The sequence below is a fragment of the Candoia aspera genome, chromosome 4, assembly GCF_035149785.1.
Source record: "Candoia aspera isolate rCanAsp1 chromosome 4, rCanAsp1.hap2, whole genome shotgun sequence".
Taxonomy (NCBI): Eukaryota; Metazoa; Chordata; class Lepidosauria; order Squamata; family Boidae; genus Candoia; species Candoia aspera.
The window spans coordinates 99,401,847-99,462,794 of record NC_086156.1 but is presented as its reverse complement, the minus strand read 5'-3'; the positions used below and the strand labels follow the sequence as shown (position 1 = coordinate 99,462,794).

Genomic DNA, 60,948 nt, shown 5'->3' with positions numbered 1-60,948 from the left:
TCTCAGCCACAGAGGTGTCTCTTACTGCACATGGGTGTCTCATCCAGAAATAAAGTTATTACTTAAGAAACCCTGTTCTCTATGCAAATTCAATAAATCTACAGCCCTAATCTCATTACAGCTATCAATATTAAATAACACTCCTTATCTCCCATCAGGTGAGATCACCACACAGAGGTGAATTATTCAGAGAATATTGGCTGACGCAACACCCAAAACTTCAGTGTCCTGTAACCCTGCCTTGTGGGCATGAAGCAGAATAGGATATGGGCTATTAATAGTATTAATGTTATTAGTATCATTCATAGTAGCATTTGTAGAATCCCAGGAAATGTTCAATGTCAACATTCACAAGGAGAAAACTCAGCATTTATTTTGGGACAAAAGAGGCTCAGGTTTGTTCTTCAGGTAGGTGACTCACCTGTTCACAATCTTATTAGCAATGGTATTTACTGTATTACATCTGGTTCCCTGGCAGTGAGACGGATGTGCAAGATCAGCAGTATATTAATAGCCCGAAGGATTCCTTAGTGACCCTGAGTCCAATGCTAAGAGCTCGCCTGGCTTCTGGAAAGCCCCTGGTAGAGGAAAGAAAGCCCGCTGCTTCTTCCTTCCAGTAGACTGGCCTCAAGGTTGTATTTCATTAATTCCTATTGGTTTTTGGCATTTTTCAGATACCATGTCATAAGTGGCATTTCCTTTTCTCCTTTCCTAAATAAAAAGGATGCCCATGAGCAAGAGAAAGCCAGTTTTAGAGTTACAACACCAATTTCTTCACTTTGGCTATCCTAGATCCTTAATAGATATAACAATAAAATAATGAGTCGGCCAAAACATAGTTAAGTTTGTGGTGTTTACATATCATTCAGAGATGTATACATTAAAATTTTAAATAATAGTTAACATTTCCTTTAAAAACAAATAAATCAAAAACATCACCATCAAAGGAAATATACTTTTAAAAAAGAAAAATGCCCTTTCTTTCTTTCTTCTGCTGGAGCAAGTTGGGAGTGGGGACTGTTACACCTTCTTCCTTTGTACTCCTACAACATAGATATTCAAATCCACAATGAGGAGTGGTGGAGAAAAGGACTTTTCCACTTGTATTGCTGAAGAACAAATAATAATCAGTCCCAATGTCTACAAATACATTTTCCAGGGATATAAAATCAGTAACTTCTTGCTGAGTTCCAAGAATGAGACTCAGCTTTCTGCGGGGGAAGTAGTTTCTCTATGGAATTTTGAGAAAATGCCAAAAACTGGGGGGAAAGAAGGGCAAAGGAACAAGGACAGTATGAACTGTGGAAAGTGAGTGCGCATGTGTGTGGGGTGTTGATCATTATCAAGTTACCAGATGGAAAGTGTGTGATATTTTGAAGTGGTCCTGGTAAAAATTTATCTTTCAAATACATAATGGGAGATTTCCTCTGCCTCCCATCCTCCCACCCCTACACAAATAATAGCTTGGGAGAAGTAATTTTGGTCAGGACACACAGCAGGAAAAAGGTGAACTCTTCCCTCCCTGACAGTTGAGACTAATAATTTTTATCTCCCTTTCCTGACAATTCTTGCATTTATAAAAATATGTTAAGTTAAACATTTGGATCTGAAATAGAATTAAATCTTAGCTGAGAAGGGGAAAGGCTAGCCACTTGGGGAAGGCAGTGAAATTAGTACTGAAAAGGAGGCATGAATTAGGGCAGTGTTTCTCAACCCTGGCAACTTTAAGATATGTGGACTTTAACTCCCAGAATTCACCAGCCAGCCATGCTGGCTGAAGAATTCTGGGAGTTGAAGTCCACATATCTTAAAGTTGCCAAGGTTGAGAAACAATGAATTAGGGTATCAGGGGTTTATTAGATGAATTTTAGCAGTCATAAGGCAGATGGTTCAGCTTTGAGAAAACGACTTAATGGGCTGATGGAAAATGCTGGGTTACTGAGTGTCCTATTAATTTCTGGCAATTTTTTTCACCTGCCCATACGAAGACTGAAAATTAGTATCAATCCTTTTTTCTTCCTTGCTGCCTTTAACTCCTTTTTTCATGCTTTTCTATGGATAAAACACAATCCTTATTCTGACAAAAGCAAAACCACAGTGGGGATGATGCTTCGTGTTTAAATCCAACAGGATTTGAACCAGCTGCTGGCATCAAAGATGCAGTTTTTCGTGGGGCAGGGAATACTGATCCGGCTGAAATGCATGTGGACTAAGATGTTACATCTAGCCTGAGACCTTTGCAGCTCTCTGAAGACTTTGCGCTACTCCTTTGCAAAGATCTGAGTTGTGCCACAAAGTGTTTTGCGATTTAGAAAGCTCAACTCGGGATGTGAAGAAGCCTTCAGACCCTGAATTGTTATACCCAAGGGACTACCTGAGGAAAGGCAGTGGTGGAAGACTAGATTTGGAGTTCTGAGTTGCAAGATACGAGTTCTTGAAAGTGAAAAGTGTGACAAGTGGAACTTAACACAACTAGCTTTGAACTTCTTAGCACACACACACAAAAAGGAAGTGTGTGGACTGGGGTGCTGGGGACCTGCCTGCAGCCATTAGAGAGATCTGGATAGACTAATTCTTCTTCCAATTCATAAGGTCCTTCTCTTTTCCTTATTTATTGTTCTCGGATCTTATAACCTGAATGCGCAAGTATCAACGGGTTCTGGAAAAATGGGAGAGACGCAGTCTTTTAACCATCCTGATTGCACAGTGACTTATTGTGACTGAAGAAAATTCTGTTTCCAGAATAAAAAAAAAAAAGATCTCAATCTGAAAAAAGGCAATGCAGAAAGGAGAGGTAATTCTTTCTCATTTCAGTTCTACATAAACCGAACTGTCATCACCCATTCCTGCCTATTAGAAGAACAAGGGTATGTCTATAAAAAAAGAATCTGAATCTAATCTAATGATCATGTTATAACATGACAGTGGCAGTGTTCTCAATTGCATTCTTCTGTACACCACCAAAAGCGTATTGGATTAACTTCAGAAGGAAGCCCCAAATATGTTGCTGCTACACTTCAGGCAGGAGAGGGGGAATCGGTTTTAGAGGCAATGTTCTAATGGCTCCCCAAGGAACTGGGGGGAGGGATTCAATTTCTGAGAGGTGGCAGTAAAGGGAGGTTGGGAGTCATGGCCTCTGTGCCATGAAGAATTAAGAGCTGTCAGTTATGGGTATGTGTCAGCTGTTCCTGCTGGAGGAAACAAATAGTGTTCAGTGTTGTGTCAGTGTGTATACTTTAGCTGTCTGGCTCTCTGCTGCCCCCTGCTGGTTGTTGGTGTATTTACTTCCTTTTGCAAGACCAAATAATGGGGAGTAGGGTACCTATAAACATTAGTGTGCCAGACCCAGAATACTGCTTTCTTGAATGCACAGTGCAGCTGGCTTGGCAACCAACTCTAAGGGACAGCCTGCAGGAAAAAGCATGTGAAAAATCCTCCTGTGACTATCGGCATCAGGAAGCAGTTTGGGGAAATCAAATGACTTGAATGATCCTGGAACACAGAAAACTAGCAGTTCGAAAGACATGCTAGCTTACTCCCTGATGTGCTTGGTTTCGGTGTGCAGGGTGCTGTTTTTCTGTAGCCAGTGAGTGAACACACGGGCTTCCCCACGTTCTAAATGGCTAACAGTCTGAAGGGGGCTTTCCATTTTTTTCTTCTCAGACATGCAGACCAGCTGTTATGTTGGGAAGCAGAACGCAAAAGTCCAATCAAGGAGGAAGTGTTCCTTTAACGTGATCACAGTTGGTTGCCCCCTAGTCGTGGTGGGGTTGAGTTGGCCGAGATGCTTCAAAACCATCTGCCTCTGTCTGATGAAGGCTGAAGATAACTCACTGGAGGAGAAGCTGCCCCAAAACACAAAGGATGCATCCATTCCCTGAAGTTGCCACACCGTGGCAGTTCCCAAGCTCAGGCCCCACTGGCCAATCCCAGCAGTGCTGGAGAAGGCTCTGGAGGGAGGAGTGGGACAGTGGGGATGCTGGCATGCCATCAGACTGGCAAGGTAGTGTGGTGGCCCCACAATAGGAATGGTTGGTTTCATGGAGTTCAACCCAGGTGGGCTTGTCAGCAGGTCCAAGAAGAGGTTACAGGAGGATGTACAGCAAGGGGAAAGGATGGGAACCAGGGAATCCCCACCTCACGCCTGCTCCTGTTTCTGCTTCACTGAGATCCGTTTCTTGCGGGCAGCCAACATCTCATAGAAAGGATCCACGCTTACAGCAGCCCTGAGGAAAAGTATGATACGGAGCATTAAGCCAGGAGCCAGGCCCAAAGAGGGAACGGGATTTCTCGGGAGGGACTGTGTTCCGCTTTACCCCCGCTTCAGCCTGGAGGGGTGTAGCTGGTGGGTAGACTTGGAAGAACAAATTCCAAATCCTGCGTAGCCATTAATTTAACGGTTGTGTTTCTATAACCTGCCACACTCTAAAACCAGTCTGATGTAAGAGAATTTCTGTGTTCGTATGACAAGCTATGACCCGAAAATAGACCATATTATGGCTTTCCTCTGCAGAACCTATTAAGATAGTGGTAGGGCTCCCACAACATACTGAGCAACCTTTTAGCTCAGCTGCGTGTATTGTCTGAACCCAGTTAACTCTGGACCTACTAGCTCCATCCGCTGTGTTACCCACACATACTGGCTAACCCTTCAACTAAATTGGACCACATCAGTGGCGTAAATGTCTGCTTAACAAGGGAACGGAGAAAGTGGAAGAGGGAGGACAGGAAGTAAAGGGTATATCTATCCATACTTGTTTACATGTTCAGGTCATAACAAAAGGCATGCTCTTGGGGGGAAGCTTGCTATATACCTTGGATTACAGCGCAGGGAGGAAACGCAGCTTCTCAGAGCAACAGATTAAGAGGAGGAAGTTTTGAGTAAGGATTACAATAGGTGATTTACTTAGTCATTTTTAAAGGCAGCAAAGTGGACACAGCTAAGCTTTATGTGCTGTAATATCCTGATTGCAGATTTTGCACTACCCACCTACCAGCCGCTCTTTGCAATTGCAGAGAAGTGGCACTTTTACAATCTTAGATTCATATCTACTTAGCTCTAAGTTTTCAGAGAATCCCACTGTGAATTTATCTCCTATTCAGAATGTTGAGTGAAACGTTTAGCCATTATTAATCAGCATAAAAATCTCTTAATGCCTGTGGAAAGATTAAAACTTGGATCCTTAATTTAGCCTCCCCAGCAATACACTACATAATTGTACCCCTTCTATTAGGTTATCAGATCACGTTTTTCTTCCTCGTTGTCTGGCTCCCAAATCTCTAAGAACAATATTAAAAATTTTCTATCAGTTTCTTCACTCCTGAACAATATAACCAAAGGTTTCCTGCAGAGGAGAAGTCTTTCTAGTTTAATAATATCGCCGCATGACAGATGCCAACTGAGGAGGACAGTCAGGATAAAAAACAGAAAAAAAAGAGATCCCTAAAACAATGGCTGTGTCTCCCAATATTGAATAGTATTTTTTTAAGAATATCCCCGATATCTTATTAGGTCTCAGAGTAGGATTGCTAAATTCTAGGAAAATTTCAAGGTTTTGGGGGAGGTCAAGTCACAACATGTTGTGAATGTCCTGTACTAGAGTTTGGGTTAATGTCCAGAGAAGTTAAAACTGCTGTTTTCTGCTAAATAAAGTCTAGAAATTTAAAGTGGAATGGCATCTCAGGAGCTAGAGCTGGGAATCAGGATTCCTGCAAAAGAAATAATGCCTTATCCTCACTTGATGGATTTAATCCATTCATCCTTTTCTTCCTGTGTAGGTGCTGAGATGCGGTAGACCATATGATTCCCCTCAACCACACGTCCATCTGCCTCAGTCTTGCAGGCCTTGATTAGCTGGCCCTTGTTATTGGGAATGTAGAGTTCAAAACAATTCTGAAAAAAATAAAATAAAACAGTGATGAAAGGAAGAGAAACCCTTTAAAAGGCCAGGCTTTTGCAAAAGGCTTGTGAAAATGCCTTTCAGGAGATTTGAGAGCCCAGAGAAGGGAAAACAGAAAAAGTGGATTGTAAGGCAAAGTGATGCCTGATGACAACTTAGGTCAGCAAACTTGGGGGGAAGCTGTGATAGAATCCAGTCCCTCACCCAACCAATCTATTATTTTTTTCAATGCCTGGACCTGACTAATGTTAACCCCATCGTTTAAGGAAGTTAAGATTGCATCAGTCTATACAGGCTCGTCAGGTAATAACCAGCCATAGGATCTCTTCAGTGGTAGCATCCTGATTCTGGAATTCCCTTTCCAGAAATATGAATTAGGTAATATCTCTTTAGTTTTATCACTCTGTGAGTTTTATATATAATAAACCTTTGATTTAACAGACCTCAGCTAGCAGACTTAGGATGCAACAGACAAATCTGTCTGCTTCTGAACATGTGTAAAATCCTATCCTGTTTTGTGCATGCATAAAATTCCATTCGGGTGTAATATCCTTCCCCATTATTAGTCAGTTGGGGGTTTACTTGCACAGTGATTCTGTAGTCTTACAATTTCTATTCAGAGTCAGTCCAATAGTGCTTACTCTCAGGTAAATCTGCACAAGATTTCAATCTTTGTTCAATTCAATAGCTATAGTTTTCTTTTATGACAGTAAGAGCAACTTAAAATAAAATCAAAAAGCATGTTGGAATAAAAACAAATTGAAAGACAAAATAATAAAAAGTTTAATTGGCATAATATAAGCACTTTGCTAATGGTTAAGATGTCAGAGACTGTGATGCCTCTCTGGAAACGAAAAAAACACCTTCAATTTAAACATTAATAGATAGCTGTAAAAAACCATAAAAATCCAGCATAAAAATATTAATACAAAAGGTTACAGATCTAAATTAAGTATGCAAATTATCTCTCTTGAAAGTGGCTAAAAATTTTTTTAAGCTTTTGTTAACTGTCTGCTTTGCCTGCCTACCCAAGCTTAGCTGTGGAATGTTGGTCTAAAGACAGACAATCAGAAAAAAAGTGGAAGATAAATGTTTTCTGCAAACGAAGTGTGGCCAACCATGAATCACATCCAGCAAGCAGTCACTCTGGCAATGCTGTAAGCAATCGTAACACAGCACTACTTACTGGTTTCCGTGGGTCTTCTACTTCCCGGATGCTGAGGTTTTCCAGTGGGATGATGCCTCTTGGCTCTTTGTCCTAAAAATGGATTTTAAAAATATGAATGAAACAGAACAGGCCCAATAATCTGGGTAAGTGGGGCTGAGGGTAGTGGAAGCATCTGTTCCAGGAAATCTCTTGGAGGGTAAGGCTTAATTAGTCTTCCCTAATTTGAGATTACAGCTCCCAGAATTTTTAACCAGTAAGCTAATGACTAACTGGAAATTCTCAGAACTGTATTCTCAATGTATCTGGAAGGCACACATTTGGGAAAGACTGTATTAGATCGACCCTTTCTGGAGTCTGAGTAATGAGCACTGCTGTGATGAAAGAGCTGTAGTGTTGGACAACCCCCCACTCCCCCATGAAACTCACTAGATGAGTTTCTCTTTTCTCAGCCTGGACTGCCTCACAAGGCAGTTGTGAAGGTAAAATCAAGGGTCAGGATAATCGTATCTGATGACTTCAGATGATATAGATCTAATAAAGCAGATTAGAGTCTTAACCCAAAGAAACCAGCTCTTCGTCAGTGTAACAGACCACATGGCTGTCTCTTCCTAGCTTCTATGTACAGGTAGTCCTTGACTTATGATCACAGCTGGGACTAGAATCTCCTTCATAAGCCGTTGCAGTCATAAGCCAAGTCACCACATGACTGGACCCGATTTTACGACCATTTTTATGGCGGTCGTGAAGCAAATCCAGCTTCTCCAACGGGCATTTTTTTGCTGGAAAATGGCAAAAAACATTGCAAAACGTGGTCACATGCTGCTGCAACCGGTCGTAAATGGGAGCCGGTTGCCAAGCACCCAAAATGCGATCATGTGACCGCAGGGTGTGCCTGCGCACAATGTTTTGTGATGCTCGGAAGTGCTTTACAGGCTGTAAAGCACCCATTCTGAGGCCGTCATAACTTCAGACTGTCGTTAAACAGTCGTAAGTCAAGGACTACCTGTACTCCTTTATTTTAGGACTTGGTCTTAGGACTTGGTATAGCACTGGTGCTCCTGCATTTGTGTTACTTTTGATCTTGGTTACAACCATAAAAAACATGATGGTAGCAGTTGCTAACTGGCTGTTGATCTTGCAGAACTTTGAGGAGGAGTTTGTTGTACCCTGCCCTCTTTCTGCCCACATGTCTTGAAAAAAGTACTCTTTCCTCAGCAGCTTCACTGCTCCAAGTTGGCACACTTCTCCTGGACCACCAGGCTGTTGTCCAGATCCTTCCTGCCCAACGTGGGCCATTTTGTTCCCTGAACTGCAGCCCTAGGACTCTTAGGTTCCCAGTTGCTAATAGGGGGAGTGCAAGATGGGTGGGAGAGGGAAACTGTACTAACTGTGGTGTATTCAAAGTAATAGAGGCAGTTGTCAGTCAAGATGAACCAGCGCCGTTTCCATGTCTTCACCCGTCCTCCTGAAAACAAGAAGGGGAATCGGTTCTCATTTAAAAAGTATTTTTACTTTGGTCACCAACGTTTCTCTACCTTCATATTTTGGGGCAGGAAGCCATGCTTATGAATAAAGCTGATACAATAAAGAGTTCCGAAACAAGACCAAAGGGGGGGTGGGGGAGGAAGGAAGAACAAGACAAAAAGAGCACAAAATGAATCGAAGTAATTAAACACAGCTGGAAATTATTCTAGGAGTTTGCAAAATAGTACCTTTTCCAACGGTGGATTTCTTTTATGAGCATTAAGGCCTTCCAAATACTGTCCCCTATTTTTTTTTTAATGCAAAAATGAGAATGGATACGATTTAAGATCCGTTCTACGCAGACATTTTTAAGGCTGTCCTGAAGCTTGTAATAGTGGTGGTAGCTTTAATTTATCATCAATTTTTGGACATGTGTTTTAGCAACTAAATATCATGGCTACCACTGAGCATACATTGACCCTCTACAAAGCAAATATACTCCTGACTTTAAGACAAACTTCTGATAAAGCACAGCTGCGTCTCAGAAGCAAATCTCCTTTAAGCAAGGTCACTGTGGAGGAGTCTGGGAGAAGTTTCCAGCTTCCAACACCTCTCCGAACAAAATTTTCAACTCCAAGGGGAAGCAGCTTTTGCGTAAGCACTCGATTCTTCTGAATAAAGCTCACCCTACATTTTCAGAAAAAGCAGGGCTTTCAGCATGCAGAGCAAGCAATCGCTATAGGCTTGAAGCAAGATACAAGTTCAGATTTGTTGCCAGCTGCGTTTGCAAAGCCAACAGTCATTCCTGGCTTGAGGCAAAGCTGATCTGTACATATGCATGGCTGTAGGCCTGCTTATCACTGGATAAGGATTTCAACTTTCTTGTTTCTGCAGTCCCCAATTCATTACAGTGAGTCAATTTCAAAGAGCACATAGCCTCTCATGTGGAAATGGACAGCTATGAGATGCCAAAATACTCTTTCAGGAACTTAAGAACACACCAAAGTCCACGTAACTCAGCCTTCTGCTGCTTCTGACCACTGCTAGGCAGATACTTCTGGGAAGCTAAGAAGGACAGCTTGAAGGCTGACATTCAGTAACATGTTGCTTCTCAATAAAAAAGTTGCATCTCACAGTCTACATGAGTATGATAAAGTACAAGGAATCTATGCTCTGTTGCAGACACCTTCTCTTTCTCTCTCTTGCTTTAATAACAGAAAAAAGAACAGACCAGCTTTCTAAAAAGTAATCTTTACTGGAGCTCTAGGTGGACTATTTATGACATGTAATCCACAACCTACATCTGTACCTCTCAAAACACCTACAATTGCACTGTTAAAATACGGTGGTAGTAGGACTGAAAACAGTAAAATAGGTACGGGAGTTAACGCAAAGCCTTTGGGAGATGACACTTTCTCATCCTTTCCCATAAAACGTGCTCGGCCTCCCAATCCGTTAAAAAAAGTCCCCCAATTTTTTATCCTTCCCTTCCAGTGGCACCACAGCCTCACTGTATGCACCCCTGCCCTAAAGCTGTAAGCATGATCAATTCAGACCTCTGTCAACAGCTGTGTCTATTACCTGGTAGCTTGCTGCAATGGGGGGGGGAGGAGGAGGGGGGAACAGATTGAGAGAGAAGTGTCAGAAAGAGAGGGGAAGGGGGGATGTCAAAAAGAGAGAGTGGGTGCCCCCACCCACTGCTTTTGCTGCAGCCCTACCCTCCAATTAGCAAATGGTCCCAAACAGATGGCCACTGAGGGGACGACATAATTCTCAACAGAAAATGGGTGCCTGCCCCTGCATCAAGACACGTACCATTCCGGGGATGAAGAGAATGCTAGCTCCTTACATCTCCTCCACATTCACCTTGTACGAACTGAACCCCATCACATCCAGTATTACATTTCCAACCCCTCCATGCCCTAAACCCCCAACCCCAGACCCCCTTTCAGTCCAAAATGCAGCAGGCAAACCAGCCTTCGGCTGCAAAGCAAAAGGCCCCCTCCTCGCACCTACCTCCTGGTTTGGGGGCAGTATTCAGACAGTAGAACAAATGTAGTCCGCGCCGTGGGATGGTGGAGGAGAGAGGGGGGCAGGGTAGCAGTGGTGGGGAAAGGGGGGAGCAAAGAGAGAGAAAACAAGGCAGGGACCAGGGAGTCAGGATAGAGAGAATGGGGGTGAGAAAGAGAGAGAGGAATAGAAAAAGAGAGAGAAAGAGAGAGAAAGGAGAACAAGTTACATCAACATAAGGTAGAAGTACATGGTCAAATCAAAAATCCTCCAACACAGACATAGGCATTTGGGGGCAATGGGACTAGGGAATGGGACAGGCAGAGGGAGGAAGGATTTAAATTTTATGGGGATGGGTATAAAAGGGACAGGCGTAACTTTGCTAACTGGTTAGGCCTTCTAAACCTATAACAAATTACAGGAAATCCTATCTCTAGAAGTTCAGGTGACTTTTGCAAACCATGATACAACCAATTTTGCTACATACTGGCTTCCACAGGGAGGCACAACTGATTGTAACCATCGCTGGTCTCTGCAGGTCAGCGTACGAAGTCACCAAGGGCTTTGGCCTCTCCAGGAAGCTACATGTTAATCAAGCCAGGAATTCAGATTCCAAGCACAGATCTTCAAAATTAATTAACTGTCCATTTGTGAGGAAAGTGGGCTAAGTTGTATTTTTCCTCTTGCTCAAATATTGCTATTTTTCTCTCGTTTCTTCCATCTTGAAGAGATGCTGTTTGGGCCACATGGTCCTTCCCTCATCTGTCCATCTGCCCTGCTCCACATCAGAGTTTGGCAACAGAAGGCCTGTAATAATATTTTGCCTGCAGCAAATGCTACATTCTAGCGGTGCTCTATCAGAGTACAGGAAAGGGTGATGTGACAGGAAACAGCCACATCCTTGGAGGAAGGACTTAGTGGCTATAGCTTGGTTTCTTTAGACCAGCAAGTGTGAAAGTGCCTCCATTTGCATCCTTCTACCCTCGCCTTGTTCTCTTCTCCGAGGCCTAAGATTTGCCATGAGAGCCAAAGAACAAACTGGACTCAGTGATCAGACTCCCATCTTGCCATCATGTGTTTCCAAGGAACACTGAACGTTAAGTTTCCCAAGCACCTAAAACAGCTGATCCCAAGGATTTATAAAATCTTTGACTCCAGGATTGTTCCTCAGTCCAAGCTACTATTTCTGGCTTAAGAACACACATAAGGACACTGCTTTGGATTTCTTCTGCCTGGCTCTGAGTTTACATTCCTGGTCACTGCGTAAGCCTTGCCTGCTTGGGATCATATGCTTCTGGCTTACTTTGGATTGACAGGAAGGTTCCCTGTGGGTCCCAAAACCCATCTACTTCATGCCTCACTCTTGTCAAGAGTTCTATTCCACTTTGCTTCAAGATAACAATGACATCATAGGGCTGCATGCTCCTTGTCCAAGGAGGAATTCTTTCTCTCTGGCTTACAAAGCAGTCTGAGAGCACAGAATTATCCGACAATGTGTGTTTTTAACTACACAAGTGAAATTGTTTTATGATAGATGTTACACTGGTAGTAGTTCTGCTAGTTGCCCTAAATCTGCTTCGAAGAGTAGAAAAGTAAGGATTGCATGTTCTGAATATGAATCCAGATTTAAGCCTCAGCATCCTGGAAAATTTCAATGTTTTAATGCCCCCCCGCCCCCCACCTTACAGAAGCATCCAATAGGTTTGAAAAGGTACCAGCAATAATGGCGAAACATCAGGCGCCAGAGATAAGGCTTTCAGCGGCCTGACGCTGGGGTTTCAGTTACTTGCCTGCTTTTAAAGGCAATCCACAAAAATCCCAGCAGACCCCTCTCATCATCCGTCAGAGAAGATCCACCTCAGTGTGGAACTGGGAGGTGGGAAGATCTCTGCAATTCAATGGATCCCCGTGGGTCATATATATATATCTTTGGTTAATGGGAAAGGGAGGGACATCAGGGGGGATTTCAGGAGGATCCCTTTGATCTGATGAAGAGAGAGGTCATGCTTTAAATGACACAACAGGTGGGGGGAAGAGAGGAGAGTGCAGAGACGTGCAAAGATCGTGGGGTAGTGGTGGCGGGAGAGGGCAAGGGGAAGGGTAACGGGGAACAGGAGGAAAGGCCATAGTGCTTAAGGGGAAACAGGGGGCGCGCCTCTCACCCAGCTTGAGGAGCCAGCCCTCGCGATCAGGGTTAAAAAATGTGTGTGTCAAGTCGTTCCCATCATCCTCTGGGATCTTGAAGGGCTCATTACGGATGCTGTCGTACAGATTCTAGTGGGAGGGGAGGAAGGAAAGGAGTTATAGGCAGACCACCCCCTTTTCCAATTCGGCAAGGATCAAAGATGTCTATGTTTGAGTTTCCACAGCACTGAGACCGTGCTTGGTTGAATATACAACGGAGAGGATAAAATAATACAGAAAATGCGCTCACCAACCAAAGCAAAATATTTAAAATAAATGCATAAGAAATTGCAATCACAGTAATAGCATTATGTTAAAACAAGGCATTAAAGCAGTGTTTCTCAACCTTGGCAACTGCAAGGTGTGTAGACTTCAACTCCCAGAATTCCCCAGCCAGTTGAAGTCCAACAGCTTGAAGTTGCCAAGGTTGAGAAACACTGCATTAAAGTATCTCAGAACTGGGCAGAGAATTTTTGAAATGGGAAAAACAACTACAAAAAGTGGTTTCTTTCCTCCCTCCCACCAGCCCTCAAACCACAGCTGTCTAGCTGAAAAACAGGCCTTGCATTTTGCTAGCTCCTCACCCGCAGCAACTCCTCCGGCAAGTCCCCCCCATCATTGATACCACGGTTCATGGTGATGAACCTCTCAACTGTGGGCTTGTCTCGGACGTTGGGATTGTGAAGGCTGGTGTTGAGCATGATCACTGCGAAAGAGAGGACGTAACACGTATCTGGGGAAGGAAGGGGAAACAACAAAGGAAGTATTTCAGCGCTTACTTCTGTGCATCTCAATAGATGTTACGGATAGGCTTTTCTGCTTATACATTCTCATCTGCGAATTAAATCATTAATATAGGAACAATACCTGATGGAACGTAAGTTATGGAACTGCAGAGTATCAACTGCAGCACATTGTTCTGTGACTCTTGCATCCTTCAGGCTGTGCTGAATGCTAAGAGTACGCTTATTACATAGGCGGTGAAAGCATTTAGACAGCACCATTTCAGGCTACTATGTAATGGCATGTGGGAATGACCTTGGGAGACAGGAGGAAGGGCCACAGCCTAGACAACCATCCTGTAAAAGATATCTCAGCCCACAGAAGCAGAGGGGACACGGGAAGCATTTCAGAAGGGACCCTCCCTAGTTTTCTGGAGAGTAAAAGTAAAGGAGAGGAGAAATACATCCAGACCTGCAAGATTCTATTAATGTAACCTTACAATAAAAACAGAGCCAGTACTCAAAGTAGCGCTCCTTGTCTGGACTACCTTGAAGGCCTGACAGCCTACAAGAGGAAATATTTTAGAAATACTGCCTGCATGAAGCAGCACAGACACTTCAGGGAAAGAGCGCTACGCTGAGCTTTTCTCTAATGCGCTTAGGTTGTTTTTTTAAAAGAAAAGGAAATATTCAAACATAATACTCACATCACTCTGATATATGTAACATAGTCTCATATTCTCACCTTATTCTACACAAGCTATTCCTAATGAGTAGTTTTTAGAATACTTCGCTCTTATGGTTCAAACAGGTACCATGGCTCAAAGGGAAGCTATAACACAGACTCTCTCTCTCTCTCTCTATATATATATATTCACACACACACACATGTACTATAGGACTGGGTTAAGGTAGGCTGTGGCCCAAGGCTGGATCATCTAGCACCATCTTTGCAGAGATTCTAAAAAAGATCACCATATAAAACAGTCTGATACCTGATTCTGCAAGGCAAATTGATCATGTGACCTTCTCCACACCAAGGACAAGAAGCTGTGGTCTACAGGCTGGATCTGGCCACCAGAGGCCTAGATGAAGGCCCCCTTCTTTCCTGAAGTTCAGGAAAGTTCACTATTCAGATAAGTATTTATTTCTTAGACACCCTTTCATACAAGGGGTATCTAAAGTTCAAGGAATTGTACACAGCCTTTCTCAACTCCTATTTTCCTACTCGAACCCTCTTAGGTAGTTTGGGCTGAGGAAGAATGACTAGCCCAAGGTCAACAAGTGAGCTTTTGTGGCTAAGGGGAGACTAGAATCGGGGTCTTCCCTGCGCCAGTCCAATACCTTTCCCACCACACCATTCTGATATAGTAATGGAGGAGGAGATCTCAACTTTACCAGCTATTGAATCATTCTGTTTTCTGTCTCCAGAGATCAATGTGTTTGATAGGGAGTGCAAAATGTGTGAGAAAGGGGAGGGATCAGCCAGCGTTCCGGGTCTTTCCTCATGAAATTTCAGGAATTAACTTTGGAGGAACTCTGGCTCTCACAATGAAGGTGTTCCCTTTGTACTTTTATAGACATTAATGAATCTCTAATTCTTGTAAGTAGGAAAAACACACTTTGCAAGCAAACACCAGTGCCCTCACAGGGGAATAAATGGCAGAAATGTCCTTGTACTCAACATTCAGAGTCTAATTCAAGTACTGCCAGCATTCTTCTTTAACCCAGAGAAAGTTTGTAGCTCACAGCGAAAGGGGCCCCCATCCTCTTTCCCAGGAAATGCTATACCTGTAGACTGAAAGACCCCTGGGTTGCACAGACAGTACCGCTGGGCAAAGGCTTCCATCATGCGATCAATTTTCTGGGCTTCTCCTGGTAATCGAAAACTCCACAGGAACTGCCTGCAAAGGGGAATGGGAAGCCGTGAATAAAGGCACAGAAAGTTCTCAGTTATCTACTCTGAAATATTGGATATATTCTTTATTTTGAAAACTAGGTATCCTACAGATCCCATTATACAAGTAGATTCCATATCTGGGATGTTTTGCATCCTGGTTCTTTCTATCCCCTTTCACCACTATGCATGTGATTTTAAAGCACTCCCTACATCTAGCAAAGACTGAAGCGCTCCTCAAAATGAGCGACCACTCCAGTTTTCCTGCTAGTATCTCTAAATCCATTTAGAAGTACTAATATTGCACTATTAGAAAACAAATTTAAACTTAGGCTTTGCATTCTGCATTTGGATGACTGATGCCCACCTTCCTCCCTTCCTCCCTCCTCCCTTCCCCTTCTGGATTTATTTTCCTGCTTTCATTGTTCTTTTGTCTTGTGCTATTTTTGTGTGTTTGTTTTTCTCTTGTTCTTTGTTTTCAAATGTTTTAACGAATGCAAGCGACCCAGAGTTGTGGGGAGTCAGGCGGCACATACATTATAATAATAATAATAATAATAATAATAATAATAATAATAATAATAATAATCCCATGTACCTGGGGTGGATAGCCTACAAGGTGCCCACCCACAGCGAACACACCACTGTGCAGTTGAGTTATGGTTTAACAAAATCTGGAAGGCCAAAGGATCCCCACCCATCTGTATAGAAACATATCATGAGATAGTTAAGAGATGGGGTGTGGTGATGTAGAAACGCCAAGGGCAAATCTTGATTCAGGATAATGCATGGGACAGATGGCAAAGGGTGGCATTCTCCCTCTTCCAAAATTAAAGGAAGGGTTGTGGGAACTGATGCCCACCCGTCTAGAGGGCCCTGGGTTGGGAGAGGCAGGAACACATGAGGTGCCATCAGACAAGCTCTGCTTTCCCTTTAGCAGGAGAAACATAGCAAATTCCTACTATTACTTCCCCCTTCAGCATCGGAACGGGAGGTACTGCAGCCAAGAGGTTGGAAAACTGCCTTAGCTAGCAAGGGCTCTAACACAGTGGATGGCTGAAGATTTCCAGACTCACCTGAGCGCTTGGACTAAATTGAGGTCAGTGAATTCATGCAAATCAACAAAGGCATGGAGCACAGCAATATTAAACTCCTCCCTGAATAAAAGGTTAAGAGAGTTTGGGTTAATCCTGCCCCTTTGAAGATATAGATACTCCTGCTGTTCCAATCAGTTAAATGTTTACCCTACTTTCTTCCCTCATGTTCACCTTCTCCTTAATCTGCTTAGATCTCACTCTAAAAAGCCCAAATTTGGGCTTCTCTCATTGGCAACACACCCTCCTTCTGAATATATTTAATCTATCATACTTCAGTTACTGCAGGTAGTCCTTGCTTAACCACCATTCATTTAACGTCAATGTGGAGATACGATGGGGCTAAAAAGGTTACTTATGACCCATCCTCCAAGTTACAACCGTCGCACCACCCCTACTGTTATGTGATTGCAATTTGGGCACTTGGCAACTTGCTCGCATTTATGACTGGTTGCAGTGTCCTGCGGTCATGTGATCGCAGTTTGTGACCTTCTTGGCTGGCTTCCGACAAGCCAAATCAATAGGGAACCAATGATTTGCTTAACGACCTCCACAATTTGCTTAATGACTGAGGTAAAAATGGTCATCAAATCGGGTCCAGTCACATGATGCCTCACTTAACTGCACTACTTAGCAATCAAAATTCCAATCCCAACTGTGGTTGTTAAGCGAGGACTACTGTATGCTGTTTTCCAGTGTCCCAGGAAGCTCCATAATTTAATCTGCACTCTGTAATTAATGGCTGCATCTTTCTGACTCTCTCATTTTCTCCTCCCATCACTGCCATTCTTGCTCACCTCTCACCAAGGTAGTCCCCAATGGCTGTCTTGTTGAGGCCTTCCCCTTTGTAGAGGAAGCGAGCAATGTCCTCAGGTGTGGAGCGCAGTAGTTCATTTTCTACCAGGAATTGTATTCCCTGGAAAAGACAATGAAGTCATGAAGTCTAGAACAGACACAGGCATCTGGGTACAAGTATGTTCCCACCCTCCAAAATATGTTTAACTCAGAAATCTCAGAGATAGGTTTCCTACCCTTCAGTCATATAATTCTGCCCTGACCAGGCCCGGGAAAACCCTGTGATTTCTTATTCCCAACAATTCCTGTCTCATCAGGAAACATTTGTTTTCCCTTGAATTTTTAGATATCGTAACATGTAAATCCATCACCCACTTACTTTTTTGGGATCCATGTTGAATTTCTTACGCCCCATCCCCATCTTCCGGTTTCTCTGTAGAGTTTTACTGTCCAAGAAGAAAAAAATCACATCTCTGACTCTTAAAGAAAGGGACTGCAACACTTTAAGCTCATTCAGGCTTTTGAACACACATACTAAATGCTACTGGCTTCACTAGATGCTAAGCATACTCTCGCTGCCAATTTTTATACAGCATTTTGCCTTCTGTTAATTTAAAATATATATTTTACTGTGTATAGCAGCTGGAAAAAGAATGTTAATGAGAAGTACAGTTTAAAGTTAGATTTAAATAGTACTGGGCATAAGCAGCCAAATCCTAACTTGTTATTGGCATAGATGCAAATAAAAACACGTTTTTAAAAAGAAGTATGATATAAGGTGGGAGAATATTTCTTTTTTCTGTATAGTATAGATTCTGTGGGTGCTGCTGTTTAAAATAAATAGCTCCTTTCTGGCAACCATTTATTTTCTTTCTCCCAAGAATGATGCTACCTCACAGCAGGCTATTGTTTTTATGACATAATATAAGTAGCCCGGAAGAGTATATTTAATCCGGCTCCCCCAGCTGTAATAAAGCTGCCTGCTTTACAAGTAACAAATGGTTTCCCCAAGGCAAGAGAAGTTCAACCTAGTACTCCCTTCAGTTAAGGCTACAACCCAATAAAATAACTTTAAATAAAATAACGACTTATGTGGATCTTGATTCGACTGACCAAACTTCCATCAGTTAAAACTATACGTGAACATATACTATACAGCCGAAGAAAGCAGGATTCTCTTTGGGTTTCAGCTGTGCCCACACAAATAGTAATAGGCACTGTCTTTACAAAGGTATTCTTTCTATCTCTGAAGTAAGAGCTGAAAGCTTCTTATGATACAGGTAGTCCGTGTTTAGTGACTGTCTCATACAGAGACCATTTGCAGTTACAACAGTGATGAAAAAGCAACGTTACGACCAATCCTTGAGTTTACAACCTTTGCAAGTCTGTAAAGCAAAGGAAAGCTGAAGTATGGTCATAAGCACAACCATGGTTTTACTTAGCCACCGCTTCACTTAATGACTGGTTGCTGGTCCCAATTGTGGTCACTAAATGAGGACTACCTGTAATGCTTTTTATATAAAATCTCTTGCTCAATAATCAGGGGCACCTTTAAAAAAATTAATGACTCTGACACAAACATAGATGTCTAGATTTTAGAGATTCCAAAAATACTCTAGCATCAACAGAGGCTGTATTACATGTATTATATATTGGAGAAAAATCTCAGAAATCAAGGAAACAGCAGATAATTAGAACTGGCATATTCTGAGATAACTCAGGGATCAGTCTGTTTGGAAAACACTGGAACAGTCTCAGAAAGGCCTCTCTTGAAACCATGATGTATTGATAGAGAAGCAGTCACTAGACCAGTGTTTCTCAACCTTATCAGCTTGAAGAGGTATGGACTTCAACTCCCAGAATTCCCCAACCAGCCTTGCTGGCTGGGGAATTCTGGGAGTTGAAGTCTACACCTCTTCAAGCTGACAAGGTTGAGAAACACTGACTAGACAATACTGAAGTATCTCTAGGGAATCCCTCACCTTCCCTCATTGGCCTCCAGCCCCTCCACCTCATTCATGGCTTCGCTGAGTTCATCTCGCAAACGTTGGATTTCCACCAGGAGCTCCTGCTTCCGTCGCCGGATGTTCTCCAACTCCAGCCTCTCCTCTGGTGTCAGGTCTGGAGGCACTGCAATGGAAGGAAGAAAGAGGATTGAAGAACATACTCTTCTTGTCATTTTGATCACTCAGCAATAGAAACCGTAGCCAGGAAGAGGGCATCAAATCAGAGAAAGCCAGAGGCATCTTCTCCAAAGAGTCCACATGCATATTCATGCCTCCATTTCAGCAACTTGTGACAGGGTTGCATAATCAGAAGGGGACATACGCGTATTAGACTCCAACTCCCTGCTTAGGCAGTATCAGCCCCTCAAGGTAGAACAGATCAGAAACAGATTCCACAGGGCTTCCAGTGTGAGTCAAGGCTAACGGAAGATGTCTCTGCGAATGAGCGGAGACGATGACTACTATGACGAACGAAAGACTGGCGAGTAGACTGGTCCTTTGAATCTCTCCGGAGAAGGAGAGATTGGGAGATCGCCCACCAGTGCTCTGAATGGCAGCTCCTCGTGAGAAGACCGCAAAACAGCAGTCTCCCATGGGTTTGAGCGCCAGGAGCCAAGGGAGATGACATCTTTGCTCTCAGCAGTGGCAGTGCCTTTCATAAGGACACTAAGCCAGCCAAACTCACTTTCTAATCACATGTGGAAATGTTTAATTTAACCACTTTATGGATACTAGAGACCTTCAAAACGGTGAGCTTAATTTGACACCTGGTGAGTTTTACCTTCTTCTTTGAATTTAAGAAATTTTAAACAGATTTAAGAATTTAAAATAATATACAATTGGCAAAAAGAAAAAAAAAGGATTTTGATTTAAGATAGTTTAAATGGATTGGTAGACCAGAGAGATTTGGAAAATTGATTATTTTTGCTGTAAGGTTTGAAAAAAAGTATATAATTAAATAATATACTCATGGGAAATGACTGAAACAGAACTAAACCGGTATTAGGTACTGAACCTTGATGAAGGTTGCAGTTGGACACTAGAGGGAACTAAAGGACCAGGCAGAAAAGAGTTAAATGGCTAAAGCAGCTATAACTTTTTCTTATCTTAAAAGTGTTTTTTGAAATATGGACTGAAATATTAATAACTAATATCTCAGAAAGGATACAGATTTCAATGGATAAACTTTTAGAAGATAATGAGAATTAAAAAAAACCCCTTTACCTGACATAGATATTATAGAGTTTGAAGGCATGGAAGACAATAAAATTGAGATTACCAAAAGGGGAATACAAAAGACAAATCAAGAAAAGGATCTGGACATGGAACAGCCGTGACAAGAAATCCTGGATGATGCTTCTTTATGGGGTTTACAAAGTAGGCTGGTGAAAACTTTGAAAACTCCTTTTAAATGCCAGAGTGATAAAAGAGCAAATCCTGCGATGCCATAGGAATGATTTAAAGGTCAAGACTGTGCAGAGCAAAAAGAAGGAATATAAAGTTGGATTATTTGACCAGAGATAAACTATTTGTTTGATATTTCTGGTAACTCCTGTTGGATTTTTTGCTGAACTAGGACTGAAAAGATTATGATTTCTGGGTTGCATATAGATAAAAGTTAGGCTATGGGGAGAAGAATTTTTTTTATTTGTAACTTTAAGAGGGTGAAAAGTTACTATACTAGCTTATGCTCAATGTGATGAAGGTTGGAAGCCACTTATATATTATTGTTTTCGTTGCCTTTTTCTTTTCTCTTTTCTTTTCTTTTTTCTGAATCTTCTGCACCTTCTGAACTTTTTTCTTTTTTCCTCTAGTTTAGTTGGTATTAGTTTTTACTATGTTTATTAAAAACTTCAATAAACATATTAACGAAAAAAGAAAGAGAAAGAGAAATTCCACAGGAAGTCTAGAACCAGGCTTTATTGAGATAGGCTATAATAACTATATTTTATTGAGATAGGCTATAACAACAGAATCTTGCAAACCTGGCTGTGTTTTACCTCCCTTCCGTCTTATATCCCAGTGAATCAGGGAGTAGCCTGCCTGAGTGTCTTCCCAGGGCTTAAGGAATGTTTCAATCCTATTAGCTTATATAATAATCTTGCCTATTTCCCTTAAGGCCATCTCCCCGACTCTCTATACCAGTGTTTCTCAACCTCAGCAATATTATGATGTGTGGACTTCACCTCCTAGAATTACTCAGCCAGCATGGGGAGGTGAAGTCCACACAACTTAACGTTGCTGAGGTTGAGAAACACTGGTCGATACCCAGATCCAAATGAAAGCATCCCTGACAGACGGCTGTTTAGCTGTTGTCTGAACACATCCAGCAAAGGGATGCCCCCTGCCTTGTTAGATAATTGGTTTCGCTGTCCACCTGCTCCTGTCACAAGGAATTTTTCCTAGCATTCAACTGGAATCTATCCTCTCTGTTCTGGGCCTGACAAGTCCATGCAATGCTGATCTTCAACGTTGTACAAATACTTATTATCACTTGTCCATTGTCCATGTTATGTTTACAGAGAACTCCTCCTTCCAGCAAGGACTTATGACTGACTTAATATGATTTCAATCTTGTTAGCAGGTACAAGCTTTGAAGTGGTTATTCCAGATTCATTTACAAAGTGTGTGTAAGAGGAACCAAGTTGTCAAGAAACTGAAGGTCACAGGTCCAAGCGTTGATCTCTGCACAGCCAAGAAGCTCAGTGGTGCTTTTGAGCCACTAAGGATAGCATAGCCTATTTCACAAGGTTGTTACAAGCAGGAAATGGGATGAGGAGCAGAGAATCAGGTATGTTGCACTGAACTTCTTGATGAAAAGCTCTTCAAGAGATATAAAATAATAAAAAACTTTGTGCAAGCCACTTCCTCTAGGATGTTAACCTTCCAGCTCAGAGGCACACCCAGAACAATAATTTATATTGAAGACAGCCTGCGGGTGTAGGCATATGCACATACAGTCCTCTGAGTAATTCTTAATGCTTTTCCTTTTGTTTTGTTAAAGTAATTGGGGGGAGGTATAATTACCAAAATCTTTTTGGGCTATAAAAACTTTAATTCTGTTCCAGAAAGGAAAAGGGTGTTCTTTACTTAATTTTATTCAGGGTAAGGAACCCTGAGGCAATGAAAATCTGGAATACTCCGAAACAATATAGATGCTAATTCACCTTCTTATTAATAATGATTATAACGAATTATGACCAGACACCTTTTTTAACCAAAACTCGACTCCCATGGCAGCTCACAAACATTTAAATTAAATAATATTAATAAACTAATAAGGTGTAGCATTATTAGCAGGCGTAACGTGTTAAAAAAAACCCTACAGGATGAGAGTCTATGATTTACAGTATTTAAGACAATTCCCCCCTTCCCCTCGCAGCATGGTTGGGTCCAATCACACACAATTGCCCCTTCCCCCCCAGGGATGGTACAGCCTCCCATTTAAATTATAACGGTGCTTTATAGAGCCTCGCTTTCAGCCATCAGGCCGAAGCGAATCGTCTCATCAATTCCCTCAATACGCTGGCAATATCCCCCCGCCTCTTTCGAAAGTCGCTTGAACAGACTCATCCCGTTTTACCTAATTGAAAGTCACAGCTTTCTTAGACAATGGTGCATTCCAACCTCTCCCCTCCCCTGTCATGGTACAAACTAAAACTCCCACCCCTGCCCGATTCATGTAATGGTGTATCTTAGTGGATGGAACGCGTCAGCTGCCTGTCATTAAATGGAAAAAATCCTGATTGCCCCCCTTTCCTTAAGATGGAATAGCCCATCCATGCATTCCCCTTTTATTTCGCATGGTTGACTCCAGCCTCACCCCTCTTTGTAAGGATCGGCCCCGCCCCTACGCAACTGGTACTGAATGGCTCAGTCCACCCACTCTTTTTCCCATTGTAGTTATTGGGCGGGTCTCATAATGGCACTATCTATCCATTTCCCTCCCGGCTTTAAGCTTCCCAATGGAAGAGTCCTAGGGTGCCTACCATAGATACCGTCCTCCATGACGACCAGAGTGCCCCCAAACAGGGCCAAGGGGAACCCCAGTTTCTCCCCGTCTCCTTTCTTCGGGGCTTCAACAGCTTCAACAGCTATGCCTTCTTTCAGCAGCCTGGTTCTATACTGAAAGGAACGTTCCGCCCCCCATGAAAAGCATAGCCAATAGGAAATAAGAATCTAGAGAACAGCCTCCCGACAGCTAGGAGAAGAAGCCAATAGAAATGGGAGGGCGCCCTCGTAATTTACATGAACATCGTAGCAACCAATAGGCATCCTCGGCATGATATTGACAGGGGAGCTATGCAATGAAAACTTACACTAGCCCACCCGATCATTTTTCGTGGTCTTGCAGTCGACGCTGTACTTTCAGCCGTTCCATTCTGTGCGCGTTTCAACGAAGATATAGGAAACATACAGACTAATTATTCAATTTACTGAAGAAGGATTTCCCCCAGGTTGTCCGGTGCCCAAAAGAGGACCCAGCGACTTCGATCCAAACAGCAACACTTCCCGCTTTTGCTATTGTATTTCATTTTCAGTTATACTAACACTGGGTGTTAGAATCGAAGCTAGTCGGATTCTTGAAATTCTCCTAGATGGGCGGCTTTTGTTTCTGCCCCAGGAAAGACAAACGATTTCCCCATCTAATGCAGAGGTTGGCCTCTCTCTTCTTTGTAAGTTTATGCACCCAGAACGTCTAAAGATTATCCTTCGAGTCCCGCCCTCATTCCTTAACTGTCAATCAGGATGAGTGAAGCGTAAGCAAGCCAATCGAGTCTGGCTACCGTATATGGGCTGCAAAAATCCTGCTCATCAGGAGATGCGGCAAAGGGCAGGGTTTTTCAACCTGGGCAACTAAAATGGGTGGACTTCAACTCCCAGAATATGCTGCTGGGGAATTCTGGGAGTTGAAGTCCATCCATCTTAAAGTTGCCCAGATTGAAACACATTGAGATAGAGCTGTCCCTTTGCTGCCATCTTGTGGTCAGCTGGATTTTTGCAGCCCAAATACAGTAGGCCTGCCAGAGATCTAGGGCTCATGTCTCCATGACCACTCGCTGGGGAACTGCTTTTAGATGCCACATCCATCGGTGTGACATTGCCTTTATCTCATCAGATATATTTCTCAGCCCGGAGAAAGAGACAGGCACTTCCAGCTAAATGTTGTTGGTTCTGTCCCCAGTGAGTGCGTTACAAGTAGTCCTTGTTCGGTGACCATTTGTTCAGCAACTGTTCAAAGTTACGATGGTGCAGAATGAGGAGACTTATGATTGTTTGTCGTAGCTGCGGCTGTCGCAGCATCCCCACAGTCATGTGATCATGATTTGGGCGCTTGGCAACTGGCTCACAATTAGACATTGCAGTGTCCCATGGTCACACGGTCGCTGTTTGCGACCTTCACTGCCAGCTTCTGGCAAGCAAAGTCGATGGTGAAGCCAGCAGGAGGTTCCAGATGGCAACTGTGTGACCGTGGGAAGCTGTGACCGTGTGGGATTCGCCTAACAACAGCTACTGGAATTGCTGCAACTGCTGTCGTAAGTCGGCACAGTTGTGTGATGTCACATTTTATGACTGTGCCGTGTAGTGATGGAGTTTCTGGTCCCAATTACTATAGTTAAGCAAGGGTTACCTTAATTAATTAATTACCTTAAAGTGAGGGTTGCTGCTGTTTCTGCTGAAAAGGGCTTTTGCTTTTGGAGAAGGAACGCCACGTTTTGTCTACTTCACAGGCTCTTTCTGGAGGCTGCTGGTCATGGCCGTTGCAGCCAGAGCTGCTATCCCCTTGCAGAATTAGTCAAGGACAGAGCTTGCCCATTATCAGTTGCTCCTTCCCTTGTGTCACCCTGCACAGGCCTCTTACCTCTGACACGGGCTGTTTTTGGACATGGGTTTAACTCTGTTTCAGAAGAGCGCTAGACCCGTGTTCCAAAATAGCTCATTTGACAGGCCAGAGTCATGGAGTCCTTCTGCCCCTGTCATCTGACAATGGGGTAACTTGGCTGATGGCTAAACTGCCATTCCAAGCACCTGCCTACACTTGTCCCGCATTGCCCCCCGACATATTAGGGAGAGCAATTGGGGAAGCAAAGCTAGGATTTTCTCTGACTTGCCCTGTGTTAAAATGAAGGATGGCCTTGTTTCCTGGTCTTGTAAATAAAGTAGAATAGGGCAGAACATTTCCTGCTGGCACCTTTTCTGCTGACAGAAGGTTTGCCCTTTAACACAGCCACCTGGCTGTGCTGGTAGAAAGTTATTTTGCTGGCCTCAGAAGCAGACAAGAAAGGGAGGAGCAGGCTGTTGCTAAGAGAGTTCTAGACAGTTGCTGTGTTTCTTGTATCCTTACCTGGTAATTCACTTAAGGACCCCTTACTAATTAGTAGGTGTAGCAATCTTTGTAAAGCCAGCAGAAAATTATCTGTTATCTCACTTAGGTGCTTAATTGCCACTTAGGAGAAGATGAATGCCAGATAGGGAGAACTGTTTATTGGTTCACAACAATCTCTCCCAAATAAGAATTTGTATACAATCCTTCTGAGCAGCCCTGTTTAGGATTACATGGAAAATAGTTTGCCAGGTAAGACTTTAGCAGTCACTCTTAATCTTCCCTGTTGTACTAGGGCAGCCTTCCTCTAATCTGATGCTTGGCCCCTCAGGAAATCTATGTTTGGACATCTCAGGGAGCTGCAGCCCAATACACCTAGAGTAGAGAACTCTACACTAAACCCTATGCTTCAAGTATCCTTATTATAGCTGGCTGCAAACATCCAGACAATCATTAGAAGGCAGCAGAGGGATACAGAATTCTGCAACTCTTTGCTGCCATCTAATGGTGCTTTGAATTTATGCAACACAGAAATGGATCTAATGTTCCTCATGAACTGTAAAAGTGAGATGCCCCAACCATAGGGGTATATGCAGCTGTAACTTAGGATAACATTTCATACATTTCTTTAATGCCTGGATAAAGTTAAAGAACTCAAGGAAGCAGTTACTGACTGACAGTCTGGGTGATATATCTGTTGGCTCATAAAGGGTTGTAAGTAACGGAACAACTTTACAACAAAATACTTGGATGTGTAGTGTACATTTCTTACTTGTCAAGGTGCCACAGGACTGAGTTAGTTTGACGAGACTCTTTGTCATATCTAAAAAAGAAACATGAATGCAGTGCCTTGCAATTCCGTTGATGGACGGTAGAGAGTGGCATTGGATCATCTCTCCTGACGTCTCCATTTCCTCTGCCAGAATTCCCTCAGAGGAATGAATGAAGTGACAATAGACCGCTGTGGGTTGTTGTCATGGGGGCACTGACAGAGCTGAGAAAGAACTGGCTCTAAGACAGCAGAGTGTGTGAGTGTCGACTTTTGAGCCTGAGGCAGGCCAGGATGAGGGGTCATTTATGAATCACCTATCTCAAGCAAATTACTCATTTGGATGCTGATCAGTTGGCCATTGGCCAAGCAAGTTGGCCAGTGATGGATTTAGTGCTAATATAGAACAGAGATGGAGCAAATCCCTGCTTGTTTCCATGGCCGATTTCCAGTGAACCTTGTTTTCAAGTGTCCATGAAGCTTCTTAAAATAATTCCTCTGGAGCTGAGATACGGTTTGCTGTATCCTCTTTCCTGAGCATCTGTATCTTTGCTCAGTTCTTTCACAAGCATTCTTCCAATTCAGTTTACCTGATAGAATTAAGAGAGGAGCTCCTATAAGGTTTTACCTTCCTTTGGTGCTCCCAGGAGTGTGCTAGGTGTTTGGGCTGGACGAGGGCCTGATCAACGCATTTTGCCAGTCCCCCTTTGCAAACAGGAAGAGGTTCACTTTCGCCTTTGCATAAATGCTAGACAACCCTAATATTGTCATACGGGGGGTTGTCGGAGCAAAGAGGTAAAGTGGCTTGGAGAACATGAGCGGCAGAAATGCAAGAAACTGGCAGTTCACAATCTGTGTGTAGTGATGGGTACCAGTTTTTAGGGTTTGATTGGAAGTGTTAGTATTTCAACTTTTTTCTCCGGGTCCCCAAAGTAAAGGGCTGGGAATCCTAACTGACTGCTCTCTGGTTGGCTTTAGTGGTTGCTATTTTCACTTCCCAATTTACCCTTAGGCTGACCAGACACCATTCTTTCTCCATTGGGCTTCAGGAGGCTTCATCTCTTAGTTGGCATCCTTCTTTTTCCTGGCTCCATCCCTTCATCTCCTACATGTGAACCTCAAGAGAGAGACTATCAGCTGCCCAGTACAAATGCTCCTTTTATTCAAAGGTTAAGCTCATCTTGTGCATGTTCATTCGTGACATTTAAAGTATGTTTATGCTGTGCACTGGTGTCAGAGTTGTCACAAGTTAGAGGGGGACATGGCTTTGGTCAAGAAATAAACCAGGACCCATCTTGTATAATGAAGGACAAAAGAACCGAGACAAAAGTTTCCTAAGAAACTTAGGAGTGATTCTAATACATGGATCAAATCGAAGTAGAACTGAGGAGACCTAGGTTCAAATCTCTACTTGGTTATTTAGCTTCCTTAAAGAGCTTGGGCCACTTGCTTCCTTTCAGCCAATCTTACAAGGCTGATGTGATAATAAAGTGTGTGGTGGAATGAGGGGAGATGTTCACACATCTATGAGCCTTGAACTCCTTAAAGGAAAGGTGGGTTCTAGATGAAATAAATATGCTGAATAATATAATTAATAGCCAGTTGTTGGTGTAAGAGGTGGCCCAAATCTGAGGCATCAGAAAAAAATACAGGTAGGATCCTTCCCCACACACATGAATATGTGGTAAGATGATGATGATGGCTGACAACTTATATTTCTATAATCGTATCTCAAAATTTTGCCTTTTAAGGTGCACCAAATATTCCTACCTAGGGAAGATGAGGGGGGAATACACTGGGATGTTAAGGGTGAATGAAATACAGATAGCTGTCATTTTGTTTCTAGAAATACTAGAAGCAAAACTGGGATGAGATCTTAGCCAAGGGTTGGCTGGTCAAGGTAGAGGACATCCGCAGTCTGGGAGTAGTAGCCATAGGTAGACATCAGGTCACTCAGTAGAGAAGAATGACAAAATAACATGTTTGACCTCTGCCCCATCTGGGGGTAACCTTCACGTTTCAGTCTAAAATACGCTCTAGGCCCAGAGATTAGAGACCCATGAAAGGATATTTTAGGCTTAAGGAGAATGCCTTATCACCTGAATTTGTCATCTGCTTATATTAGCTGGTGAGGAGTTCTTGACATTCTGTCACATTATTGGCACCCAAATGAAGACTGGGTGCCAGTGCTTTGAGGTCCAGGGTGATAGGAGAGGAGTGAAAGCTGTGAAGTGGGCACAGCCTAATGTGTTTGCCTCTACCCCCACCCCCCCATGTCACTGGCATAAAACAAGATTAGTGATGGAACTGTGTCAGATTAATCTGAGCTCCCAGCTGCAAATCCATCTCAGCTCTCACCTCTCTGACCTTCAGCCTATGTTGCTACCATCCACCAGCATGGCTAGCAGCTGTTTGTGCCAGGATTTTTCATAGCTATGATATGCGTCAAGCTTTGGGGAGCAGATGTTTATACTGAGATTTTTAATGTGGTGCTGAGATGATCTTTCTTTCTTTCCTTCCTCCCCAATCCATCCTTCCTCCCCATCCATTCCTCAGAGTTAGCCATAGAGCAAGTGGATGGATGATGGGCACTGAGCCCAGCAAAGTAGGAAATAAAAAGTTCTGATCCAGGTGCCACAACCGTTTAACAAGTTTTCCTGTGTCTCTTTGAAATGAATGGGAATACATTAGCAGGAGATGGAATATTGACCTTTTTTGTTATCATTCATATCCAACACAGAGATATGAGAGAAGAGAGCAGAACGACTCTAAATCTGTTGTTCTCTTGTTTGCCTCCCTCTCCTTTTAAAAATTAATTTTTAGAGTAGGCTACAATTCATCTCCATATTGATTTGAAAGTTTATATGTAGGTGTTCCACAGGTCCAAAAACCTCATGCGGCCATAACAGGTTGCATTGCATTTTTTAACACAAACACTTGTTTTTGTAGTTGATTATTCTGCATGCATTTTATGCACTACACTACATTATCCATTCTTATAAAGAAAGATTCCCTTTATTTAAAATGTTATCAACCACAATAATAAACCTCACAGCATGTGTGCTTGTTAAGAATTTCCAGTTACTTTTGCAGGACTATTAGAAAAGACTTTCTCATCTGGGTTTGAGAAAGGGGTGTTCCTGGGATGTAAGATTAGGTTATTGCACTGTGGATCTCGGTGCACCTGAAAAGAAATGCATGCCCCTAAGCTCTGCAGAACAGCCTCCCTCCGCTGCATTTTCATTATAGACCAGACATATTCCAGTTCTATAGAGTTCCACTGACCCAGCAGTTCCACTGTTCACAGAATGCTTCTTCTCCATTTGCTTCATGGTGCTTCATATGTAAGACCGTTACGATGGGGCAGCCATCAGCAGAGCATCATCAAGCATCCTCTTATATAGCTTTCAAGCTCCATACAATAAGCATATGGTTGATGCTTCAGACTCCCATCTATCTACTGTAATCTTAATTCATATTACCATAAACATCAAGTTATATATGGGCTGTTTTGAGGCCCATGAAAAAGGTATTCTTTCTCTCAAGTTTCCCTTGTGTTTCCCCTTCCCTCTCACATACACATATTTCTATAACCCCTTAACCATCTTCAGAGACAAATGATCCTAGAGAAGCCTTCCGTTTTTTCCATGGTATTCCTTCTGGTAATGGCCAGGCTGAGACCTTTTCCTTTGAGGGACAGACAGTCAGAGTATGCAAAGATGATCCTTTGGCCAATTATTTCAACAGCCCAACTATGTGAAGTCTGGTGATGGTGCTAACCCACCTTTCCTCAGCTCTCCTCATTTCAGGGACATGGATCACGTCACGTGGCAGAGGCTGTTTCATTCTCCACACTCACCCGCTGGTTTTCCTGCCTTTCTTCTTCCTCTTCTTCCTCATGGCAGGTGGTAAGTGCCACTTCATTCTCATAGCAGAAGGAAGAACGAGCAGCAGTGGTTCCAACAGGTGAGGCCCTGTATTTATGGCTTAGCTCCTTGGAACTGCATGCTGGGGTCCCAGGCACCTCATATGTACGATGGAAGTGCTGGTAATCAACCTCATAGTGACCACGCCGTTCAAAGAGTACAGGTTCAAAGCGGTGCCCCCAGCGCAGTTCACTCGGCAGATAGGAACTACGGCATTGAGTGGTCATTGCTGTAGCTTCTACCATACCTTCCAAAATGACCACCAGTTCAAAGTCAGCTTTTGCCAGCTCCACAGGACCATACTCATACAGAGGGCTTTCAGCATCAATCACATGCACAATTGTCACAGGGGACACCAGAAAAATGCGGTCAGTGCCACTGTCAAAGCCCACATTAACGTCACTGTGGTCCAGGGGAATGTACTCGCCTTCAGGGGTCACACGAGGCTGTGTGAAAAGGAGACAAAGGAAGAAGGAGAGATTATATATTAGACTGTGTTTATTTATAAGGCACAGGGTATAAAATCTATCCTATGGAGCCAGTAGCCATTTCTGTGACTATGATTGGAAGAAAATGCCATTGCAGTTGTTGGCTCTCTCTGTGTACAGTCTGGATCACACCAAGGTTTCATTACATGATTTTCATATGCTGTGGAGAGCTTAAACAGCCTATTTGTATTTGTGAACATGCACTATGCCGCTCGGAAACCAACCTTGTATTCATCATTCCTTCCAGATCCATCATAATTCACTTTCTCACTCCTTGAACCCTTCTATTTATCCATCCTGCATTGCATCCATTCATAAATTAGTATTCCTGTTGCTAATGCTCTCAGTCTTCCAACCAGATATATCCCCTCCAAATTTTCTCCCTAGGAGGATATCCAACTTGCTCTTCCACTCTCTTCCCAATCTAGACTTTTTTCATCCTTTCCTATGTACCTATCTAGGTGTTTTTAACCTGTTCAATTGTATCCGATTCTTGGAGACTCCCTGGACAAGTCCCTGTGGTTTTCTTGGCAAGGTTCTTCAGAAGTGGTTTGCCATTGCCTCCTTCCTAGGGCTGAGGGAAAGTGGCTGACCCAAAGTCGCTTGGCTGGCTTTGTGCCTAAGGTGGGACTAGAACTCAGAGCCTCCCGGTTTCTAGTCTGGTGTCTTAACCACTACACCAAACTGGCTCTCATCTATCCAGGTACTGCTTTAGTAGTTCTGGAAGGATAAATTTTAAAGTTCTCCCAAATGTCTTACTGCCCTCCTCTCTGTTACCCATCAGTGTCTCACCAACACTCTCCTTACCTGCAGCAGCTGTGCACGGACATGGGCCTCTACCAGGTGGCTCTTCCGCAGGTTAGCCACACGCCACATAAGGCAGAGCTTTCCGTCACGCATGGCCACCACAGCAGTGTCGCTAAAAACAAGGGTCTCGTTGCGTTTCTTTGGCTTGGCTATCTTAGCCATAATTGCACCAATGATGAAGGCATCAATGATGCATCCCAGAATGCACTGCAACACCACAGCCAGGACAGCGGATGGGCATTCCTCTGTCACGCTACGGAAGCCATATCCAATGGACGTCTGTGTCTCCAAGGAGAAGAGGAAGGCGGCCATGAAACTGGTGATCTCGGAGAAGCAAGGCCTTGAGTTGGGTGGGTGCTCAGGTGCAAGGTCTCCATGAAAGGCAGCAATGAGCCAGAAGGTGAAGCCAAAGAGAAGCCAGGAGAGCACAAAAGAAAGGCAGAAGATAAGAAACATCCAGCGCCAGCGGATATCCACACATGTGGTGAAGATATCAGTGAGATACCGCTGACCCTTTTCACTCATGTTGACAAACTGCACATTGCAGCGGCCGTCCTTCCTCACAAAACGGCTGCGTGGCTGGATGGTGACAAGCTGGCCATTGTGGCAGCTTTTGGGGGATTCCACCGGCTCGTCTTCTTGGAGTTCTCCTGTCCCACCAGCCCCGCTGAAGCGCCGGATGACTTTGGCCACCCCCATCTCTGAGGTACGGGGCTTTGCCCTGGCCAAGGCGAGGTTGACAAGGGGGAACTGATGGCCCAGCCTGGTTGCTGGGCAAAACAAGCTGATCCTGGGGAGGTGTTAGCAAGTGATCCTATGGTGCAGATGTTCCTTATAAGTTTTTGTCAACCTGGAGTTGGAAAGAGGAGACAAAGGATGTGATCAGCTTATATATGCTAAAAAAAAGTTTCTTCATTTACTTCAGTCTTTGATTTTTCAAAGGAATGGTGGGAAGCTAAAGCAAACTGAAAGAGAGGATTTTTCATTCAGTACTTTAGAGCAGTGTTTCTCAACCTTGGCAGCTTGAAGATGTGTGAACTTCAACACCCAGAATTCCCCAGAATTCTGGGGATAATCTGCTTACTTATTCAGCAACTAGAGTACTGCTCTTCCATCTCAAAGGTTATTTTCTCAGCTTACAGAACACTTCCAGTCTTAGAAGGAACATTGCTTTCCTGCAGGATCTCAAACTGTATAGAGTTTTTTTTTAAACAGAGTGAGAACCGTGTCTCAAAGTTTGCAGAATTTTATTATGGCTTATTGTGATTTCAATCCTTTTCTCATTTCTAAAAAGAGAGGGGACTGAAGTCAACTTTACTGAGAAACCTACATTACTATGAGCCTCAGGGCAGAATGGAACCATTAGAGGTAGAGCGCAGAGCACACAGTGCACGCTGCCATGTATAGACTGCAGCTAGGCACAAACTGAGATTGCAGTTCTGAAACCTGAACAGACCAAGCTACTTTTCATTGGACCCAATATGATGATTTCATATATAAATGCATTTTAAACTGGCAAATGAGCCTCTGTGAAAAGCCCTGATTGCTTTGTGACTTTTAAAATGCTTCTACCACAAATATGATGCTATTGTGATTTGGGGATTTTTGACTCCAGGGACCAGATAGCTGCAATTTTAAATCTTTTTTGGAGGACACTCAAATCAAGTTAAGATGCCACAATGTTCAGGCTTATCCTATTTCTTTTCAGGTGGACACAACTCACCTCATTTTAACAATCTTTTTTCACCTGCTTAGGGCACTGAAAGTGAAATGCTAGGACTCAGAAAGATGGTTTTCTACCACTTAATGGGGGTGTTTGCCTATTGGAGAATCAATATGCTTTCAGTCATTTCCCATTTGGGCTTCTATTGATTCTTCTGTCAGTGTATCACTTAAAATCAATCTCTAGCTTTGCTAATATAACAGCAGTCTTGTTTTTATTCATTTTCACTCTTGTGTGTCCCAGTTAGCATTAAAGACAAATTTGGAATGTATGTATGTATGTATGTATGTACTATATATATGTATGTACAGTATGTCACTTCAGCAAAGGATGGTTACCTTGTGGTGCTGGAGCTTGAGCACCTCAATGATGCCATGAGCTAAACCGTGAAGGGCCACCCAAGACGGGAAGGTCATGACAGAGAGGTCAGGCTAAATGCGATCCCTGGGGAAGGTAATGGCAACCCACCCCAGTATTCTTGCCGTGAAAACTAAATGGATCAGTACAACCAGAGATATGTCAGTATACCATCGGAAGATGAGACCCCCAGGTTGGAAGATGGTCAAAATGCTACTGGGGAGGAACAGAGGATGAGGTCAACTAGCCCCAGACGTGATGATGCAGCTAGCTCAAAGCCGAAAGGACAGCTAGCAGCCGACGGTGCTGGTGGTGAACGGCGAATCCGATGTTCTAAGGATCAACACACCATTGGAACCTGGAATGTAAGATCTATGAGCCAGGGCAAATTGGATGTGGTTATTGGTGAGATGTCAAGATTAAAGATAGACATTTTGGGTGTCAGTGAACTGAAATGGACTGGAATGGGCCACTTCACATCAAATGACCACCAGATCTACTACTGTGGACAAGAGGACCACAGAAGAAATGGAGTAGCCTTCATAATTAATAGTAAAGTGGCTAAAGCAGTGCTTGGATACAATCCAAAAAATGATAGAATGATCTCAATTCGAATTCAGGGCAAGCCATCTAACATCACAGTGATCCAAATATACGCCCCAACCACAGATGCTGAAGAAGCTGAAGTAGAGCAGTTCTATGAGGATCTGCAGCACCTACTGGACAACATGCCTAAAAGAGATGTTATTTTCATCACAGGAGACTGGAATGCTAAGGTGGGCAGTGAAATGACACCTGGAATTACAGGTAAGCATGTCCTGGGAGAACAAAACGAAGCAGGACATAGGCTGATAGAATTTTGAAAAGACAACTCACTCTGCATAACAACCACTCTCTTCCAGCAACCTAAGAGACGGCTTTATACATGGACTTCACCAGATGGACAACACCGAAATCAGATTGACTACATCCTTTGCAGCCAAAGGTGGCGGACATCTATACAGTCGGTAAAAACAAGACCTGGAGCTGACTGTAGTTCCGATCACGAACTTCTTCTTGCACAATTTAGGATCAGACTAAAGAGATTAGGGAAGACCCACAGATCAGCTAGATATGAGCTCACTAATATTCCTAAGGAATATGCAGTGGAGGTGAAGAATCGATTTAAGGGACTGGACTTAGTAGATAGGGTCCCGGAAGAACTATGGACAGACGTTTGCAACGTTGTTCAGGAGGCGGCAACAAAACACATCCCAAAGAAAGAGAAAACCAAGAAGGCAAAATGGCTGTCTGCTGAGACACTAGAAGTAGCCCAAGAAAGAAGGAAAGCAAAAGGCAACAATGATAGGGGGAGATATGCCCAATTAAATGCAAAATTCCAGAGGTTAGCCCGAAGAGATAAGGAATTATTTTTAAACAAGCAATGCACAGAAGTGGAAGAAGACAATAGAATAGGAAGGACAAGAGACCTCTTCCAGAAAATTAGAAACATCGGAGGTAAATTCCAGGCCAAAATGGGTATGATCAAAAACAAAGATGGCAAGGACCTAACAGAAGAAGAAGAGATCAAGAAAAGGTGGCAAGAATATACGGAAGACCTGTATAGGAAGGATAACAGTATCGGGGATAGCTTTGACGGTGTGGTCAGTGAGCTAGAGCCAGACATCCTGAAGAGTGAGGTTGAATGGGCCTTAAGAAGCATTGCTAATAACAAGGCAGCAGGAGACGACGGCATCCCAGTTGAACTGTTCAAAATCCTGCAAGATGATGCTGTCAAGGTAATGCATGCTATATGCCAGCAAATTTGGAAAACACAAGAATGGCCATCAGATTGGAAAAAATCAACTTATATCCCCATACCAAAAAAGGGAAACACTAAAGAATGTTCAGACTATCGAACAGTGGCACTCATTTCACATGCCAGTAAGGTAATGCTCAAGATCCTACAAGGTAGACTTCAGCAATTCATGGAGCAAGAATTGCCAGATGTACAAGCTGGGTTTAGAAAAGGCAGAGGAACTAGGAACCAAATTGCCAATATCCGATGGATAATGGAAAAAGCCAGGGAGTTTCAGAAAAACATCTATTTCTGTTTTATTGACTATTCTAAAGCCTTTGACAGTGTGGACCAGAACAAATTGTGGCAAGTTCTTAGTGGTATGGGGATACCAAGTCATCTTGTCTGCCTCCTGAAGAATCTGTATAACGACCAAGTAGCAACAGTAAGAACAGACCACAGAACAATGGACTGGTTTAAGATTGGGAAAGGAGTATGGCCGGGCTGTATACTCTCACCCTACCTATTCAACTTGTACGCAGAACACATCATGCGACATGCTGGGCTTGAGGAATCCAAGGCTGGAGTTAAAATCGCTGGAAGAAACATTAACAATCTCAGATATGCAGATGATACCACTTCGATGGCTGAAAGCGAAGAGGAACTGAGGAGCCTTACGATGAAGGTGAAAGAAGAAAGTGCAAAAGCTGGCTTGCAGCTAAACCTCAAAAAAACCAAGATTATGGCAACCAGCTTGATTGAACACTGGCAAGTAGAGGGAGAAAATGTAGAAGCAGTGAAAGACTTTGTATTTCTAGGTGCGAAGATTACTGCAGATGCTGACTGCAGTCAGGAAATCAGAAGACGCTTAATCCTTGGGAGAAGAGCAATGACAAATCTCGATAAAATAGTTAAGAGCAGAGACATCACACTGACAACAAAGGTCCGCATAGTTAAAGCAATGGTGTTCCCCGTAGTAACATATGGCTGTGAGAGCTGGACCATAAGGAAGGCTGAGCGAAGGAAGATCGATGCTTTTGAACTGTGGTGTTGGAGGAAAATTCTGAGAGTGCCTTGGACTGCAAGAAGATCAAACCAGTCCATCCTCCAGGAAATAAAGCCAGTCTGCTCACTTGAGGGAATGATATTAAAGGCAAAACTGAAATACTTTGGCCACATAATGAGAAGACAGGACACCCTGGACAAGATGCTGATGCTGGGGAGAGTGGAAGGCAAAAGGAAGAGGGGCCGACCAAGGGCAAGGTGGATGGATGATATTCTAGAGGTGATGGATTCGTCCCTGGGGGAGCTGGGGGTGTTGACGACCGACAGGAAGCTCTGGCGTGGGCTGGTCCATGAAGTCGCAAAGAGTCGGAAGTGACTAAATGAATAAACAACAAAACAGTATGTCAGTCAGTCTACAGCAGTGTTTCTCATCCTTGGCAGCTTGAAGATGTTTGGACTGCAACTCCCATAGCTGGCTGGGGAATTCTGGGAGTTGAAGTCCACACATCTTCAAGTTGCCAAGGATGAGAAACACTGGTCTACAGCTATCAAGTGCTGACCTCATTAAGGCTGCAAATTTCTGCATGTTGGCCTGAGGATAAATCCCATTAAATCACTGACAGTTAATGATATAGGATCAAAGCAAAAGTCTTCCCAACACCTGTTCATTCTGTTTTAGAACAGTCACAAATGATGGGTTGAGGATTCCTTATGTCCAAGAATAAAGTATTTTTCTCTCCTTGCCTCCCTACCCTCACCCCCTAGTCTTCTTTGCTTAACATCTATGTTCTTGAATGATTTTGTTGAACTTCCATGCTTGCTCACCAGTTCTTCTAAATACATTATCCTTCTATTCAGTTTAATTTTTCTCTAACTGAACAGCTTGGCCATCTCTAATTTATAGCTTGAACTGTTTTCTAATAACTGTTGAAAAAAGCAGACATTCAGAAAATAGTGCGTTCACCATTCCTTCCCCTCCATATCTGGAAAACTCCGTATTTCTGTAGCTGTTAAAGGCAAAGGAGACCACCTTCCACTCCCCACTCCCCGCTCATGCTACCAACCTAACACACTGACTTATAGCTTCAATGAAAATGACTTTAAACCTTTTCTCACTTTCCATTCTTATTCAGCTTTTTAACCTTCCCGGGGGTGGGGGGAACCAAGATTGCTATTTTTTTCTCTCTAATAAAGCTTCTGTACCAATTTGGTGTAGTGGTTAAGGCACCAGGCTAGAAACCAGGAGTCTGTGATTTCTAGTCCTGCCTTAGGCACAAAGCCAGCTGGGTGACCCTGGGCCAGTCTCCCTCTCTCAGCCCTAGGAAGGAGGCAATGGCAAACCATTTCCTGAAAAACTATGCCAAGAAAACTGCAGGGACTTGTCCAGGTAGTCACCAGGAGTCAACACTGACTTGAAGACACAACACACACCCACAAACCCCTAAAGAACTACAGTATATAATTTGGGGGAGTTTTTTTTTTCTGGCATGCTGTTGAAATGATGAAGTTTCCCCTGCAGAAACCTGTCCCAATTCTTAAGAGCACAGGCATCCTCCATGGGAAAGAAAAATAGCATTTGCAAAAGCAGCTGTTTCTCTTCTAACATTAAATGTTCAAGCAACCTTCCTAAGAAACAACCTTCCTAACAGGAAGAGCAGTTTGGCGGTAGAATTAATTACTCAGAGAGATGCTGGACTTCCTGTCATTGGATATGATCAAGCAGAAGCTAGAAAGCCATCCCTCCAGGATGCAATAATTCAGATTCCTGCACTGACCAGGAGGTTGGATTGAATGCCCCTTCCAACTTTATGATTCTGATCCTTTATACAGCTGTTTACTCCAATAGGTTTTGCATTCTATCCAGAGAGCTGAACACCATCTCCCTAAAGTAGAGAACATACTGTACCTTTGTGGTGGAGCATGTACTTTATATTCAGTAAGTTCCAGGTTCAATCCCCAGCACCTGCAGCTAGCATTGGGACAACTATCTGCCTAAATCCCTGGAGAGCTGTTCTGTACCAGCTACCAGAGAATCTAGTGTTTCTGAGTTCAGTGAACCGATGGGCTAACTCTGAAGAAGGCAGTTCCTACATTGCTCTCATCCCTTTCACCCCGTGCTTTCTTCTACAATTATGCCAAGATAATTTTGGCAGGAGCTTTCTTACCCTTTCTCACCTCCCTTTTCTACAAGACTCTCCTGGTACAACTGGCATTTCTCGATTTCTCCTAGTAAGCTTTTCCCCGCTTCTTGAGAAGATGGCATCAGCAACAGAAAGCTTTCAAGCCCCCAAGGAATACCTTTTACCTGGCTCCTGTTGCAGTCACAATGGTATGTGTCTAGAAAGCGTGGCCTGCGTTAAGTGAGGGACATTTTGCTTATTTATCTGGAAGCCCAGGGTGTGGCCAGACCCATCAGTAGGATTGGCCTCTTCCTCAAGTGTGAGGCCTTCAAAGTCTTCCAGCCAACAATCTTTCAAAATGAATTGTTAATCCTTCAGGGCAAAGAAACCAGCCAAAGCCACATTCAGTACCCTGAGGGGAAGAAGAATACAAAAGGAAGGAGGAAAACCAATATAATTTCCTTCAAAAGATAGAGAAATTATCAAAGGGAAGCAGAGAAGCTACTGACCCCATGCAGGGAAGCAACTTGCTTTGTCCTGTTCTATGGTGAATTATTGGCAGAATTCCAATGAAAATCATGATGGTTGGGTAGCATTTTAAAAATAAAGTTGCTAATTAGTTCTTAATAATATTTTAATTTTTTTCTTGAGGTAAATCTGTTACAGTCAGGGTGACATTTTCTGTTGTTCCAGAGTATGAAATTCGTCATGACACATACCCTGAATTGTCAAACTGCATACAGTACATCTATTAAAATGTGGCCTTTTGGCCAACCTGTACTCTGATTATTCACTTTGGCTGCAACCGCACAATCCAGTGCTTGATTTTGTATCATCTGGCAATTCTATTAAAACGGTGCTGCTTCTTGATTTGGTAATCAATAAAACTTTGAATAAAGAGTTTATTAGATGGCAGGCGAAGTTGTAGAAACGACATCCTGGCTTTGCTCATTCAGACAACAGCAAACCTCCCACCTGAATCCAGTGGCTGCTGTGAAAAACAAAGAGTTATGTCAGGGTTATTTTACCCATTGATTGGGACCTATGGAACTAAGGTTGCAAATCAATAAAAATTTGTCTGGGAGGAATCCTGAGTATACTTAGAGAAAATGGCTTACTTGATCTTCTGAAAAAAGCTCCTTTCTCAGGAAAGGAACAGAAAGATTGGATGTTAAGGTAGGCTGGATCCAATTAAAAAAAAAAAATCTAAAGTGCAGTCTTGTATTTCATTTGATATCCAGGTCTTGCTCTGCCCTGATATTCTTCTTATCTCAATACTTCCCTGTGATTGCATGACCTTTGCTTCTCATATTCTGACTATGTGTCCAAATGTCATCAGTACCATCTTGTTCCCTGTCTCCCCTTGGTTCCTCTGACCTCTTTAAGGCTGCCTTGCTGTCTTTCCTTAACCCTCCCTTTTCTGTCAAGCATTTGAACAACTCCTTAGAATTCAGTCCCTGCAATACAGGAACCCAACTTCTTACTTTATGCAGATACTAATTTGTCCTTGAAAGCTTTTGAGGACCACTATATCTAAGCCATGGAGATACCATGGCATGGGGGACTCCCCATGGTAATAAGTTAATTTTGCATTTTAAAAAATGGCTGAAATGTTACGAGAAGGTCAAATCTCATCATAAGTCTTGAGAGATTTGGTGATCTAATGAGATTTGTCTGTGTGTGTATCTATGCACCTCTATTTGGGTTGCATAAAGCTCTGTTCTGAGCAAGGAAGGTCATTCCAATATTCATTCTGAACACCGCAAGCCACTCCCTGGTTCTGGAATATTTATTTCCTGAAAGTTACAAAGCCCCCCCAGATAATCAGATCAAAATCTCCCCAGACCAGAGATTCGGAACTATTGTCCTACAAAAACTGGATCTAAGTATGGATAACACAGAGTAGGTTAGCATAGACTTAAGACTGTAGGGATTGAGAATAAAATCCCTACTTAACCATTCACACTCTTTGAACCTATTCTTTGTTGATTAAAAGGCAGTATATTGATATGAGCTTCTGAGGAAGGCAGGATAAATATCCCATACAGCTGAATGGATTTTCCCTCCGTCCCTGATTTCATCTTCCTTAAGTTCCCTGAAAGCAGCTTGTGGCTGCCTTATCAAGTGTCATGCACATTGATGGCATGAATGCATGTGTGATCATCAGGAAACCCCAGGACTGTAGGTTGGGGTGGGAAGTAAAAAAATGTATTGGGACTAGACAGTGGCAAACCACTTCTGTATCATTGCCAAGAAGACATGGATGTGTCCAAACCAAGGGAAGCTATCTCTCTCTCTCTTTCTCAAATGAGTGACTCCTTAGTATCAAATCCACTTGCTATAGAGACCACATGTAACTGCCTTAATGTATGTGATGGGGCGGGGTGTATAAATGTAAGAGAAAAGAAAATGCATTATCTCATCTTCAGGTAAGGTGTGGATTCTTTCCTCCACACTGATGGGAATTTTTAAAAAGCAGTTTATAATTGTCAAGAGACCATCGTTTAATAATATTCATCTCTTGATGAACTGTCAAGTAGTCTTGTTAGATTATTAACTAGCAGCGTCCATATCAATACAGATGCGATCTATCTGTTTTCAAATTGCTTAGGTAACATGCCTCTTGACGGATGGATGGATGATAAATAGACAGACAGACAGACAGATTTGCTTGTTAATACTGTGACTACATCAGTGTATCAAAAGTATCCTTCTGACTCCTGGACCACTGTTTGAATGATTAAATGGCCCCTGAAGATGACCTTTACATGACTTGAGAAAAAGACTTCCAAGACCTCCATTATGTTATAACTTTCAGCTTTTGCTCAACCAAGCATCCTGTCCTTGTTTTTGCTTGCAGGCAGCAACACACACATGGGAAGCTTATGTTTCTAGATGCAGCCAGTACTGGCTTAGTGCTTTAATAACTGGAACTTCACCACAAAGTTTAATCTTGGGCAAGATTTCTGTCCTGCCAACTCAACTTCTGTCTCTCTCACTCTTCTTCCCTCCCTTTCTCCCTTTGCTATTCACTGGCTGGATATAATCAAGCTCCTGATAAAAGTAAATAGATCTACACTCAAGTGGTGTGCATTTCTTGCAAAGTTGCAAAAAGATAGGATTTGGGAATGGGTGAAGAATCTAGTGCTGAACTTTAATTGGAAAAGTAAAGGGAAATGGACATGCACCCAAGTTTCTAATCCTTAAGACCATCATGGCCCTTTGGCCTGAGACACAAAGAACTGCTTGATTGGCAAGAAGGAAACACATAGTGCCTTTCAATTTGCACATGTAAAGACAAACTGATGTAAGATGTGATAAACCTATCCAGCAGGAATAGGAGAACCTGATTGATTAAGGTAATTATAGCTGGGAAGGACTAGCTGGAGATCAAGATATAGATATGGCCAGCTTATGGAGTCATATTTCACAGCAGGACCAATTCAACATTGAGAATATGTTATAATTAGCATAACTGGAGTTATTTGTGCCCCCATTATAGTACTAAAATTTAAAAAAAAATATTTTGAAGAGCTGGTGGAACCTGAGTTAATGGCTGAAGACCTCAAATACACTGAAATGTTCTGATTTGATCAAAACAGCTATCAGCTAGAACACAGTTCAGTGTTAGTGTCTAGAAGAACTGGAGAAGACTGGAAATCAGGATGGATCAGGCAGAGTTTGGGTAGGACTGAGGAGTAGGGCCCACTTTCTTTCCATGATTTATTTGAAGTCAGAGAGGAATCACTTTTGCAGGAAGCCTACATTCTTGAAGTTTGCATGTATGTGCACTGTTTTAGAGTTGAGCGGAACGGCAACACATGGCAACGCTCCAGACACATTGTCAGTGCAACCACTGCTATCTTCTTTATCTAGGAATACTGGGAGTTGTATTCCCAACACACTTGAAAGACACTAGGTTGGGTTTAACTAGCAGAGGAGCAGCTGAAAGTACTGCAGACCAGGGTTTCTCAACCTTAGCAACTTTAAGCTGTGTGGACTTCAGCTCCCAGGATTCTCCAACCAGCACTGCTGGCTGGAGAATCCTGAGAGTTGAAGTCCACACAGCTTAAAGTTGCCAAGGTTGAGAAACACTCCTATAGACATAGCATCCCTCTCTTGTTTATGTGCTTTCAGGCATTCGAATAGTGTGAAAAAAGGAGTTTTTGAGTTCCTATCATGAAAACTACACACAGAAATGGTACATAGAGTTTAGGCAGGATGCCCCTTTGTCCGCATGCATGTATGTTTTGACAGGGCCTTAATCCTAACTGGAATGAGTTTTCCTAATTCAAATACTATCTTTTGAAAATGTGAGCTGCAAAGTATTAACCAAACCTCATCAACAACATAACATCTTGACAACATTTAGGGTTTTCTTTTTCTATCCCCATCCAAGGTTGAATATTTTCTAAGGGTCAGATTAGTCCTGTTCAGGTATTTGAGTTTAACTGAGGAGGATGAAAATGGAATGCATTTAGGCCAGTGTTTCTCAACCTTGGCAACTTTAAGATGTGTGGACTTCAACTCCCAGAATTCCCCAGCCAGCACTGCAGGCTTGAAGTCCATGCATCTTAAAATTCCTAAGGTTGAGAAACATCATTTAGGCACTTCCTCCAAGGTTTACCCAGATGGTCACATTAGTTCAGATGTTATGGACTTAGAGTGAAGGTTGGAAACTTGTTTTTTGGAGTGAGGACCTGGAGAAGATCACAAAGGTTAAGCTTAGGAGGGTTTCTCCCCCACTGCTGCCCTATACAGCCTCTTGGAATTATTCCAGAATCATGTAGAATGGGGAACAGTGGTGCAGGTTGTAGCAGAACAGGGAAATTGGAAGAATATGTCCACATGTGCAAGGTTCCCCTGGATCCAAACCACTGAGTTTGCAGGAAATGGGTAGTGACATATCTGATGAAGTCATTCACAGCTCAACAGAAGTGGCCTATAATACCCAACTGTCCCTGCCATTTTTCACACTCCAGGAAAAGGATTCCCCTGGGGCTTAAATCACCTTGTCTTGCAGCCCCCTCCCCCCCTTTGTTTTGTCTGATATCTTTCTTTCTTCAGATTCCAGTTTCTCCCACTGCTGCCTCGGCTGAGATCAGAAGGACATGATCCCCCACTTCTGAGATTGGCCAACATTCAGAGCTCAGGGGTAGAATATTGTAAGGTCTACATTTTTTGTTTGTTGTTCACTCCCAAGGAGATAAAGAACAAACGCACATCTGTCAGAAATCTGATTGAGCCCTGAACAGATGAGCATTTTGCCCCAGGTGTGCCTACGTGCAAGAGTGTGAGAAAAAAAAAAAAAAGACAAAGACAGCCTCTAATCACAGTCCCTCCATCTACAAATGGCAAGAAGTCTTCCCCAGATATGCTGAGCATTTGAGGCTGTCCAAGGTAAATTTGGACCATTAATATCTGTCAGATGAGAACTTAAAATCCTCTTTCGTCTAGTCTTTTTTTTAAAACAAAGATACTTGCCTGTGTTTAACCCTTTGGATCTCCCAAAGTAGCTTCCAGTTCCTTGAGAAAGCTGGCAGATCATCTGGAAAGTTGAATTTGGGTTTTAAAAAACTTTTGTGGCAGCTAGGAGTCAGCTTGGTGTGGTGGTTAAGGAAACCATGTTAGAAACCAGGAGTCCCACCTTAGGCACAAAGCCAGCTGGGTGACTTTGAGCCAGTCTCTCTTTCTCATCCCCAGGAAGAAGGCGGCAATGGCGAACCACTTCCAAAAACATTATCAAGAAAACTACAGGGACTTGTCCAGGCAGTTACCGGGAGGCAGGACTGACTTGATGGCACAAAATTATTATTATTATTATTATCAATACCCATAAACTCAGCCAGATAATTGTGTAAACTAAACTTTGTAGTACTTTCAAAAGCAACAGATAGAAAAGTGTGTATATAATGCAATGCTAGATAATGTAAGACATCTTGACTGCCTGCTTTGCTCTGGGCAACTCAAAGACAAAATGTTTTATTGATGTGTTGCAAGAACTTCAGTTATGAGATGGAGATTACACTGCAGCCAAAACAAGCTGAATCCAGATGACATATCTAGCTTTTCTTCCATGTCTAGCTTGTTTTCTGTGGAATGGATGAAAATAGGGTAATAGTTCACCACCTGTCTAAACTTCGGTGGGTAGGTAGCACAACCAGATATTTCCCAGAACATTTGAACCTTGATATATTTTAACATTTTAGGACCTCCTTCTCCATGTCCAACATCCATGAGAAAGGGAGAGGCCTTCTAGATGAGGCTTTGATTGCAGATAGGCACTGAACTTTGTGGAACATCCAGACATTAGCATCTCTTGTTTGTGACTATTTTGGACTTAAATTTGTTGTTGTTGTTGTTTTCTTGCTGCTACAGAAATCCCATTAAGAAGGGAAATCTGGCCTAGTAGTGTCTTTTGGCTGGTAGCACTAAGACCTCTCTGTCTGGAAGAAAGAACCTTCGTGCCGAACAGTATAATACATGCTGAATAATGCATGAATTTTAGCCTAAAATGTTGTGCCACGGGTCTCTCTGTTTTAATTGTGCTTCAATCACACAGCTGTATATATTTTTATTAAGACCCATTGATTTCATGTACTTATAGTTGACTGGATCTCAATGAAAATGTATAGAGCTATCTATCTATGAAATCACCCTGGAAGCATATTGCAGTCTTTTTGATTTCATGGGACTTTAAGATACTTATGTTTAGCTGGATTTTGCTCTTCGTTTGTTAAATACGTTACTATCTATATCAGTTATGGTTTGGGAGAGACCTCTGTGGCAAATATAATTGTCTGTATGTTTTCCCCTGTTAACTTTGGCCCTTTCTGAAGAACTGCTTTACTCAGGATAAGAACTGCTGTGCTCAGAACCTGGGATTTGACATTAATTATGCCATACAGTAAAACAGAATAAACTACATCCTGAGCTTCATACTCCCTTTCCTCCCCGCTTCCCATTTTTGGCCTTCACTGTGGCTGGTTTGCTTGTCTGATATTGTGTCTCATTTTATATTTGTTACTTTTTTACAGGGTCTATTTATTTTAATTTCAGAGGGGATAATAGTTTTTTTCCCCTAACTTCCAAAGGAAATGATTTTAATAAATAACTGGTAGGCAAGCAATCTGATCTATAGTACATGTACATCTTTCTGACTGTACATGTGTATCTTTTTGTATTCCAGATATAAAATCTAGCTCAGCCTTTCTCAACCTTTTGACCCTGGAGGAACCCTTGAAATACTTTTCAGGCCTCGGGGAACCCCTGCCCATTCAGGCTCAAATACAGGCCACAGGTTACAAAATTATTATATTCGTTTCATGGGTAGGCCTGTATAGATGCATTAACAGTGCTCTTAAACTAGAAATAAAGAATGAAACTAGAAATAAAGAATAAACACTTTCAGTGAAACTCTTGAATGTGAAGTTGTCCGAATTTGAAATAATTTTTTAAATAAATTGTGATCTCCCAGGGAACCGTTAGTGATCTTTCGTGGAACCCTAGGGTTCCATGGAACCCTGTTTGAGAAACCCTGATCTAGAGACAAGAGAGCTATCCTAAAACATGGGATTTTATGGATTTCTCCCACTCTATAATTCAAGCTGATTGAAATGCATTTTATCTGCTTGGTGCATCTGCATTGGGTATGTATGTGAAAAGAGAGGGAGTAAGCATCTGTCCATCTCCTAATGACATGCTCCTGGTCTGATTAATAATTGGGGCCAGAAAGCTGGAATAAAACCTTGTTGCTGGTGCCAGGGACCAGCTGCCCTTGATCAGCTGTGCAGAGGACACTGTTGTGATCCATGCTGGATCTAAGAATTAGAGCTGCGTAGGGAAGGCTGGGGATTGGGCTGAATACAAGAGAACGTGTCAGGCACAGAGAGACTTGGGTGAGATACAGCATCCACCTATCAAGGTGTGAAAGGAATGTCTTCCCTCAACCACCCAAGATATAGTTGATTAACTGCTAAACTAATGAGAGCCAGTAAGATACAGTAACTACTAGATTCAATTGTGCTGTGGTCAGAAAAGAAATTGTGCTGTGGTCAGAAAACCCTTCCCAGGAATGGAGCAAATTACTTACTTTCAGCCTGCTTCCTTACTTACAGATTACTTATGCTCAGGCTTAGACATGTTTGTGTGTAAATATATAAATACCTGCTCACTGATTAATTGGGACACCTTTTTTGAATCAGTAAAAGTATTTTGCATAATTGATCTTTTGGATAGACCAGACTTTCTCAACCCTGGCAACTTTAAGATATGTGGACTTCAACTCCCAGAATTCAGGGAGTTGAGAAACACTGGGATGGAAACTGCAGTCCTGCTGATTTTGCAGGAAAGGTTTTCATATCATCTACCCCAGTGTTTTTTTTTCCCAGTGGAGTTTCCTGCTGGTAGTGACACTCAGTGAGAAGGGAAACAAAGCCAAGGGAATCCATCAATCACTTTCATTAACTTGTCTTTCCTTAAAGCAGTAAGGTTACTACATTTCTTGGCATCTTAACTGGGGCAAAATGGGGCTTGGCAAGGAGAGCAGCACAATTATGCTAGCACACTTTTTAGCTGGCTCTCAGAGTGGATGAGAGCATTTCAACATGACCATCTGGCTCTGCCCTTTCCCTCTCTCTTCATTTGGAAGTACACATCATTTTACAATTTTGCTTTAAGTACGGGGTTGAGTGCCTATAGCAAATCCTCCTCCAAATTAATACAGAGTAAGCTCACTTCCCTATGCAGATAAACCCCAAGTTGATCTTTAAAGTCATGTTTTAATCTGTCATTAATCCACAATCGAAAGCAAATCACAACCATGCTCTGTTGGAAGTTTTAAATTGCCTCAAGATACATTATTTAAGCTTAGGGAAACCACTCTTTTCAAGGTCAGAATGTGATAGAGCAGCCATCTCTCCTGAACTGGAGAAGATTCAGAAATCTTCAGTAGCTTCTCTTCTGTAGGATATACTAATATATTCTACATATATCCTACATACAATAATGGGACAGGTTATGGGGATTGAATTAGTATTCTTTCAGGAATATACAAACAGTATACCCAGGGAAAAAGATCCCCATTCAAACATTGTCCAAGAACCTTGAGGACTACATAAAAATGCTTACAGAGCTTGTACATCTGATTTTAAAGACAACAGCACCATATTTGGTAGTACAGGTAGAGTCCTTGCTTAACAACCATTCGTTTAGTGAAGGTTTGGACTTACAATAGCGCTGAAAAAACTGACTTACGACTGGTCCTCACAGTTACGACCGTTGCAGCATCCCTGCACTCACGTGATCACAATTTGGGACCTTAGCAACTGGTTCACATTTATGACTGTCACAGCATCCTGTGATCATGTGATCACCATTTTCAACCTTCCCAACTAGCTTCTGGCAAGCAAAATCAATGGGGAACTGCGTGATTCACTTAACGACCATGTGGTTCACTTAACGCCTGTAGTGATTCGCTGAACGATTGCTGCAAGAAAGGTCATAAAATCAGATCAGAATCACTTAATGACCGGTTCATTTAGCAACCTAGGCCTAGAAGCTAAGCAGAGTCAAGCCAGGTCAGTACTTGGGTGGGATTCCTCCAAGAATATCAGGGCTGTAGAACAGACTGGGTAGTCAAACAACCATCCCAGAACAAAGCAATGACAAACTACTTCTGCCAAGAAAACTGCAAGTCATCAGGAGTTGAGCCAGGTTCAAAGGAATTAACTTGTCATATTTAAAATTTCATATATTGTAGCTTTAAGCTCATGTTGCATGTCACCATTGGCTGAGATGCATTACATTTACAGGGAAACTCAAGTGCAGTAAGAATACTTGTACCCTTCTCTCTAAAAATAACATAAGTGCAAAAACCAGGCTTTTCCAAAATCTCACACCAGGAAATGTAACATGCAGATTGGACCTCAAACCTTGTAAAATAGGGATTGAAAGGACAGAGACCAGAAAGGGTTTAACAGTAATTGGGAGCAGGTAGGCATGTTCAGATAACCAAGGAACAATGGTTGATGCACATTTTTCTAATTGGGAGGCAGAAAACCTTCAGCGCATGATCTCCAGATTAACAGGTGAGGCTTCTAGACAGACTTGAATCCCAACATCTCTTTTCAGAAACAAATTGCTGCTTTTGAGAGATGGCCCTTGGGCAGATTAAAAGACAAAACAAAACACCACAAGATAATAGGGTTTTCAGAAGCTGAAAGTGGTTGAGAAAAGGCAGAGCCCGTGCATCTTTTTCTTTCTGGCCAGCATAATTTCATCCTATTTGTACAACCTACCTTCTGTCTGAATTGTGAAATGACTTCTTCTACATTTCTAAAATTATTCTGTGCCCTATGACAGTTTTTGCTTTTTTCCTGTCATGCTCCCCTGCCCTTTTAGCTATTTTTCTTTGCCCTAACATACACCTGATTAAGGATCTTACAAATTTATTTACTCTTCTGGGCTGAGAGAGAGGGACTGGCCCAAGGTCACCCAGCCAGCTTTCATGCCTACGGTGGGACTAGAACTCTCAGTCTCCTGGTTTCTATGCTGGTGCCTTAACCACTACACCAGACTGCCTCTTATAACCTCTTATTTGAAGCCAAGTGATATTATCCTGTCAGCGATTTTCCTTTTTGCTCATTTTAATGGACAAGACTGAATAGCAGCTGATCTTGGAAGCCTCTTTGATCCCACTGCATCAATGCTGGCATTATCATCTATTACGGATGATGGTATAATCTGCATTATTTTTCTACACCACAGTGATATGGAAGTTGATGCCAGATAGCATAGTGGCTTCCCCTTCATTCCCTGACTCCATTCCATATTAAGTATGTGACAAATATCTATTTTGGCCCTTAATCTTCAACAAAGACAACAAAGGGGACTATCTTTGGGAAGACACAGATCATACATAGCAAGTATTCTGAATATGCAGGGGTGTTCACTTCCTACAACCAGTGGTGCAGCTTTGTTAACTCAGGCGTGATTGGTCTTAATGGGGGAAAATGTCTTCCTTCAAAATGTCAGTGAATATCCCTTCCTGTTCATTCTGTTGAAGTTCTGGTTGTCTCGGCAAAGACTTGCTCCGATGATCCTGCGTCCACAACTTACATTAAAAAAAGATTTTTTTTTTAATCTGTTCAATTGTTTCTGATTCTCAGAGACTGCCTGGACAAGTCCTTACAATTTTCTTGGCAAGGTTTTTCAGAAGTGGTTTGCCATTGCCTCCTTCCTAGGGCTGAGAGAGAGTGACTGGCCCAAGGTCACCCAGCTGGCTTTGTGCCTGAGGCAGGACTAGAACTCACAGTCTCCCAGTTTCTAGCCTGATGCCTTAACTGTTACACCAAACTGGCTCTCAAAAAGAATTAAATAAAATAAAAAATAGGGGAGTCATTATTACTTCAATTAACTGGTCCAGAATGTGGGGCATGCACAGTGTTGGACACCCCTCACCATGTTTCACTGCTGTTGCATGAGCTACACTGGCTTCCAATCTCTTTCTGGGTGCAATTAAAGATGGTGGTTATCATGTTTAAAGCCCTAAATGGCACGGGGCCAGGTTATTTGCAGGTCTGCCTCTCCCTGAGGGTATTTGCCTGTTCCACCAGGGCAGATAGGGTGGGCATGTTCCTGGTCCCTTCCCTTAAATGTTGCCATCTAGTGGGACCTAGGAAGCATGCCTTTTCCATAGCAGACCCTGCCCTGTGGAGCACCCTTCTCCCCAGGATCTGAAAGGCCTCCAATTTTTTAGCCTTCTGGAAGGCTTTAAAGAACTTGCTCATACCCCAAGCATTGGGGCAGGGTGAAGCTGGAGCCCAGGGATGGTATTGGTGAGAAGGATGGTTGAGACACCATCCTCAGAGAAGGATGGTTGAGGCACTAGGCTTTTCACTTTTACTGTTTCTATTGTTGTTGTCGTTGTTTTTGCTGTTGTGAGCTGCCCAGAGTTGTGTTTCTTAAGATGGGTGGCCGTATAAGTCTTTTAAATAATATATAAATAACAAGACATTTACAGAAGATGAAATAAAGGAAGCAAGGCAGAAGCTGAGATTGAATAAACCTCCAGGACCAGAATTTCAAAGAAATGTTGACAAAACCATTAAGTCAGGTGATGAATGAGATACAGTGAAGTCAAGTACTTCTTTCTTCATGACAAGAGGCATTCATTTCTTTGATTTATAAGGAGGGGAATGACCCAACCCAGCCAGAGTCTCATAGGCATATCTCCTTATTGAATGTAGATGACAAGCTTTTTATGGCTATTCTTGCAAAGAGGTTAACTAATCTTTTAACCAGCATAATTCACCCTGATCAGACTGGATTTGTCTGACACAGGAGAGATAATATCAAATATATTTGAATGTCACTGACAACATTAATCAGAAAAATAAGAAAGCAGTTATGACTTTTCTTGATCTGGAGAAAGCCTTTGATAATTTGATATATTCTATTTGTATTCATGACCTTGAAGAAGATGGAACTGCAGTTCAAATTTTCTGTCAGGGAAAAGAGTGTTTATGATGAACAAAAAATGAAGAAAATGGGGTTTTGCCAAAAAAAATGGGCTATTATGAAAGGGACACGACAAGACTGTCCTTTCCTTCTCTGTTTTGATTAGAATTAGGACCACTGGCAAGGAAGAGATGGCAAGAGGGTAAAATTTCAGAAATCAAATTAGCAAATCAAGAACATAAATTAAAATTATATGCTGATGATGCTGAACTCACAGGCATTCATCTAAAGGATTCCTCAGAGTACACAATGGAACTTAGAGAACAACACACAGTAGTATCAGGATACCAGATGAATAAGACACAGATGTTTACATGGAATCTAACTGAAGGGGGAAAAACAGCATCTGAAACAATATCAGGGTTTAATATCTATGTTATATCAATCATATACTTGGAGAAGAAATAATAAGGACTTATTCCAAAATAATTACTTACAGATAGAGCAAAATATAATGGCTGATATTTTAAGACAGAAGAAGCTATCTTGGCTGGGAAGAATATTGGCAGTAAAAATAAGAATCTTACCAGAATCTTTAATTATTTTTAAATAATTCCAAATAATCATTATAAGAAATATAGGAAAATTGATGAATGAATGGCAAAAGCCAAGTAAGTAATTTCATTTGGTTAAACAAACTGAGGATCAAACTTAAAATTGGATTGCCTGTACCAAATTGTAGGCTACTGTATACTGTTAAGCTGGCTCTTTAACCTGGATCACCAATTAAATACTATCATCATATGGTTGGTTTACTTCTATGGAAGGAGCAAGATTCTCAAAGGACCTTTGTAAATATCTCAGTTGTGATACCTATAGAAATGTTCAGTGCATAAGAAACCATTCAATTACAAATCACTTATTAAAACTATGGAATAAATATAAAAAATGAATCGGCCTCTTGCCTCTTGCTTCAATATAAAATATTTAATAATGGTCAACATGCTACACAATCTGATCAGTGGAGAGACAATACTTTATATAGACTGCAAGATTTTACCTTTAATAAAATGAAGATGAAGTACTTTGAGACTCTTTTCTTGAAATGGTCAGAAACAACTCATTGGTTTTAGTATCTTGAAATAAGTAGTATTCAAAAGAAGTTACAAAAAACAAAGTGGTATACTTAGAGATTTGGCTGAATTTGAAATGCATATAATACAAAGCTTAGAACATCTGTTGGGGCTTCTATACAAGTTTTTGATGAAATATGATTCAGAAACTGAAAGACTGCATGGTTAAATGGATGCAGAAAAATTCAACAGGACAATTGATATACAACAATGGGAATATCATTGGAAGGTGAAAGGTGAAAGGTCCCCTGTGCAAGCACCGAGTCATGTCTGACCCTTTGGGGGGATGCGCTTTTGCGACATTTTCTTGGCAGACTAAAGCGGGGTGGTTTGCCATTGCCTTCCCCAGTCGTCACCTTCCCCAGCAAGCTGGGTGCTCATTTTACAGACCTTGGAAGGGTGGAAGGCTGAGTTGAGCTGAGCCGGCTACCCGAGGGAGAATCCAGCTTCCGCTGGGACTGAACTCGGGTTGCGGGGAGAGTTTTTGGTTGCAGTACTGCCGCCTACCACTCTGCACCACACGAGGCTCTTATCACTGGAAGACAAATACCAAATTTACTGTGAATATTACACTCAAAGAAAACTGGTGTAAGATTTTTTTTTGTAGTTGTTGGAATATTACTGCAGTGTTGATTGCCAAAATGGGTAATACATATTCAAGAATCCTCTGGAAGTAATAATCCACTTGGATCGTTCTTATATCTGGTAGTAATGTCACAAAGCTCAGCAATTGTGAAATATAATTCATCAGAGCAAGAAACAAATTTAAAATACTGAATTTCTATTCTTGATAGATATTTTTCTGTTAAATACAGTATCACCAAGCCTTGTGTTCCTACTAAATATACTAAGTTGGCTTTATACATAACTGCTGTAGGATACTTTACACCTCCCACTGTTCAGTTCCACCATTAGAAGATGGCAGATTAACCTTTGGGAGTATGCATCAATGTCAAAAGTAACTTCATATCTAAAAAACAAGTTTGATGCTAACTTTAATTGGAAACCATATATGGACTATAATTTCACATACAGGCTTTTGCCACGTACAAAGCTTGGGTTTCTTTTAACATAAGTTTTTAAAACACTACATTCTGTTTGAGTGGCCACAGAGGTACTGCTTCAGACTAGTTAGAATTTCTTGCAAATTTATATTATATTCTTATTCATTTGTCTGATAATTCTGATGATCTTGACTGTTTTTGTCGATTTCTGATTTCAATCGTAGCTCTTGAGGTGCTAAACTAACATGTGAATTTCATTTTTGTTCAATACTCCTTTTAAGAATAATGGTGGAATGTTTTTTTTAATTCTTCTTTTAACAGAAAAGAAATTAAATTCTTTTGTAAGTTCTCATGTAATTTTTATATTTTGTAGACACTATATATGTGTGTGTGTATATCTATATCTATATCTATATCTATATCTATATCTATATCTATATCTATATCTATATCTATATCTTTTGCTTCTTTTTTCTTTCTATTTCTTTTATTGTCTGTCTTAACAATAAAAGCTTAAAAAAAACAAAACGGGACCACATCCAACTTCTTAAGTGGGGATTAATTTGCTTTAGGACTGTTGGGAGCCAGACAATTGGCAACACTGACTCCTGCTCTTCCTAGATTTCCAACATCTGATTCCTGTCAAGTCTGTACCGCTTTGCCAAGCAGCTGATGTGCACTGAGCCACCTGCTCAGCTGGGCACTTCTTGTATGCTGTGTGTATCTGCCACCAATAAGGGAAGTGGAAGCAGAAACTCTCCACCTCAGGCCAGAGGGCTGTGCTTAACTAAGAAATAAGGGAAATAAGGAAATGCTTCAAGCACCCGCATCCATGAGTTTTATCCAGACTTGACTTCCCTTACTTCCTGCACTATTGTACAGGTAGTCCTCGCTTAACAACAATCTGTTTAGTGATGGTTCAGACTTATGACAGTGCTGAAAAAATTGACTTACAACTGGTCCTCACAATTATGACTGTGCAGCATTCCCGTGGTCACGTGATCATGATTTGGGCACTTGGCAACCGGTTCGCATTTATGACTGTCGCAGCGTCCTATGGTCACGTGAGCGCCATTTTCGACCTTCCCAGCTGACTTCTGGCAAGCAAAATCAATGGGGAACCGTGTGATTCACTTAATGACCACACGGTTCACTTAATGCCTGCAGCGATTCGCTTAACAGCCGCTGCAAAAAAGGTTATAAAATTGGGTTGGATTCGCTTAATGAATGCTTCACTTAGCAACCAAAATTCCAGTCCCAGTTGTGGTCATTAAACAAGGACTACCTGTACATTACATTTGCCAGCTAAGTTAATTTACCATGCAATAATTCACTCTGCATAGATTTAAGGAACAAGATGATGTTTTTTCCTTTTGGTGAAAGGACCACTAGACTGGAATTTCTGTCCCGCTGTTCAAAATACACCGGACAGCTGCAGTGCCTTCATTTTCATGCATGTGCATCTAAACACAGACATTGGAGCAAGCTGGATCCACCTGTCACCTAAGGTAGAGAGGGGTATCTGTGGCTCACTGGCTATTTACATCCTTTAGGGGTTTTTTTCCCCCAAACCCCACACTCCAAGGATGCTGCACTGAAATTTGATAGGAGATTGCCAAAATTCTGTGACATGGTTTTCCACTTTTTTTTTTTAAGGAATAGCAAGCAAAATAGAGGCATTAGGCCTCAGCTACAATTATCATTTTTTCCTTAAAGGAAGCCTCAGTCTAGAAGAAAAAGAATATTCTTGCCCAGAAAAAGTTGTATGAGAGATTTAACTCTCTCATTTGTGGAGGAAAAACTGAATCTGGAAGAAGGCTATACCTAAACTCATGCTTCAGTGCAGCTTACAATACAGCTACACCACCCAAAGGCAGGAGGAGGGGCAAGACAGGACTGTCTGTTCCACCTCATTTAAGAATCTATTTAGAGTGGATGTGGCTTTCTGCATGCACCTGACATCATTATGAGCAGGCACTCAGCAGGCAACTGGCTATACTGCTTAAACTTGTTACTGCATTTAGTTTGAGAATCTCTGCAGTCAAAAAAATTTGGGGATTTCATCATTCAGAGTAAAGATCATAACAGATACAGCCAAGCTACTCAATGTCAAACCCCAACCCCGCAATACTGGGTTTCCTCAAACAAGCAAAATTACTAGTCACCAATTTAAATGATGTCTTAGGATATAAGTTTTAGGCAGCATATCTATTATATTTCCATATATTTGCATGTGAAGAAAGACCATTGTCATTGTTCTGGGGCAGAACCATCCCTTTTAGACGGAGCCTTGGTGTCTGCATTTTTTATAAGTACTTGTATTGCAAACATTTAAAAAACTGGCTATGCATTTTCTTGGGGTAACTCATTCATTGGTCAAAAAAATCAGTTCAGGTAGCCATTTAATCAGGGAAATACTAGAGCGCTCATTACTTTTGAAGCCTTCCTAAATGTAAAATAGATGGTCTCTCCTGGGGATATGCATTGTCTTTAGCTTTAGGGCAAAAAGGCCAAAAGAAAAAGGCAGGAACACAATTCAAGATAGTTGCATGAAACCAGGCATCTGTGAGTTCTAGTCCCACCTTAGGCATAAAAGCCAGCTGGATGACCTTGGGCCAGTCACCTTCTCTCAGCCCAACTTGGTGCAATGTAGACTAGCCTCCTCGTGGTGCACCCTGGGCAACATGACTTGTCACGGCTAAATAGTCTGCACACCTGGCTGCTGGACCTCACAAGGATTTCCCAGCAAGAAAAGCAGCATGAACACTGAACTGCTATGCCATACGATTAAAAAAAAAGTATCAAAAAGTCTTTTGCAGCAGAACAAAGTCCAGGATCCTAGTTGGCATGGGTAGCCAACAAGTTCTGCAAAGCCCAGAAATAGGGAGGACACCATCAGTTCAGAACAGAGGTGTCTTTAATAGTGATAGCAGGAAGACTTGGTAGATTGGAGGAGAGAACTACAAAGTTAGTTCAGGCAGGCAGGAAGCATTCTGGCCAGCCATCTCTCTCTTGCTCAAGAATTCTTTATCTTTTCAATGTTTATCTTTTTGCAATTCATGATTTGCTCATTTGAACATCTGAATGTTTTTTGCGATTCGTGATTTGCACATGTGCAGTCTGGGACCTGTGAAAATGTATTTATTTCCCAAATTAGAATTCCTTTCCTCTGGAAAACGGTTGAATGAAACCCACTACATTTTAGAAATTCCCCATCTTTTTCGTACTGTTCAATGCTTTCCCGGTTGATAGTGTTTAAGATGAATTAGCATTTGGGAGAGATGTTTGGTTTCCTTATGTGGCATTTCATCAAGAGTTAAAAATGGTTTTCCCAAAATAAATCAAGGATTTCATTTTAGAACATAGATCAATTTGTTAGCACTGGATTTTGAATGAAGGTAAAGTCTCCCTTGAGTTGAGATGGACTCTTGATGACTACTTGGATCCATTCATGTAGCCTTTTTGGCAACACCACAGAAATAAACTGCTTTTGTTTCTTCCAGAATGATTTTTGACATCCTGCTATTTGCTGGTGGGACTCCTTTCCAAGTAGGAAGCAGAACCAACCATTTTTAGCTTTTTGGAGCAGGCAAGTTTGCTTACTGCATAAGTAACTGTTGCATTTCACCCTGCAGTGTCTTGCTGCTTAGCTTCCTCCAAGCAACGGCTGATTGCTGAGATTTGCAAGAGCCTCATGGCTACAGTGTCTGTACAATTAGTACTGCTTGTGTGAAGGTGATAAACACACTTGGATGTAGTGCTGCCCCCTAAGCATGACACCCCAGTTTGCTACCTGAATTGATGGTCCTAAAATTGAGCCAAACACCTAATGGAGTGGGAAACTGTACTCTGCCCTGTAATATGGCTATGTTTACCATTATGACCCTTTAGAAATGCAAGGCTATGAGAAGCACAAGAGATGCTGGTGTGGTATTTCATATCTGTTTTTTTTTAAAATCTGTTCACTTGTGTCACATTCTCAGAGGCTGCCTGGACAAGTCCCTGCAGTTTTCTTGGCAAGGTTTCTCAGAAGTGGTTTGCCATTGCCAGCTTCCTAGGGCTGAGGGAGAGTGGCCGGCCCAAGGTCACCCAGCTGGCTTCATGCCTAAGGCAGGACTAGAACTCACAGTCTCCCAGTTTCTAGTCTGATGCCTGAACCACTACACCAAACTGGCTCTCTCATATTTGTTATGTGAGGGCAAATAAGTAAAGGCTCCCTTGTATGGAGCTTAATTTCTTGTGGCTTCAGTATGGCCTATACCACTGATTATATTATTCTTGGATCTTGTAATATTATTTTGGGGAACTGGCTCTGTTTAGCAGAAAAGCAAAGCAAAGCAAACAAACAAACAAAAAAATCAGAGGAAAGTCACAGTCACTCTCTGTTGTTTGTTGTCCAACAACTATTAACAGATCTCTGTGAATTTGTCTAATCCCATTTTAAAGTCATCTAAAGCAGTGGACCTCATTTTATGACAACAAATTTCATCAGCTACACCAGTATGGCATCCTGATTCCTGGTCCAGTAAGACCTATTTGGAGAGGCTATGAAGGAAAAGCTGGAGTAGTTCTTAAGCTCTAAGAACTACTCTGTTTGGGTTTGCCCAAGTTATTTCACTGGTTGAGAAAGAAGAAGGCATCCCTCTCACCCCACAGGCAGTTGAATTTTATTTTACACTCGTGACAGGACAGTATCTTGTCACATGCCTGAGGACATCAGCCCACCACAGAGAGCACATAGGAGATGGGGTGACACACAGGTCTCTGTATATGATCAGAGAATGAACCTCAAGAAGAATAGCTGGGGAGACTGCGGCTTCTGTCCCAACCTATATGTGCCAGCATCTGCTGCCTGAGGTGGTTGCCCAGTTTTGCTAATGGTAGGGCAAATGGCTCCCTCGCCCCCAGTGTGAAAGGGAGTCTCTATCTGTGTGCTTTGGATGTCTACAGGATTATGTATGTGTTTGTGCAACTCAGTTGCCTTTGTGAATCTGGTCACCATTCAGTGCTCAGCCTTTATCTGCTGAGAGAAAGGGCATAAAAGCGTAAAGATGTCAGACTTCAGACATGGAGACATGTCTCTTCCCAGAATTGCTGTTCAGTTTAGTGGATGTTTTCCCGCCTGTTGGTGACATTCAGAGGAGGGCAGCAAATCCAGAGGGTTAAGCCAATCATTTTGCTTAACCGAACCTGCAGATGCATCAGGAGGGCATCACCAATTGGCAACAAGCCAGAACAGAGGCAGTAGAGGCAGGATAGGGATCAGCAAAGGGGGCAGCAAAGATTATGCTGGTATTGTCTTCTGCTGATTCAAGGATGAGTGGAGGGCACCTTTAACTTTGAAGCAAGAAATGCCCTAACAGTAGCCCAACTAAAGTCCACTCCCTTGACTCATCCCATTTATTTCAAATCCCATCGATCCATTCCTATGTCTATAACATTTCCGACAGGTCAGAGAAAATATTGAATTTCCAGTAAATATATACATTTCTGGAACTAGCTCAGTTGAGAATTCACGAACTATCAGAAAAATTAGTTTGGAGTCAAGAGTACCAAAATTTGTGATTAGGGTAAGCAAAGGTTATTAGATGTATTCATTTGAAATATTTTTGACTAAAATCTTGGGGAGCAAATGAGACTATAGTCAATGGGAAGTGTTTCTGCTCCTTGGTATTCTTGGAATGCCTGGTCTTACTTCTGATGGCTTATAACAATTATACTGAATTTTAGCAAGAGATTATTAGCCAGGTGAAATGTAACTGAACAAATGAAAATAGTAGATGGTTGTCTGACAACTATTTTCCTGATAATCTATTTTTCTCTATGAGGGTATCAATCCAATAATAAACAAATAGATAAATAAATTAAATAAATAAATATTTAAGAAAATGGACAGCGGAACAATCTTAACCACCACATAGACAGCCCTTCTCCAGGATGATATGTCCCCAACCTGGCCCTTCAGGTCTTCCAATGTTGCACCAACACCTTTGTAATCAGGTTCATTCACCTTACTGGTCAATACAGATATATATCTATTGCATGTTGCTTTGTTCCTCCAAACATGTTAGTCATATATGCCATCCTAAGGATCAGAAGACCCTACATGATCAAGTCAAAGTTCTAAGTACTCCAGGATCATGTTTCTCACAGTGGCTAGGTCAGTTAGATGCCTTTAGGAAGTTGACAGACCATGACAAACCATTTGGTGATCAGTGGGTAACTGCATATCTAAGGATCCGTGGACCTGTAGGTATTCTAAAATAACTGGTCTCAAATAGCTTGTGAGAATCAAAGAACTGGAAATAAAATTTAAGGAAACTGGACTCTTGAGTAGCCATCTACTGATCCTAAACTCTGAAACTCGATTTCAGCAAAAACACCAAGCTATAGGTTGCTAATCAATAGATCCATAAGCCTATTTCAAGAAAGTCTAACATGCAGAGATGTGTTTTATGTTTTATGTTGAAAACAAGCAAACGTTAGCTGTTTTGGAACACTGGCTTGACAAATCAGAAACCTAGATGTTCCGTTTTGTGTGGAATTCCTGTGAACTCTGCTTCAGGGGGCATCAAAATGCCATCCAGCTCAATTTTAATTCTCCTGACCAAACTCAGCACCCTTATCCACCTATCTGCCCTTCACAGCCCTTTGCATAGACGAGCAATGAACAAGTATTCAGAATGCAAATAAATCCAGAGGACTTAAGCAAATAAGCAGAGCCACAAGTGCTTTCAGCAACTTCTAGTCATCCAGGAGTTCAGTCCTCCAAACTTGAGGAAGTAAATGCTTTGTTCATCGCAACTGAATCTAACATTAGAGCATCCATCATCTGAGTTTTTTAGTCCCTGGTTGTGTGATTTTTATCAAATGGAATAAACATTTATTCATTCTTCTACTTAGTCACAACAGAGAATCAAATCTGGCATCTGAGAGCCACATGTTAGCTTAGGTACCTGTGCCTGGGCAGGGAAGTGACTGTTTCTAGCTTCTAGTTACAGGAGTTCATTGAGCTTTACTTCCCATGGGATCTCAGCCCTGAAGGATTCCTGATCTTCTGCCTGTATTCATGACTGTGGCTGGCATCAAGATCTTTAGTCTGAATAAAGTAGGACAAAGTAGAGTACAAAATGCTGGTGCCTGTGATCTTTGTTGTCACTGCATTTCTGTATTAGAAACATTTCTTATCATTCTCTTTAATCAGAACTGCTGGCAATTTAAGTAGAGTCTGGCTAATACACAATGCATGAAAATTGCAGCACCAGAGAAATCTCAGCCCTGAAAGAATGTTTTTAATTAACTTAATGGCCTGGGCAATGAAATAGTTCTCCAATTAGCATCAAAAAGCCAATGCCAGGTAAAATTTCATGGAGAGAGCATGCCACAGCTGAGTAACAAAACAGAAAACAGACAATTGCCATCTGCCACCCTTCAGACATCGGAAGAGCATGGAGAAGGGCTTCTGTGAATAATCCCAATATTTGGAGAGATTCCTGTAGGAGAAAGCAGGGCTTTGAGTGCAGAAGCACTAAACTCTTGGGGTTGCGGGTGGGTGGGATGGGGGTTAAAGGCAGGAACTAACATCTGAAAAGCATAAACCAACATTAGTAGAATGAGTGATGAGTAGACATCAAAAAGATGGGATAAAATTGATCATACAATTAAAATAAATAAGTCACCTTGTATTGTGCTAAGAAAATAAATAACAGCAAGACTGATGATATTAGCAAGATCGTTTGGCAACTTGTACACCATGCCGACGTAACTGAAGTATCCCGATAACAGTCAAGGACAATTTCAAGAACAGTTTTCCTT

General features: G+C 42.1%; 2 protein-coding genes across 2 annotated transcripts; both read right to left on the bottom strand.

Annotated features, from left to right (window-relative positions):
* Positions 1 to 347: 347 nt before the first annotated feature.
* Positions 348 to 23,366, bottom strand: CYTH2 (cytohesin 2). The gene is made up of 12 exons (XM_063301198.1): positions 23,230 to 23,366; positions 19,217 to 19,364; positions 17,614 to 17,680; positions 17,237 to 17,355; positions 16,422 to 16,502; positions 15,240 to 15,352; positions 13,311 to 13,459; positions 12,705 to 12,816; positions 8,457 to 8,533; positions 7,087 to 7,158; positions 5,739 to 5,893; positions 348 to 4,226 (listed from the first exon to the last, which is right to left on the bottom strand). Exons 1-12 carry the CDS (start codon positions 23,246 to 23,248, stop codon positions 4,139 to 4,141), a joined length of 1,200 nt encoding a protein of 399 aa, XP_063157268.1. The 5' UTR covers positions 23,249 to 23,366; the 3' UTR covers positions 348 to 4,138.
* Positions 23,367 to 29,962: 6,596 nt separating this feature from the next.
* On the bottom strand, positions 29,963 to 32,254 carry KCNJ14 (potassium inwardly rectifying channel subfamily J member 14). The gene is made up of 2 exons (XM_063303041.1): positions 31,556 to 32,254; positions 29,963 to 30,706 (listed from the first exon to the last, which is right to left on the bottom strand). Exons 1-2 carry the CDS (start codon positions 32,252 to 32,254, stop codon positions 30,158 to 30,160), a joined length of 1,248 nt encoding a protein of 415 aa, XP_063159111.1. The 3' UTR covers positions 29,963 to 30,157.
* Positions 32,255 to 60,948: the final 28,694 nt, after the last annotated feature.

Bases quoted from the DNA above. Each gene is read 5' to 3' on its own strand.
- CYTH2 (XM_063301198.1), bottom strand. The intron at 16,503-17,236 runs GTGAGCAAGAAT...CCTTTTATTCAG, and splicing joins GGGGACTACCTTGGTGAGAG to GGAGGAGTTTAATATTGCTG. The intron at 7,159-8,456 runs GTTAGTACAGTT...ATCCATTTTTAG, and splicing joins ATTACTTTGAATACACCACA to GACAAAGAGCCAAGAGGCAT.
- KCNJ14 (XM_063303041.1), bottom strand. From the start codon at position 32,254: ATGGGGGTGGCCAAAGTCATCCGGCGCTTCAGCGGGGCTGGTGGGACA. The intron at 30,707-31,555 runs GTAAGGAGAGTG...CTTTTCACACAG, and splicing joins TCCGTGCACAGCTGCTGCAG to CCTCGTGTGACCCCTGAAGG.